Below are 72089 nucleotides of genomic sequence, written 5' to 3' on the forward strand. Positions count from 1 at the left end.
GTTGGGATTTGTTTGTATTCTTGGATTTGCTGCTGGTGGTTATGAAGTTCTCCTTCATTTCTACCAACTGTGTTCATGAGCTGATTGTCTTCATTCATTTTACTTTTTAGTTGGGTTGTCAGAGTTTTTCCTCCCTGATTTGCATGAATTAAGGAATTACAGAAATTGGCCCTTTTAATATCCATTGAAAATATATTTTTGGTTTGTTGGCATTTACTTTATGATATATATTTTCTAAACAGATGTTTGGATGAATTTGACCACATAAACATTTTAATTTCCTTTATGGTATCTAGGCTTTATATGTATTACTTAGAAATCATTTCTTAGATTATATATTGCATATTTCTAAGGTTATAAATTCATATATGTTCTCTTTTATTCCTATACTAAATTAATTTTTTAAAAATCAAAGATTAGTTTTATAGTTTTAGTTTTAAAAAACCCTCATATTAATTTGGATTTACTTGGCAAAAAGAATAAGGAAGGCATTTATCTATTCCTAAGGGTTAGCTAGTTTTGCATTGTGATTTATAGGTTAATTCATTTTCCTCATTTTGATTTGAATATGCTAAATTCCCATATGAGTTAGAGTCTATTTCCGGATTCCCTATTCTATCCCTTGCTCTTCTCATTTCCTCTTCAGAACCAAACTGTTTTTAATTATTGTAGTTCTATTAATATATTTTATCTGATAGGGTCTTTCCCCCTCATAGCTTTCCTGTATATAAACAAGATCAAGTAAGACAAAATAAGGGAAGAAAAGATCCCATTTACAATATTAACATAAAAAAGAATTTTGGATGCCACCTGGGTGGCTCAGTCAGTTAAGTGTCGACTTTGGCCCAGGTCATGATCTCAGTTTGTGAGTTTGAGCCCTGCATCAGGCTCTGTGCTGACAGGCTCTGTTGGAGCCTGGAGCCTGCTTCAGATTGTGTGTCTTTCTCTCCCTCTGGCCTCCCCAACTCGCACTCTGTCTCTCTCTCTCTCAAAAACAAATAAACATTAAAAATATACATACAAAAGAATTTTGGAACAAACCTAAGAAGTGTGCAGGCCCAAATAAAGAAAAAAACTAATTATACTGAGAATATAAGAAAAACTTGAAGACATGCCCTGATCCTGGATATGAAGGCTCAACAGTGTGGGACTGTCTATTCTCCCTAACCAAATCCATAAATTTAATACAATACCAATTAAAATACAAGATTTTGTGGAAAGCTTAACAAAGTGGTGCTGACACTTTCATAGAGACACAAACTTTCAAGAATGGAGAAAACTCCTCTTTATTTTTATAATTTTATTAATTTTCTCCATTCTCCTCACTTGGGCTTTTAAAGATTTACAGAAGCAACTCAGGCTTGTGGTTATATGACAACAAACATTACTGAGGAGCAATCATCACACCAACAGTGGACAGTGATGGAGAGTTCTAGGTGTTAAGCTCTATTCCAAGTGTTATTTGGATGAAATTTTCATGATCTCGTTTCATTCTTATGACTAGCCTCAAGCTAGTATCCTCATTTTACAGATGGGTAAACTAGGCAGAGAGGTTAATTAACTCACCCAGATTACTTAAGTGGTACGGATCGCTTTTTTAAAGATTTATTTATTTTTGAAAGAGAGAGCGCAAGCAGGGAAAGGGCAGAGAGAGAGGGAGGCAGAGGATCTGAAGCAGGCTCTGCACTGACAGCAGAGAGCCTGATGCGGAGCTCAAACTTACAAGCTGAGAGATCATGACCTGAGAGGAAGTCAGACGCTCAACCAACTGAACCTCCCAGGTGCTCCCAAATCCTGGATTTTTAACCACTGTACCATTTCACCTTTCTTTAGGTAAATAATAAAAAGGAAAAGTCCCTCCCATATCCCAACCCCATTTCCTAGACTCTCTGTTGTGTATCTAGTTCATTTACGTACATATAATCATATAAAATATTCTCATAAAATAGGGCATTTTCCTATATACAATGTTCTGCACTTTCTTACTAAACACTGTATAGAAGGTTCTCCCATGTAAGCACACACAGAACCATTATATTCTTTTTAACAGTCTCTCAGGATATAGACGAACCATAACTTACTTAACTAACTATCCTTTATTGATGGGCATTTAGGATGTGGCCGCAAACTGTTAATATGTTTCCTCTTTCCTGAAGCAGCTCTTGTTAACCCTCATTATTTCACTCTGGATCTTGTGTCGATCTTCTCTGATACTTCATTGTCCAGGGTGCTGGACATTGTCAGTTGTCTTATTAAGAACCCAGCAGTAAGTCTAGACCCAGGAATCCTTTCCCATCAATAAACAATTCGACGGTGCACCTCACATTTTGAGTTGCATTTGTTAAATAAATTATTTGAGAGTTGTTCTTTTTTATTGATTCTCAAACATGAGTCTGCATCTCTGTGCATTCTTTCCCCCCTTGAAATAGTTCTGCTGTCTGCAATTTCTCTTTCAGTGCTGTTTGCTGGTTTTAATCTTTCAAGGTTATCATAAATAATTAATCATCAATCATGAACATTTATTGACTTTTCCTGATGAGCCAGGCCCCATGTTAAGAGGCTCAGATGTATCATCTCATTTTATTCCTCATTTTTAAAATCATCTCTAGCCCAGGCTAGTGAATGTAATATATAAGTATAAAATCTCCCTTTTCTTCAATTTTATACACAAAGAGAAACTATGGCACAGAGAGTTTACAAAGTTCCTTAAAAAAATTTTTTTTTAAAAAGGAAGAAAATTCCCTAAGATCTAGGGCTGGGAGGGAACCCATATGTTTAAGTTTCAAACCTAGTCTCTTAACTTCTCTCTAATTTTATTGCCTCTCTTTTAAGAGACCATCATCATTTTCTCTGCTCTCTGAACACTAACATCTTCACAAGAGTATAGTTCACTCTTTCTTGATCTCCTTTTTCATCTCTCATTACCTTGACTTTGCCTCCAACATTTCTTATTTGTTCATTTATTTGTTTTTTTGGCTTCAGTTTCCATCCTTTTCCCTTTCTCTGTGCATTTCATTAGCCGTTACCACAGCTGGGAGCATTTATTTGTTTTTGGAAAAGACTTTGGCTTTCTTCCTTCCTTTGAGTTTTCTTTGTATCATTTTTTAAACATGTCCTGCCATTCTCTTATCCTTTCCAAAGCTAGGAAGACTCTCAACTCAATCATTCTTCTTACAAATGTATTTCTTCTTGTTTGAAGATAATTTGATTGCCTGCCATATACCTCTGTAAAAATCCTGCATTTTGATAAATTATTTCAGTTATTTCCTTATCATTAATAAAGTAGCTTTATTCCTTTTATGGCTCTTAAGTTTCCTTGGCTCAAGGCCTCCCTGGGGGACTGTTAGCATGTGTCCTAAATAAGTAACCTTTAAATTCTCTCTTCTGATTCAGGGATTCTAAATGTTTCGATTTGGGGGCCACTTTGATTTACTTCTAATACCATCACCTTTTCCAAAATCTCATTTGAAACTTCTTCTTGCTGCTCCCACTTTTAGCATTCCATGTAGGAAATGAGAGCCAGGCCTCTCTCTCCGTCCCCCTTTTCAATTCATCCCTGTGACCAGGCATATTCCCACAAAAATCTTGCCTTTTAAGCTTCCAGATTGCATGTTTAAATAGAGGGAAAAAGAAGTAAATCTGCCCTCCAGTCTCATTTCCCGTCTATATTGACCAGAATGTTGGAGCCCTTGTTCTTAGCCTTTCGTTTACAGTACACTTTCCTATTTATAGCCCTGCTTTCTCATCCTAACCTTTACGTTGTAAGGAGGCCACGTGATATACTGGAAAAGCCCAGAGCTTTGGAGCAAGGCAGAACCGGTTTTGAATCTGGTTCTGCCATTTACTATCCTGTGTGACCCTAAATAAACTACTGAATGTCCTCCAACCTAATTTTTCATCTTAGTGGTAAGAAAATTTACCCTGTGGTGGTTGTAGGGATGAGAGGAAATGAAGAAAAAAAGCGTAGTGCCATGCCTGGCTATAGCAGATGCTGTGTAACTGGGAGCTGCTATGATTAGTGCAGCCATGAGTACTTGTTCCTGGTGGCCCGCAGCATTTATGTTCGGTAACTTGGATTTAATTAGTTGGACTTTGTGATTTTGTTCCCTTAGGTTTTTCTTTGCATTTTCTCTCCTTTTTTGTTATTCCCTCATTGATTCTTTGCATCTTATCTTCTACCTGTCAGGTTTTTTTTTTTTTTTTAAGCCACTTTATTGACTTACAAAATGTTGTACCTATTTAATATATACAACTTGATGAATTTGGAGATAAGTACACACCCATGTAACCACCATCACAATCTATGCCATAAACATATCCGTCACCTCCAAAAGTTTCTTTGTGCCCTCTTTATTTTTATTATTATTGTTATTTTGTGATAAGAACACTTAAATAAGATCTACCCTCGACAAATTTTTATATTTCACTTCTTTCCATCCACTATGATCATGTAATTTTTTCTGCACTTGTCCTTCTATTACTTTTTCTGGATGCTTCCTTTATTTCCGTCTCCATTTCCTTTCCTGCAGGCATTTTCCTTTCACTATATTGGAGTAGCAGTAATGTATTTACAACAAGATAATAATCAGATTCAAAGAAATTTACCAAAATCTCCAACAATTGAGTGAACAAAGAGACCATGAATACCTGCTTTGGAAAGCAACCAAAATGTTCATGGAAATGATCTAAAAGTAAAAGAAGGGAAGATGGTTGGTATTGTGATTCTAAGAGAATTATAAAAGAACTTTTAAACTGTGTTGCTCCCAGTTTGGAAAAAGATCATGAGTAGAAGATGGTGAATGGTCAGCCTGACAGAATCTTTCTCAAGATGTGTGGTTCATGGACCTATATGACAGAGAAAGTAAGCCGTGAGGTACCTACTTCTGGACCCCAATTCATATCTACTAGTCAGAACTAGATAACTTCAAAACATTCATGGCTTAATACAACAAAAGTTTATTTCTTGGTAACCCAAATTCAGATGCATGCTTGGCAACTCTCCAGAAGAGCCTATTTCCAGTCAGGGACTCACTGATCTGAGTTGGTTTGTTCTTGGGGCCCCTCCATCTCAAATGAGGACTTTGCATTTGTGGCAATAGGGCAAGAGGAATGAATGGAGAAATACACTAGGATTTCTCACTGCCTCTGCCTAAATGAGTGGCATATATCACTTCTGATCACATTTGATAGTCTGGAACCAATCATGTAGCCCCACCGTCCTCCAGGGGAGCTACTAAGTATAGTGTCCCTTATGCCAGGAAGGAGGCCAGAAGTAGATACGTGGGTGAGCACCAGTGATGTCTTCAACCCCTACTGAATTGAAACAATGTGGGTGTGAGTTTGGGGGGAGGAAATCTATGTTTAAACAAGTCTCTCCCACAAAGGGAACTCTTATGCACTGTTGGTGGAAATATAAATTGGTGCAGACACTATGGAAAACAGTATTTAGTTTCCTCAAAAAATTAAAAATAGAACTACCCTATGATCCAGTAATTCCACTCTGGGCACATGTCCAAATGAAATGAAATCAAGATTTTGAAGAGATATTTGTATTTCCATGTTCAGTGCAGCATTATTCACAATAGCTAAGAAGATATGGAAACAACCTAAGCGTCTGTCAATGGATGAATGGATAAAGATGTCACACACACACACACACACACAGTAGGATATCATTCGGCCATGAGAAAAAAGTAAATCCTGGCATTTGTGACAAAATGGGATGAACCTTGAGGGTATTACGCTGAGTGAATTAAGTCAGGAAGAAAAATAAATACTCCATGACCTCACGTATATGTGGAATCTAAAAAAGCCAAACTCATAAAAACAGAAAGTGGAATGGTGGTTACCAGAGGGTGAGGAGTAGGGAAAGTGAGAAGATGTTGGTCAAAAGGCATAAACTTCTAGTTATAAAATGAGTAAGGTCTAGGGAATCTAAGTACAGCATGGTGATTATAGTCAGTAATCCTGTTGTATATACTTGAAGACTGCTAGGAGAGTAGCTCTTAAATGTTCTCACCAAAAAAAAAAAAAAAAAAAAAAAAAGAAAAAAAAAAAAAAATAACTATGTGATGTAATGGAGTTATTAACCAAATTTATGATGGTAAACATTTTGCAATATGTAAGTGCATCAAATCCACATATTGTACACCTTANGTCAAAAGGCATAAACTTCTAGTTATAAAATGAGTAAGGTCTAGGGAATCTAAGTACAGCATGGTGATTATAGTCAGTAATCCTGTTGTATATACAAAAAAAAAAAAAAAAAAAAAAAAAAAAAAAAAAAAAAAAAAAAAAAAAAAAAAAAAAAAAAAAGGAAAAAAAAGAAATAATAACTATGTGATGTAATGGAGTTATTAACCAAATTTATGATGGTAAACATTTTGCAATATGTAAGTGCATCAAATCCACATATTGTACACCTTAAAATACACAGTTTTATCTCAATGTTATCATAAAAAATCAAATAAAGAAGATCCCCAGGTGATACTAAATGTTGAAAACTAGTTCCCTAGAGGACAAAACATGAAAACTGCAGGGGCCAGAAGTTGGCAGTGCCCCTACTTAAATACTGTTCAAAGCAGACGTGACTGTATATGACTTGGCATGTGGGAAATGTCCTGATGAAATGACGATCGCCAAGAATACTACCACATGGCAACATGGCTACATGAGGAGTCACAAAACAGAAAGGCCCACAGACCACATTAAGACACTCTAATAACCTGATTTATTTTTACAGATCAATTTAAAACTCACAGCAAGAAGCAAGTTTTCTTAGTCTCCTAGAGCCGCCATACCAAAATACTACAAACTAGATAGCTTTAAAACAACAGACATTTATTCTCTCGTAGTTCTGGAAAATAAAAGTCTGAGATCAAGATGTTGGTAGGTACATACTCCCTCTGAAAGCTCAAGGGGAGGACCTTCCTCGCCTGTTCCTAGCTTCATCTTTCCTGGAAATCCTTTGATGTCCCTTGGCTTGTAAATGCCTCACCTCAATCTCTGCCTCCATCTACACATGACATTATTTCTGTGTGTGTGTGTGTGTGTGTGTGTGTGTGTGTGTGTGTGTCTTCCTGTAACAACACTAGTGATTAGATTTAGGGCCCACCTTCATCCAGTATGACTTTACCTTTACTTGATTACGTCTGCAGAGACCCTACTTTCAAAAAGAGATTCACATTCATGGGTATTGGGGTTAGGACTTCAACACATTTTTTAGGGGTGGTGGTGCACAATTCAACCCACAACACAGGGGAGAGAAATGGCAGAAAGATCACACCACCAAATTCCTGAGTTATACAATGATCACATGACTTTCCATCTCTCTGCCACATTAGCCTTCTCTGTCAGTGATGTAGTTACACAGACCTGAGTTGAGGTTTGAGTTAGGGGGTCCAATAAGAAAGTATCTGGGCTCAAGGCACCTGGGTGGCTCAGTAGGTTAAGCATCCAACTTTGGCTTGGGTTATGATCTCACAGTTTCGGAGTTGGAAACCTATGTCGGTCTCTGTGCTGACAGCGCAGAGCCTGGAGACTGCTTCGAGTTCTGTCACCTTCTCTCAACCCCTCCCCTGCTCATGCTGTCTCTCTCTCTCTCTCTCTCTCTCAAAAATAAATAAACACTTAAAAAATATTTTAAAAAGAAAATATGAGGGCTCAATGGCAATCCCTTGTTTTATTGGAGAGACACAACTGTAGCTTATCAGTTAGTCTACTGAGTGGCTATGGGCAGAAAACACGAGGGGCCAGGATGGGTGTCACCAGTGGATGGTCAAATTAGCCTTCAGGAATGGAGTCTCATATCTCATTTTTTAAAATGTTTATTTATATTCGAGAGTTAGAGAGAGATAGAGCATGAGAGGAGAAGGAGCAGAGAGAGAGGAAGACACAGAATCTGAAGCAGGCGCCAGGCTCTGAGCTGTCAGCACAGAGCCTGATGAGGGACTTGAACCCACGCACCATGAGATCATGACCTGAGCTGAAGTTGGACATATAACCAACTGAGCCACCCAGATGCCCCTCATATCTCATGTTTTAATGTATTATTAATATATACTAATATTCATAATATTCATGATCAAGTGTTATTTGGTCCTTCCATCCTTTTTATCTTTTATCTTCCATCCTATTTTTTCTTTTGATCGAGAAAATGTAAGGAAAGCATATTGAACACTCATTATGCTCTACTTATGTTTTCTATGTCTAAATATGTCATCCAAGTTACTAAATTGCATGCACATACATATACTTGAAACATCTTGAGTCTCATGCATCACATTTGTTTTCTTGTCTTCTATAGCAATATTGAATATTCTCAAGCAATACATCAAACATACATTACAAGCATTTCAATAACAGAAAACCTTTACTGGGTCCTTATTATATACCTTCAGCACATTATAAGCATTAACTTGATCATCACAATTACTCTATAAGGACATAGTTATTAACAGAGAACAGTATGAGTTGATTCGTAAGAAACCAAGATGATTTTGCTACCTGGAGGGAAGGCTCTGTTTATCACAAACTTAAAACATGTGGAATTGGTTTGAGACCAGGTGGAGGGTAGAAGGTGGCTGGGCCTCTAGGAGGGTGTTGGCAGAAGCCTGTAGAGCCTGGAGGAAGCTGCTGGTTGAGGGCAGAAAGGAAATTAAGGAAAATGTTATTGGAAGCGAGAATAAAGGGATCCTTGTTATGCAGTGGTGGAAGGTTTGGAAGCACTGTTGCCTGAAGTGGTGTGGAAAATAAGAAATGTACCTATTGAATGCTCTAGCTCAGGAGACTTTCAGGAAGAATATTAGAAGTGCCGCCTGGCTTCTTCTCACTGTCTATGGTTAAAAAATGAGAGGAGACAGGCAGGTAAAGAATGAACTATTAAATATAAAGACGCCAGGACTTGCCGGATTGGAAAACGAAGCCATTTCTCTCCTAGCTTCTCCAGATGGCATTCAATTCTCAAATTAAGAAAGGGCCTCAGGCCAAAGATCAAATCCAGGGTGGGACTATCAAATCCTTTGTTAAGACTTCAGAAAGATCTAAGGCAGCGCCTGGTAGAATTTTTCAGACAGACAAAAGGTCTAGTAAGGATTTGAAGGGATGCCTCTTAGATGCTCCTCATTAAAAACAAAGGCTTCTAAGTGTCATAAGAATGTTTGTTTCCCAGCAGCCTCACAGGGACCCTAAGTAAAGAAGGACTTTATTCTGAAGAGATTTGCAGTTAGGGCTTATGTCAAATAGAATGACCCCAGTGTGATTTATACAAAACCCACAATGTCAGAAAATTGTTCTAGTGGAATACCAGCTTGGCCTAAAGAGATAGAAACAGAACAAATATAAGTTTGATGCTGTGATGGAGGTCTTGGGAAGGTGCCTGTATTTTGCAGGTGAGAAGAATATAAATGGTTTGTGGCCAGAGGGCAGCCTCTTGCAATTTTAAAGCATTACCCTACTATTCTGTGACACGTTCCCCATTGAGAGGCGTGCACGGCCCCACATCCTCTCCTTTTGCATCTGTGTGCTATGGCTGCTGGACTAATAGAATATGGCAGGCGCCAGTTTCTGGTCACGAACCTTAGGAGATGGACAGCTTTTACCTTCTGTCACTAGGGACGCCTGCTCTTGGAATTCAGCCACCACAGTTTAAGGAAGCCTCAGAAAGAAGTGTATAGAAAGGTCCACATTGAGGAACTGAACCCTGGGAACAGTCCCAGTTGGACCCCCAAACAGCAGTCAGGACCAACTTGCCATCTTGTAAATAGATCCCGCAGCCCCACATTGGGCCACCCCAACTGATGCCATGGGTTATATATATGAGTTGTCCCTGTCAAGTCCTGCTAAATGGAAGATTCAAAAGGAAAAAAAGATTATTGAGTTAAGTCATTGAATTTTGGAGCAATTTGTTATACAGGATTAGATAACTGGAATGTCCCATTTTACAGATGAGAAAATTGAGACACAGAGATAGAATCAAATGCTCAGGGCCACATAGCAAGCAAATGACAAGCCCATGTGCTATGGAGTCTAGGCTTTTAATTCTATGCTTCAGGACTTCTCTTGTGCCACTGTCATCTTTACCACGTGACCTTCCAGTTGTTTGTTCTCCTCTGGAGACTGTGGGGAAGAGCGTCCTTGTGTGTGTACACATCGACATTCTGGTTTATGTATCTCTGTGAGCCTGGACTTTGGACCCAGTCCCAATGTTGACAAAATCCAGCTTTTTCCAAGGCTGAAGGCCAGACCCTGGAGCTGGGTGGATCAGCACATCAGCACAGGCAAAGGCTTCAAGAGGCTGGCAGCCAGCACCCTCTCTGGCCCACAGGCTGGCATGTCTTAAAACACACACACACACACACACACACACACACACACACACACCACCTCCCTTCTGTAATATGAATTCATGCATCTCTGTTCTGTTTCCTAAGTTCTGTAATTCCTGCTAGTATCTTTCCCCTGGCATTTATTAGAATGTTGTACTCTCTGACCCTTCCACTCTCACTCCTAAATCCTAAATTCACCACCTTTATTTTTCTCATTTTCTTCCGGAAGCCTCTTCTCTGCCTTCTCCTCTTACAACCTCTGGAGTCTTGTCTAAATTCATCTTGGCAAATGTTACTGGTTCAGTTGTTCCTTCATTCATGTTAACTGGCCCAGCTGTGTCTGCCTCTTCTTGTTTTGATGTGAATTGGACTGTTTGCATAAATATGCTTTAGTTTTGCCTTCACAACAGTTGTATAAAATTCTGTTTTTAAAAGGATGCAAAACTGAAGACTGATTCTCTTAAAATAACTAAATATATTTTTCTGCATGTAGCCCTATATTTTAAATTTATCCATTAGTCCTTTGATTTGTATATTTATCCATCCATCCATCATCCATCCATCCAACCATCCATCCATCCATCCATCCACCCATCCATTTCTGTTCATCCTCTGCCCTGCCTTTGGCTATCTCATTGTTCCTTTTCCATCTCTAATTGAAAAGTACCTCATGGGCATTTAACTCCACTTCTCTTGTCATATTTTTTTCTCATGTGCATCTCCATGTATAAAGTCCAAATGTGTTTTTACTTTCCCACAACTGTTAAAACATCACAACGTCCTTTTACCTGAGCACAGATGGCTTACTTTCATTGTCATTTTTGAAGAACTGAGACATTGACCTTGGCCTGCTAAACAGAATTGACACAAATTTATTTTCGTAGACCGAGTCTTTTTCTTTGAAATAGGCTTTACATAATCTAGTTACACTGATGATTTGAAGCTCTTCTATTTCCTGGAATTTAAACGGTTACAAATGACACTCCCTGAGTTCATCCCAATTCCATTAATAACCAGAGTTCCTACCTCACTATCTCTCTCTGGGGAGCTGCTCTCATCAACGCTGAGTGAATCCACATCACGAATTCCTGCCCCTCCCTCCCCCCCTCCCCCCCAGAAGCCTTCCTGCTGTCCTCCCTTCACTGATGTGGCTTAGATTTCCTTATCTTCTGCGGAAGCCTTAATGGAAGGCAAAATGAACAGATTTGCCTGTTGTGTCTGGCTTCTCTTCCTGGGCTACCCTGCCCTTCTTAGTATCTCCCCTTCTTCCTCCTACCTCAGTTGTCAGCTTTCTTCAGTTTCTCTCCCTCAGAGTCCCCATCTGCTGCTGACCATGGATGCTTTCCAGACCCCTGCGGGAATGGGGAAGCAGCAATATTTAGCCCAGCTAAGCATTCATAGTCCTGGGGTGCCTGGGCAGCTCAGTCGGCTAAGTGTCCGACTTCGGCTCAGGTCGTGATCTTGCAGTTTGTGAGTTTGAGCCCCACATCAGGTTCTGTGCTGACAGCTCTGCCCCTCCCCCGCTCACACTCTGTCTCTGTCTCTCACGCTCTTGCTCTCTCTCTCAAAAACAAAATAAACATTAAAAAATGTAAACATTCATAGTCCTTTCTCCTGCTGTGTCTGAAGTTCCTCCTTCCCCCCACAGGTGTTCACATCTTTTGTTCAGATCTTACTTTGGGTATCACTGTCTTCCTCTATGTTAGCTGGTATTGACTGCTGCTCTGAGTCTTATATTAGCATATCTGCTGTAAATTGTGTTTGGCTTTCTACCCTTACCAAAATAGGAGTCCAGTGTGTTCCCTGACTTTCTTGCATATGTAACCACCTGCATGATGAGCTTACCCAGTGTGCACCTGTCCACATCTAATTCTTTCCAGTGCAGTGGCCTATTTAGGGCTGTCAAACTATTAGGGCTCTCTTTGCTTTGCCTTGAGATGAATGCAGTGAACTTATTTATCATCAAGTACAACTAGTTTTTTCACTTTCTCTGTCTTTTGGAGTCATTAAAGTACTTTTTAAAAGATAGATATAAAAGACTTTGAAATGACAAGACTCACTCCAAGTCAAAGATATTTGAATAGAAATTCCATCTGAATAAATATAGTTTGATTCTATATGAGGGATTAAGGAGGGTGAATACTTTGGTGGATGTTAGCTTGTAGAAGATAATTTACTTTCTCATCCATGGGAAAATTTTTAAAAAGGGGATATAGAGAATATTTTTCTTTCCTGTTTATTTTCAGTGAAAGCAATATGAAGAGGCTTTTATTTCCAGTGTAATTTTTTTTTTAAATGTTTTTTATTTATTTCTAGGAGAGAGAGAGAGACAGCGTGAGCAGGGGAGGGTCAGAGAGGGAGGGAGTCACAGACTGAAACAGGCTCCAGGCTCAGAGCTGGCAGTCAGCACAGAGCCCGACGCGGGGCTCGAACCCACGAACCGCGAGATCATGACCTAAGCAAAAGTCGGACGCTTAACCGACTAAGCCACCCAGGCGCCCCATATTTCCAGTGTAATTTTATATGGACTAACCCACAGACACACTGGCAACTCATGTGGAACGGGTGTATAAAATTCTTTATCGAAAGGAAGGGAACTCTGCTGTAAATATGACACGTCACCAATTTACAACATGGCTGAGAAAGGCCTGCAGAGAGCACTTCATCCTCTGTGATCCCTGGAGGCTGGGCATATGCCTACGTGTAAAATTGGGAGACCCGAGAGCACTTATTTCCTGAAAATTGAGAGGCAGCTTCAGTCTACTGTGTTGACAACAAAGCTGGAATCAATAGGCCGTTTTATTAATTTATTGTAGGTTGAGTTGCTTTTGCCTCTGGGCATTCCTGTGTTCAACTGGGGCTCTTGCCAAAAAAGCCAGAACTCCCTTAATCTCTTCTTTCCTCATTAAACTCACAGCTTTGGTTCGCCACACATCTTGCGGACCTTAGCTGTGTTCTCTTCTCCCCAGTTTCGTCTCAGCACCAGATGGCTTTTGACAAAGTCAGTCCACGGCTCCAAACTAAACAGTTTAACGTTACTGAAAGCCCAGCCTACTGAGGAAATAACCCTTGTGTGTTCCGGTAGGTCATGGAGCCCCGAGTGGGAATAGGGTAGGGGAGGCAGCACAGTGAGGGACGAGAAAGCTGGGAAAGAGGGGAACAAAATAGGTGGGTGTGGGGGCCATGGGGGTTCAAACAGACAAGATGTAGCCGAGTCTGAGCAATATTTTCCAAGTCCAAGAAAAACACTTTGATCACGTTCATTTCTTTCTAAGGATAAGGAACTTTCACCTGGATTTTGAAGAAATGAGGATCCAAAGTCTGGTTTCAATTACTATGTTTTAGAATACACAAGGAGTGTTTTCCATATTGTTTCCATAGCTTACATTTGATGTTTAGGATATAACCATATCATATATGCACAGACATGGGAATGTGAATGTCGAAATCCTCTGGGCTGGGGTGGGGGTGGTTGCAGTTTGCCTAACTAGGGTTCTGTGTTCCAGACCTCACCCAACTATGTGCTGGTTTTGGCCTGTGGCCTCCTTTCAGGCAAGGCTGATGAACATCTAATGTTAAGGAAAAGGGAGGGAGGGACAAATGGAAGGAGCCAGATATCTCCTACTCCCACATAGTTTCATTTAACTCTCTAAGACCTAGAGAACGAGAAGCAAGCTTCAGACCTTCCCACTAAGATCCACGACAAATTGTGAACGCTGAGCCAAGATGATTCTAATGATGGCTAGAAACCAAAAAGGCCAGATGCATCTTTTTCTGGTCTTATAATGAAGAGACAAATGATACATCCGTCCATGGTATGATTTCATGAACTAGAGGAATACTTAGCTTAAGTAAATAAGAGGTTCACAAAAGCCAGAAGCAAAGAAACCAGCAGAGAAAAGCAATTTTAGTTTTTACATCCACTGATGAATTTGAAGTTGAAAGGAAAACCTGTCATCATAATTACTTTCAGTAAAGTTGTGATAATTAACTAAACTACTTTCCTAACAAGCTGAGGAAAGAGGACTCAAGACTGAGTTAATATGCTGCTCTTTTAAAGGATGGAAACTGATAAGCAAAAGGAGTTAGCTTCCCCAATGTTACCTTTAAAAGCTTGAGTCTTGGGGCTCCTGGCTGGCTCAGCTGATAAAACATGTGACTCTTGATCTCGGGGTTGTGAATTTGAGCCCCATGTTGGGGGAAAGAGATTACTTTAAAAAACTATAAAAAAGTAACAACAATAAATAAATATTTTAAAAACCTAAAAGCTCAGGCCTCAAACAATGCACATGTCATTCAGTTCAGGTAGTGCCTCTCACGCTTAGAACCATGCAGGGGCTCACTTCTCTCTTGGATTGCATTGGCCTAACATCTGGATCTAACCCATTTCACTAACTGGATTTCCCACTTTTAACTTTCTTTCTCTCCATCTTCTATATATCTAAGCCATGTTGATTTACTCACTCTTCTCCCAGGGTACTAGGAATTCTCCACACACCGGATTCTGCTCATGTTTGCTCCCTGGAATTGGAATGTTCCATCCCCATCTCAAACATGTGGAAGTTTACCTTCCATTTAGGAACCAGATTAAATGTCATGATTTCCACAAAGCTTTCTTGAGTTGGCCCATTTAGTCTAAAGCCTAGCACCATGAGTAAGGGCACAGGGTCAAGTTCTTTCTCCCTTACTGACTGCATGACCCTGGCAAGGTCCTTAATCTCTCTCTGAGCTTTTCAGTCCATCATCTGTAAAAAGGATAATAAATTTAGAACCAACAAATAGTATTAATAAAACTGAGATGAACTGAACAAATATCGTTTCATGACTTTAAATTCCAGCAATAAAAAGGAACATCAAATCATCAGTGAAATTAGGTATTTATCTTTTTAGACTATCCCAAAGAAAAATTCTAGACCTCTGAGAATAATTTCACAGCAATTACACTTAGTGCTGTTTGTTCATATATTGATTTAACAACCATTTATTTAGCAGCTAATATTTACCAGAAATAGTGCCAGGGACTGGGGATGTAGCAATAAATAACATATACAGCTTATTCTTTCATGGGGTTTGTAGTTCAGTGAGGAAGGAACACATACACTGAAAAAAGTGCCAGATATGTAAGAGAAGTGCAGAGTATTTGAGAATAACCAAAGAGGGAGCCATCTTGGGTTCGGGCTATGAAAATAACCTCACTGGCCTTTCTGCCTCTGGTTTTTATTATTATTTACTCTTATTATTTTGGAGCTGCATTGAAGCCAGGGGATCCTCCTCAAGGTAAATCTACTTAAAATACACCCCCGCCCCTGCTCCAAATCCTTCTATGGTTCCCTAATGCTTTGGCAAAGCTATCTTTGAACAAGACCCATCACAGAATTGTCTTCTGCTTTTCCCAGACTAGCCATCTTTCTTGTCTTTCCTCTGGTGGACATGCCAGGCAGAGGCAAAAAACTGCCTGCTCTTGGGGGCTGGACGTATATAACCTGCCATAACCATTCCACTACAAGTTCTACATTTCATGGAAATCCTTGGAAAGTTATGCAAGTATTCTTGTCCACTCCACAATATCTGAGTTTATTGTAATAAAGGAAAATAACGATGCAAGTTGTCATACCTGTTGTTGAGTGAACGATGCTTCTAAGGCCTGGAAGTTCTTGGCATATGCTCCCAAGACCCCATGGTGAGGAAAAAGGAGACGTTACAGGATAAAGCTAGAACTCATTTAAGCGTGAAATAGGAGGGACATCATGAATAGATATCTGCCAGTGTTTCCCTGCTCTTCTCCCCTTCTCTCCACACCAACAAGTTACAGTCCGCCCGACTCAGCTGCATTCTCCCCTGCATAGCTCCTCTCCATGAATTCACATGAATTGTGCTGCCTGAATGCCCTTCCTCTCCTTTTCTGCATGACAAATTCCAACTCATCCTAAAGACTCAGGCTCCCAGAGGAGAGAATACACTTTCTCCAGCATCCTCAGGCAGAGTGAAATACTTGACTTCTAGGAAGGAAATCCCGTTGTGCCTTCTTCATGTCTATAGTATCACACTTAGCTCACAGCCCTAATGATTTGTTTACATAGTCACCTTCTCTATTGAAAAGGAAGCCTTTGGAATCCAGGGAATTTTTGTCTTCCTGTCTCTAGTTTCTAGCCAGCCCCTCAGTACTAGGAGCAGCAATACCTGGCGTTTATTGAGCCCCTAGGTTCCAGACGTTGTTTTATGTAAGTTCTTTTTTTTTTTAATTTTTTATGTTTATTTTTGAGAGAGACAGAGAGAGCGTGTGAATGGGGGAGAAGCAGAGAGAGAGAAGGAGACACAGAATCTGAAGCAGGCTCCAGGCTCTGAGCTGTCAGCACAGAGCCCGATGTGGGGCTCGAACCCACGAACTGTGAGATCATGACCTGAGCCAAAGTCAGACGCTCAGCCAACTGAGCCACCCAGGAGCCCCTCTTTATGTAAGTTCTAAGTTAAGCAAAATAAGTAAAAATATAATTTGATCTTCACAGAACTGCTCTCATGTATTATCTCCATTTTATACACGAGAAGACTGAGGCACAGAAGGAAAAGTAGCTTGTGTAAGGTCATAGAACAAGAGCTGCAGCTGGGATTAGAACCCAGGTAGTCCAGCTGCAGGGGTGATACTCTTATGTCTCTACTGCACGTGATAATTATTTGATGAGTGAATGAAGGAATGAGAATCAAGCGTATAATTTGCAATCCACTCTAGAAATACTAGATAACTTTTTTCACCCCAAAACAGAGCCGGACATTTAATTATTAAAGAAGGTACCCTTGCACATGGACTCTTCTCATTTGTACACTGGCATCCTGCTGACAAAGAAAGGCTTTGGCAGGAAAATGGGGGTGAGCTGTAGGGCTCTGGGGGCACCAGCCTGAGCTAACTGCCACTGGTTCAAGGGACCCTCTGAGTTACCCTGAGGGGCTCAGGAAGGCATGTTTTCTCAATAGTCTGGGATAGCCTCTTTAGGAATCAATGAACTGGCCCCTGATAAAAGCTTGGCTCACAAGACCTCTGAAATCAGGACTGTACCTTTGACTGCAACTCACCTTGACCCGACAAGCCTGCTGTCCTGAGATGAGTGATCACAGACAAGCCAGTTCCTGCCTGGGGTTCCTTTCTGGGACTGTATGGGGCGGGGCACTGAGCAGCCCCAGTGGGAAAAGTGTCCTGGGGCAGTGTCTGCAGGATCCCACACCTCCTCCCTCTGAATAAAAGCAGAATGCTGCAGCAATGGGGAAACGTGCAAGAGCTCATTGTTCTCGGTAATCGTGGTCACTAATGTCAGCAGAGCAAAGAGAGGATGCAGGCTACCGAAAAGCATTTCCATCTGACTCCAGGATATGTAAGATCTTGATTTAAAAAAATAAAAAGTATACTCTGAATCACTGTTGATAGAGGGTAAATTGACATTTTTTAAAAACCTTAAAAACTTACATACCCTTGGGGCACTTGAGTGGCTCAGTCAGTTATGCATCCAGCTTCGGCTCAGGTCATGACCTCATGGTTCATGGGTTCGAGCCCCACATCGGGCTCTGTGCTGACAGCTCAGAGGCTGGAGCCTGCTTCAGATTCTGTGTCTTGCTCACTTTCTCTGTCCCTCCCCTAGTGCTAGCACTCTGTCTCTCTGTCTCACTGTTTCTGTCTCTCTCTCTCTTAAAAATAAATGAACATTAAAAAAAAAAGTTATATATCCTTGGATCTGGCAAGTCCACCTCCAGGAATTTATCTCAGCCAAATCACAAGTATATGAAGGTATATATTCAAGGATGGTCAAGTATTTGCACAAGCAACTCAAGGTTCACCAACAGAGAATTTGGCTGAATAAATTATGATTTAATCCTATAAGACAGACCATACAACTATTGAAATAACAGCACAGATGAATATTATTGCCATGTAAAGGTGTTCACCATGTAGGAGATTCATAAAAACAATAGGTGTAGCATATCCATTTTTCCTGAGAAAAGGAAATATAGAAAATTCTGGAAGGACATACACTAAATGCTATCTCTGTGGAATGGGATTATAAGCGTTCTAAATTTCCTTTTACTTTATTTGTCTTTTCTAATTTTCTACGGTGTAGTTTTTGTTATCTTAAATTTCAAAATTAAAAGAACAAAAACCAAAGTAGATGGCACTAGGCTCGGTCGTATGCACCCCATGATCAATTGCTTTGGCACTGCTGATTCTGCTCTTGTGTGCACTTGTGTGAGTGTCTGTCATTAGCAGGAAAGGAAGCCCTGGGCAGGAAGGGCTTCGTGGGACCACGAACAGACACTTGTTCTGCTCTCTAGGATATGAAATGAGGCGTTGCAAGACTGTAGAAATTATTCAAAGCCTTGCTTGTAGTGGGTTGGAACTTTGCCACACACTACTGCATGAGGCAGTTTTCTTTTTTGAGTGTTATACTTTTATTTAGTGTCGGGAAAAAAAATCATTATTCTTCTACAACTGCCTAGGGCTGGCCCATATTGGCTTAAAAAAATCAGACAGCATATATTTTTTGGTCCTTCAATATCTTCAGTTATAAGAGGAAATCTAAAATCTGCACTGTGAGTCCAGTAGAGGAAAATGAAGACAGTCTGTGGCAAGTCAGGGAAAGAGACAAGCTCTCAAGTGAAAGCAGTATGTAAGACAGTGGAGTTTTAGAGGCTCCCGGAGTGGCCAGGGGCCAGTAGCAGCATGTCTTTAAAAAGCAAAAGCCTTCTCAATCTGGAATCAAAAAGTGTTTTCCAACCTGCGCATATCAAATCACAAGCGATAAATCACACGTCAGAGGCTCCCTAGCTGATAACTATTAACCCCAAAGCATTTATGTCCTTTGCTGCTCACTCTCTTCTGCCCATCAAGTTTTCAAAGTAGCCGAGAGTTTCCCTTACAGTTGAGCAAGAGATTGTTTTTATTTTGGACACAGAACTAACAAGGGCTATTAGTTGCAAACTCCCAGAGAAATTACTTAGGTCTATTATGTCCTATTGGAGTAGGGAGGGAATAGACATGGCCCCCTGGAAATGGAACACAAAGAGCTATCACTGGGCACTGGAGGATTGTATAACTTTGAAAATGGGCTTCCTTTTCATTCTTCTTCTCAAGCCTACCACGGCACGAGTCATGAATGGAAATTGCTTGCTGATGAATGAGAATGTTCCCTGAAGAACATTTGGTTTCCAGCTCACATGAAACTTTTAAAAGCTATGCATGTATTATTTAAGCAGGATGATGAATGTAGGTTCTCTGTTTTTGCAACAGGTTTAAAAACATCATGAAACTGAGTTGCTCCAGGAATCATCTGAGGTGGTCAACCAGGATAAGCCCATCCTCTGGTTTCCTTCAAGAAGTAGAATTAAATGATTTGGCTGAGCAACTTTGTTTCCACTGGAGAAACATTTATGTGTTCAGACCAATAAAGAAATGCACTTCACGGGTGGTTCTATAGCAAGTTAGCTACCACAGAGTGCAAATGGGTACCCCCATTTGTGACTTTAGTGTGAGTTTAGGGCTTAGGGAGGATCCCACTGAGCTTCTGAGAGTAGGGCAGAATGTAAGAAAATAGCCCCGTGGTCCACATTTCAGCCTCCGCCTGAAGTCTGACTGCCAAGGTGGCAGGGGACAGCTGTGGCCCTCTTCCTGTCATAAGCCCAGTTGCAGATTATCTCTGTCCAGTGCATTTTGTAACTCTTAAGAGCATATCATACCCCACACACTTTGCACAGCAAAGCCTGGAAGAGAAAACATTTAAAATGTCCCTGAGGCACATCCTAGTTCATGAATTAAATGTTAACCGGTTCAATTAAATTAAAGAACTTAAGTTTTAGCCACAAACCCAAGTTAGGGAAGCTTAGCCAGGTAGCATTTCACCACAGTGAAAATGGCTGGGTTCGTATAAAGAATCTCCCTCACAGATCTTACTGGCTGTCACTTAAAAGGGACAGTGTGAATGACCAGCTTCCTTGTCATCTCAGCAATGGGATATGGGATGAACGCAGGGACCAGCTGCCATAGCAACAGCATCTTCCGGTAAAGGTGATGAGAGCAATAGTTTCTCTCTGAATGCTAATAGGTTGTCGCTTTCATTTTAAACCAGCTGTTTCCCACTGTTTTCCTGATGGCCACAAAGCCAGAGAGATTATTTACAGATTAAGGGCTGATACTTGATCCAATCATCTCTGTCCTTAAATTTATGCTTTATCATCAGGAGAAGAAGAAAAAATTTAAGCAAGTGTTAAAGGTTATGTTTAAGAAATTTAAGGTCTGGGGGGCACCTGGGTGGCTCAGTCGGTTAAGTACCCGACCCTTGATTTCAGCTCAGGTCATGATCTCCCGGTGTGTGGGTTTGAACCCCGAGGCGGGCTCTGTGCCGACGGTGTGGAGCCTGCCTTGGATTCTCTTGCTCTCCCTCTCTTGCTGCCCACATTTGCGCACGCTCTCTCTCTCTCTCTCTCAAAATAAATAGACTTAAAAAAGAAAAGAAATTTACGGTCTGTGACTTTTAATCAGAGAAGTAAGACTTTTCTGTAGTACCTAAAAAGTCATTCTGTAAGCAGAAATCGTCTAGTGTTGGAAGGCAGCTACTGGCTGTAACTGACCTGCCCTGCAGAGCCTGGCGTAGGTTGCCTGTACTGAGCATGGAGGGTCGGATGTGAGAGGTGGCTCTCTCACTAAAAGGCAGTGTGAGGTGGTGAGGAGTTCATTCTGAAAAGCATCTACACATGAGACTGTATTTTTAAGTCTTAGAAGTCACTTGGAACAAAGGATATCAGTTTTTCTTATCATCTGCTCCAAAACACAAAGTTAAGAAAGATTCCATTCACAAACACAAGCAAAAGATTACACAGTTTCTCCCACTTTATGACTTGTTTGAGAAAATTGTGTGATGGGACAAGGAGTTCATTTTATTGTGGGTTGTTCTTTCATTTCTTTCTTCTTTTTTTTATTGTTTATTTATTTTTGAGAGAGAGACAGAGCATGAACAGGGGAGGGGCAGAGAGAGGGAGACACAGAATCCAAAGCAGGCTCCATCCAGGTTCTGAGCTGTCAGCACAGAGCCTGATGCAGGGCTCCAACTCACGAACCATGAGATCATGACCTGAGCTGAAGTCAGACGCTTAACCAGCTGAACAACCCAGGCACCACTCTTTCATTTTTTAGAGAGTAGACATTATTTTTTTCTTAAGTTTATTTATTTATTTATTTATTTATTTGGGGGGAGAGAGAGAGAGAGAGAGAGAGAGAGAAAGCGTGTGTGCACATGAGCAGGGGAGGGGCAGAGAGAGAGAGAGAATCTCAAGCTGGCTGCACACCAGCAGCGCAAAGCCTGACGTGGGGCTCCATCCCACCAACTGTGAGATAATGATCTAAGTAGAAATCAAGTCGGATGCTCAATCAACTGAACCACCCCGGTGTCCCAAAAGTAGAAATTCATATTGGAAAAGCATGGATGAATTATACATGAGTCCAGTTCTCTGGATTGACTGGGTTAAGCCCTAGGTCTGTCATGTAACTCATTAAGTCTCAGTTTCCTCATGGGAAAAATATGGAAAACAACAGCCCTCCCTTAATATTAAAAAGTATTGATGAAATCGAACGAGATAATGCATGGGACTTTCTTAGCACAGTGCCTGGCATATTTGAATGCAAAAAAGTTACGTATTATTATTCCTATTATTTAATTGAAGTATAACTAATATAGTGTTATGTTAGTTTTAGGTGTATAGTATACTGATTTAACAATTCTATGTATTTCTCAGTACTCATCAATGTAAGTGTACTCTTAATTCCGTCTATCTATTTCAGCCCTCTCCCTCACCCTCACCTCCCCTTTAGGCAACCACTAATTTGTTTTCTGCATTTAAGAGTCTGGGTTTTTGTTTGTCTAATTTTTTCTTTGTTTGCTCATTTGTTTTGGTTCTTAAATTTGACATATGAGTGAAATCACATAGTAGATGTCTTTCTCTACTGTTTTCCACAGTGGCTGTACCAGTCTGCATTCTGATCACTAGTGCAGGAGAGTTCCTTTTCCCCCACACCCTGGCCAGCGCTTGTTGTTTCTTGTGATTTTTATTTTAGCCGTTCTGACAAATATGAGGTGATATCTCATTGTGGTTTTGATTTGCGTTTCTCCGATGATTAGTGGTGTTGACCATCTTTTCATCTTTCTGTTGGCCATCTGTATGTCTTCTTTAGAAAAATGTCAATTCAGGTCCTCTAACCATTTTTAATAAGATTATTTTTTGGTGTTCAAAAAATTTTGTATAAGTTCTTTATATATTTCTATTCTCTTGACACAAAATATCTCTGACGGCCTTGACCTTTGGAAAAAAGTACTGTCTAACATACAGAATTATGAAGAAGTTTAGCAATATCTATTCCAAATATCAGGACCCATCAGACTAAAGCAGTGGCTGACCAACCCTTTTGTTCTGCCCTATGAATGGCTTGCAAGCAATAGTATACCTTAGACTGATGCAAATATGTTTTTAAAGTAAAATTTGTTTTTGAATACTAAGCATCCACTAAACACAATATGGGAGAATTTTTAGTCTATGTCTAAACAGTCTATGCCTTAACAGTATGTCTATGATATACTGTTAAGTGAGAAAAGTCTGTTATAAGATGATAAGTACAGCACTACCCCATTTTAGGATGGTGGAGGAGAAAAGAATATATGGGAATAAAAAAATACATCCATATACATGCAAACACAGATATGCACTTACATACACATACACTGATTGAAGGCATATTCTTGAAAATATCACCTATTAATATGAATAGAGGTAGCTCTAGGTCTTGGGATCATAGTGATTTTATTTTTTATTTTTATCTTTTCTTTCTTGTATTTTTCCCAGTGAACAGGTACTATTTTTGCAGTTAAAAAAAATGGTCACTTTACAAATGACCCTAAAATGTGAGTTAACCAGAATCGTCCTGTCTTTTCTCTTCTTAAAGCATGCCTATGGCTGGGGAGCAGTAGTGGAAGTCCTGTAAGACTTGAACGCTCGTCTGGTGCCTCCTTAGCGTTGCCTCGTTTTCAGAAGACAGTGAAGTCAGCTGCTCCTGCTCATGGGCTCAGGGCTCAGGAAGACTGAGTCACAGGTATCACTTTGTCATTTTGAAGTCTTTCTCAAAAGTGTCCTCTCTGGACAGGGCACCCTGTCCATTTGTGCTGATCTCTGTACCGTAGCAGTGGAGTCACGGCCCCTTCCGACTGCTCACCAGAGCTCTGAGCCCAGGGAATGCTCACCCATGAGTGAGTCTGAGGCCAGGCAGAGTGTAGCTGCTAAGGCACCTGGAAAGGAGCCTCCTTTCACTTCTGGGTCTGGGTGGTAGAGACAGGAAAGTTCCCTTAGAGGGAAGTAACACCGGAGGACTCAGAGGCGGCTTGGACCTAACAAGGGGTTGCCTTTCCAGAGCGGCACTTTGGGCTCCCTGGGTTGAAATCCAATTACTTTCTGCTGGTGACCTATATCTCGCTCATGTGGAACAGTGTAAAACTGCAGCCTGGGGCATGGAGGGAACATCTGTGCTGCTTTTGTGAAGGGGAGTAGACCTGGAGTCGTTGTGAACTCAGAAGTCTGCTAATGACACAGAGTGATTAGTATGACTGTGCTAGAGAAAATAGACTGACCCACTGGCTCTGGCTTACAAATGTTTTCCCATGATTGCTGATTACTGTGGTGTGTCTAATAGCTCATATTGAGAAAACAGAATCTCAGGAAGGGGATTTGGTGTGTAGACACGAGTGGAATCTTGCTGTGGAACTCTTTTAAAAATTAAGAAAAAAAATCTACTTGAATAGAAAATTTTGTTTTAGTGCTAGACATTTCTGAGAGTGATATATGAAATGGTTTTTCTTCTAAGATTAGAAAATGCATTATCCTAGGATCATAGGCATACCTGTGTGTTATAGACCTAACAAATTAAATGAAAAGCAGCTCTTGCCCAAGAGAGCTGCAACTGATGCTTTGGTGAAATGCTGCTTTCTTGCTGCTTTGGGAGCACCTTAAAATGATGAAATGTGAAAATGCCTGTCACTGGGTGGGGAACACTGTCAGAACCCCACTGAGCACTGTTGCACTGGGCAGAGGCAGAATCAAGTGGGGCTTTAAGAAAGGACTTAAGCATGTGTTAGTAAGCCTGTGTTTCTGGGAGTCCTGGAGGTGAGATGAAGCGAGGGATTTATTTAGGGAAGAGCTGGCTGGAGGGATGGAAAGGAGGGGTGGGGGTGAGAGATGATAGGAGAGTGAATCAGGTTTACTCAACATGTTCCTGGCAGTGAATTCTTGTTGTGGGATTGGATCATTGAGGGGTTTAGGGCTGGGTGGGAGGTATTAAGCACAGAAGAGGGAAGCCTGGAGGGAGAGCTGGTTTGACTGGAAGGTAAGGAGAGGATAGTTTCACATCTGAAAGCTAATTTGTGATCATAGTGAGAAAAGCAGCCAGAGATCTCTAGAAGGCAAATTGAGAAAGCGTGTTTGGAACCCATCAGAGATACTGGCTAGAAGGAAATACTCAGGCATCATCTACATGACAGTTGAACAACTGGAGGATGTGAAAATGTAGTGCAAAGAGTTTAGAAAAGTAAAAGGAGATGAAAGAGAAAACTTTTGCAGTAGGACATGGAAGGAGAGTTGGCAAAGAACCTCTATCTCTTGGGTACTAATATAGTTATTTCACCAGTCAACTAAGTTGAAAACCTTAAATCGATATTGACTCTTCCAGATCTCCAAATTTCCATATTTAATTGGTTATCAGGTCCCATTGATTGAGGTGATTAAATCACCCTGAGGGGACTCATTATTTTCCCCTCTTTATTATGAGAGCAATTCCTGCAGCTCTCACTGAGACAGGCTATGAGGGAAATCGAGACGAAACACAGGGAGGGGCACCCGGGTGGCTCAGTCAGTTGGGCGTCTGACTTCAGCTCAGGTCATGATCTCACAGTTCATGTGTTCATGAGCCCTGCTGTCAGCACAGAAACACAGGGTAGGGCTCATGTGTCCTAGGACATTGCACCAGCTGAGTTGTATTTCTGCATTCCTTTTTTCTTTTCATCTTCCATTCCATTTCCAGAATTGTCTTTCTAAAACATAGCTGTTATGGTGTCACTGTCTCAATATCTTTCAGTAATTATTCTTGGCCTACAAGGTAAAATTCAAATTACATGCATCCTCTTTTGGATCCTACACAATATGGTCCCAGTGGTATTATGCCCTTCCCAATGTTGTTGTTGTTTTACCACTCTCCCACTAGTATCTACCACCACACCAAGCTCTTTTCCATCCCCACACAGACCATGGTTTTATGCATTTGCCAGTATTGTGTCATCTGCTGCAATCCCAGCTCCCTAGCAATTTACTACTGCTGACACGCTCCTCATCTTCAAGGCTCAGGACGGTGTCACCTCCTTTAGGCAGCTTTTTTTGACCCTCCTTCCTGCCCTTTGCTAGTTATAATATTTTCCTCTTCTCTGTTTCCATTTTATTCATTAAAGGTAGGGATAATGTACTGAATCTATAATAGTCACCTTACTAGGACTGAAAAATTCGAGGGAAGGAACTATGTCTTTGGTGTCCTCAATGTCTAGCAACTTGCCTGATGGGCAGTCGGGGTTCAAGAAATGTTTTGTATAATGAACTGTTAGAGATATAAGAGGAAAACCAGGCAAATGTCAGTGTAGCCAAGGGAATAGGGTTTAAAAAGAGAAGGTTCTTGGCCATGGGATCAAAAAGATTCCAAGGAGGGAGTTTGCTTGAGGGACCTTCACTTTCTTGCCGCCCACTCCTCCTGCAGCCAGGGTTCTGTTTCCATATCTTTACCATAGCTGCTTCCTGGAAGCATATCATTACTGATATGCTAACTGCGAAATCCAACAGATTCACCTTCTGCTTTCCCCATGTCTTCAGCAGGGGACACACACGGCAAGGCTAAGCAAAGTGGAGTGATAATAGATACGCCTGGAATTGTGGAGGTTGTTTAATGGTGAGATGTTATAAAGTCATCTTTCTGGATGCTGATGATAGGTAGCAGGTAGTAGAGGGTTGCGTTGGGGAGGGACATAACTATCAGTGGTAAAGTCATTGAGGAAGGTGAGAAAGGGCACCAGAAGTAAGCAGGTGAAGGACTGAGGATTGATGAAGAATGGTTGGTAAAGGTGAGGAGGAGAGGCTATCCAATGATGGCAGAAGAACAATCATTTGAAAAGAAGCTGTGGGAAGCATGGAGTATGCTCATCCAAGGAAGTGGCTTGACTGAATGGAGTCAGGTTTCAACCACCGTGAGGACTAGAGGGAAACATGGATTATGATCACACTTTAACAGGTATCTCCCAGGGAAACATGAAAGGCTAGTGGGGAAAAGGGCTGGGAAAAAGGACTTGGAGTAGAGCTGGATAGGGACAGACCAGGAGGCAGGGTTTGCTCCTACAGCAGGAGGCAGGGTTCAGTGGATTTAGATTTTTATGGGTCTGCTTAGAAAAATGGCAGTGTGTAGCTTCCTTTGATTACCATTTCATGAAAGCTTAGACACCTGAGCATAATCTCAGAATATAGAACAGTTCTTTACATTGTATATGTTTTCATGTACAATTGTATTTTTAAAAATTAGACATGTTTATCAGAAATAACTACATTATCTTTATTTTTTTCATATAATACATTTTTTTGACATATAATACAGGGACTATTTTCTCCATTCACTACTATTTACTAGCAGTATAACCTTGGGACAGTTCTTTAGCCATTCTGTGACTTGATTTCCTCTCCTACAAAATGGGAATGGGGTGCCTGGGTGGCTCACTTGTTAAATGTCCAGCTTCGGCTCAGGTCATGATCTTGTTTTTGTGAGTTTGGCCCGTATTGGGCTCTGAGCTGACAACTTGGAGCCTGGAGCCTGCTTAAGGTTCTGTGTCTCCCTCTCTGCCCCTCCCCCACAAGCTCGTGTGTGCTCTCTCTCTCTCTGCCTCTCTCTCAAAATTAAGTAAACACTAAAAAATAAAATAAAATGAGAATAATAGTACTTGTTGCATGCACAGTGCTATTGTGAAGATTAAGTGAGTTAATATTACATAGAGTACTTAGAACAGTACTCGGCAAATCATGGGCAGTCTGTATATCTTAGCCGTTATAAATAATTTCATGAACCAGCCCTTGGGGAAAAATTGCAAGATAATTAGGATAAAGGAAGCAGAGGTGGGATAACAGACTGAAAACAAGTGTTAATGATAAGGAAAGGTAATTCTGAGAAGCAGAATTTTGCTGCTGGAAGATGTTTTAGGACGAACCATCTCTAGCCTCCCAATGGAATGTTGAGTAAACTTAGCTCGTCTTGAGGGGCTCTTGGATCATTTATTAATTAAATCCAAGGTCCACGCTTCCTTTGTTCCCTGCTGCAGTGGCTCTCTGTCTTCCATGGTTCTTTGCTGTTTCCTCCTTCAATATATCTACTGTATCCTGTCTCAAAGTGTCTTCTGAGTAGACATCTCATCTTCTTTCCAAATCATAACTTCCATGAGAACACAGATCTCCACCTTATCAAAGCTTTGCACCCAACACAGGGCCTTACACATTGGTCATTATTTATTGAATGGATGAATAAAACACCACCTGAGATCAATCAATATATTTCTCATTCTGGTGTTTGTGTTTCTTTACTAGGTATTCCAAAACCTTGTAAGAGACTTTAAAATAAGTGGCTTATTTACTTTTATATCTAGCAAAAAAAAAAAAAAATGAACATTACCCACTTTATCTGACATTAATGGAAAATGTTACATTTCTTGATAAAGATTACTATCTTTTTTTCTTTTTTGAGAAAAGTGATAGAGTTCATTGAGTAAAAGTACAAAGCTCCCAAGAGTGAGTGGGATCTCTACTGGGTTGCTGCTAAGGATTTTTGTCCAAAAAAGGACTTTTTATTGGAAGATTACTGTCTTTTAAATGCTAAGACTTACTTTAGCTGTATTTCTAAATATTTTATGTGTACATCATATATACATGTAATCTTTACTATATGTATATGAGTCCTTGGCAAAGAGAATTTGTCCTGATATGGTGATAACTCAAGATCACTATTGTCAACATCAATGACTTCCCTTAAAGGCTATTGAAGTATGTGAAATTGCTCCTTTGCTACATTTGAGTTCTTCTGTCTGATTTTCATAAGGAAGGAGAACAACTAAGGTTGCTGAGTTCAGAAGATGCATTGTTAATGTGTGCTATAATACACATGCCTTCTCTAGCAACCTTTCATCCTTCTGGTGTGCTGTACCTAATTATAAGAGAGGCTGAGAAATGCATGTAGACCTACTACAGGACAGATACTCTTTTAGGTGCTTGGGGTACATTAGTGACAAAGAGTTCAGCATCAGAGATAAAAACCTGGGAGCTGTTGGCCAATAGTGTTTAAATCTGGGTGAGACTAGATGCGGGATCTCCCAGGTATGAGTGTAGATGGAGTGAGGCGAACCAAGATCTGAGCTCTGGGGTGCCCCTATATCAAGAAGTGAGGAGGAAGGGAAAGAACCTGTCGGAGACTAGGAAGTGGGGACTAGTGGAGAGAATCAAGAGGGAAGAAATGGACACTAATGGACAACCAGAAGTTTTTGCCGTATAGCTATCTGTACACTTGTTAGAAGTGAGTGAAAAGGGTCAGTAAGGCCCAAGAGGCTTCCCTATGGCTAAATTTGTAGGAATACAACTGTAGTTGTTGCAGTAGTAACAATAATAAAAATGATACCAATAAAATTAACAACAAAGACATTGAGCATTTTTACTGTGTGCCTTATATTTGTACCTCCCTCAACAGATGAGGAAACCGAAGCCCAGAGATGCGCTACAGCCTGCCCAAGGTACAGATGCTGAGGGCCACACCTCCAATGTGGCTTCTCAGAGGGGCTGACTTTGTAGGCGTGAGTCCTCAATTATATTCTGAATAAGTGCCACTACTGGGTGGGACTCTCAATTAGATGATGTATTTTGATGTAGGTTTTTTTTTTCCCTATTAACTCAGTTGAGACCCACATGCTGAGTGATTAGTTTTTATGTTCAAGTGACTCTGTAGGAGATTTTTTTGTATACTTGCGAGATAATTACTTTGAAAACTCCCCCTAAGTTAGTTCCCAATTAGGACATAATTCAACTCATTTCTATCATGATTTCTTTTTAGATTGATCTTAGTGCCTTTGAAAATAGCTGATAAATGTTCTTTCATCTGGGGGAAGTTACTAATATTCACCCTAAATCTTCCTTTTCCTCTGCACCCCCTCCCAGCTATTGCTAGGCATTATCTATGAATTATCACTTAAATGTGATTATCATTTCTATTATTACCTCTAACTTCAAAGATAATAAGTTCCTGAGAAGTGGAACCTGGGAGTTCTTGAAGTCCTGAGAGATTTCTCATGCTTCTTTTTCTTGGCCATTTCAATTTATAAAGCAGTAGAACCATCCCAATACTCGAGGCTTTAGGGCTTTAGTGGAGAGCAAAATAGGGGCCCAGTTGAAAAGATTTGGGGAGTGAAAAAGACAAAGATTCATTTGAAATGTCATAATGATAGAGTAGAGGTTGCCTTTTAAATTGTTCTGCAGAAATGGGCTTCCCATATGCCCTGATATATGCACCACACCGATTAAAGGCCTTAAGGAAAAATTTGGCAAGAGCTGTGTTAACAAAGGCAAACTCCACTCACATGTGCCAACAGCTGAAAGGAAGATTCTTGTGGTAACATCTCTGAATTATAAGCGATGCCATATTAACACTTGTAATTTGCGATGTCATCCACTAAAATAAGAGGCAGTTATTGCAAATCATATTTGCCAATATTTTGAGAAACTCAAATCTACTGCTGCTAAATCAAATTCCTATAGATTCCTCAGGGCACTGAGCACATTATAAGATTTCACTGTGCACTGAGCATGTCCTCATTAAGGCTGCTGGCTACTGCATTTTTATTGCACTCCTGGGAGGTTTATTGAGTTAATGCTGCTAGTAAAAAGTAGTGTTTTCCTAGCCTGCCTGGTATACTGGCCTCCCAAATAGGTCTATAGCCAGTGTATGTGCTAAGTTAAGTTATGGCTGTATGTCTTTGTCACCTTCATGAAACATGAAGGCAATTAGAAGTCAATGTGAAGTGTGGAGTAGCTACAAAAAAAGTGTAAATATCTAAATAATTTTACTGCATGAAGAATGCTGTAATAGATCCAGGATACACATGTTGAAGGATAGGAAAGTCAACAGCATTAATGTTTTAGATTGATGCTCCATATAGTTTGTGCCTTCATCATTACCATCACTATTATTTACCATAATGTTTTTATTATTTTAAAAAATGTTTAAAATATTTACTTATTTTTGAGAGAGAGAGCGCGAGAGAGCATGAGCAGGGGAGGGGAGAGAGAGAGGGGGACACACAATCTGAAGCAGCTCCAGTCTCTGAGCTGTTAGCACAGAGCCTGACACAGAGCTTGAACCCATGAACCACGAGATCATGACCTGAGCCAAAGTTGTGAACTCAACCAACTGAGCCACCCAGATGCTCCATGATAATGTTTTTATTGGTGAATGCCTTTTGAGCACCACTGGGTGCTAAGCACTAGGCACAATGCTCTACTTAAATTACATGATTTTATCCTTACCAGACTTTATACACTAGGTACTGACACCATTTTACAGATAAAAGAACCAAAATTCTTAGTTGTTTACAGACTATGTTTGTAGTTGCATGGTAAGAAGAGGCTGAGCTAGACCCAGATCAGCTAGATTATGAGCCTTTACTACTAACCATTGTGTCATGCTGCCTACTTTATGGCAAAGTTATAAATCTGAGGGGAAAATACCTCAGCTTAGTATAGTTATAAAACCTTCATTCATCCATTCCTATATAGCAGTTTGAAAGAGTTAAAAATTAAGGAAAAATGGTTAAAAAGTTTTAGAAGATGACAACTTTTTGGGTAATAATTGTATTTATCTGGCATAGGGCATTTTTTAAAGTCTCATATTAAAATTATAAGGTAGCTATCATTTCTCACCAATAAAGAAACAAAGAATCAGAGATTATTTAAATTGCCCAAGGTCATCCAACTATCAAGCAATGGAGACAAACGTTGCTTAGCTGTGAGCCCCCATCTACCTAATTCCAAATCCTGGGCTCTTTCAGCTACCTCCATACATCTTCTGTTCAGTGTGTGTGTGTGTGTGTGTGTGTGTGTGTGTGTGTGTGTGTATGTGTGTGTGTGTGTGTGTTTTATTTGTATCTCTAAGAATAATGGGTTATATATGCGTTTCCTAGCAATATCCTATGAGTCTTACAAATTTTTTTGCTTCAGAAAAAATTTGCTATAAAAATTTTGCTTTGAAACAAGCCTCAAAGAAACCATGAGAGACTCTTGAATGCTGACAAAAACTGAGGACTGATGGATGTGGGGAGGGGGGGAGGGGCGAGGGGGGAAAGGGCATGGAGGAGAGCACTTGTGGGGATGAGCACTGGGAGTTATGTGGAAACCAATTTGACAATAAACTCTTTGTAAAAATAAATAAATAAGTAAATATTTTAAAAAAGCAAAAAAAAAAAAAAGAAAAGAAAAGAAATAAGCCTCAAAGGTTACTTTTTTGGACTAGCAACCCATCGGATGCCTGAGTGTGTCCTACAATCACCTCATCAAGTGAATCTCCAGGTTATTTTTGAATACTCCAAATGTCGGAAAATTCATTGCCTCCCAGAGTCTCCCTCTCGTGTTCTGACATCTCTTACTGAAGAGCTTTCATCTTTGCTCCTTCTCTCTCCTCTCTGTTGGTCCTAGGTCCAAACCTTTGAAATGTACAAAGTCTACTGAGACTTTCACCAGAAAACCAGGTAAAGATTTAAAGACGTCTATCATGGTCCACCTTAAATCTCTTCTAGTCTTCAGGGTATACTTCTTCCATGGTCTACAAGCATTTTTTTCTGTGATATAGATTCAAGTCTTCCTTGATTTAATTTAATCTCTTCTTTAGGTTAATTAATCTATTTAATCTCCCTTGAAGGATCTCTATTTTGGCCATCTCCCTCTTAAAGCCCATGCCTAAGATTAATCACTATTCTCTAAGTGTTGTCTTACCAAAATAGACTAATAGAGCATGTCTGTAGCTTTTTTTTTTTTTCCTGATACCACATTAGCATCTTTGGTGGCCCATCTCTTGACCTTTCCTACATAAAGCTGCTAAGTTATATTTCCTCTAGTCTGTGGATGTGCAGTGGCTTTTTGGACCTAAGCATTGAACTTTTCCACTTATTCTCATTCAACTATATCATGTTATATTTGCCTTTTACCCTAATTCTGTCATTCAACATATTCATCAGTGCTCCTGTGTCAGTCAGTATCCAGTGCAGGAGATAGAAACTTCTCCAAGCACTTTGAACAGGAAGAAGTTTAACACATACAGTTAGGTGCTTGGAAAATCACTGGAAAGAGGGAAAGAATAGATCCTAAGCTGAGTCTTCAGAAATAACTCCAAGAATGTTACACAACTGCCTCTAAAGCCACCTCTGAAATTATGAATTCAAGAACACAGAGTCTAGCTGTGATCCAGAAATAAAGATGCCACCACCACTGCTGTGCAACTCCTTACATCTAGAAGGATGTAAAAGAGACACTGGAACACTGTTGCAGAACCGTGCTGCTCCATGACCTCCCAGGGTACTGAAACAGCAGAAAGGGGCAGAAAAATGGGATCTGCCTCATTTCCATCTTCCAAATTCTACATATGAGAACCTCTGACCGGTGGAATGTAATTTGCATCCAGAATCCTACTTATAAGGGGGGTTTTGTTTGTTTTGGCTCTTTGTCTTTAACAGAGGAAGTGAAATGAAGGTTGAGAAGCTTAACCTTCAGTATCTATCATAATTCCCAAATGTATATGATCCACAAATTTCATATCACCTAGCTTCAGGTGAGTGAGCATTTTGTGCATATAGGGTGGTGTGTGTGTGTGTGTGTGTGTGTGTGTGTGTGTGTGTATGCGAGAGAGAGAGAGAGATACAGAGACGGAGAGACAGAGAGACAGAGAGAGACAGAGAGACAGGAGGAGAGGAGGAAGAGAATAAACAGACACTAAGTCATTAATAAAAATCTTGGTAGGAGCCTTTTGGCATGCCACAAAAACTTTTCTATGGCTTAATATCCATGGGTGTCCATGGGCATAAAAATGTTGAATTTGTTAAGCTCTATCTTGTTATGTTGAACAACATCCTACTTGCCTTGCATACTTATAGGGCTTTCAAGAAGGGCTTCATAAACTTGAGAACTTTGGTCAGGTTGTTTGGCTCCTCCTCCAGATTTGTGAGCCTCTCAGGAGAAGGATCGAAGCCTTTCTCTGCATGTTGAACATCGTTTCATGTCCTGTCAGTACACCTGTGTGCCACAGGGTCAGTGATACTGAACAGCTCTAGTCACATTACATTCTATGTTCTGTTCCAGGGGGCACTGTTTACCCAGAATACTATGTAGATTGCATTCTTTGAAGTTGTGCAACCTGACCCTGAGTAAACCATTTGCTTATGCCAGTTTTTGATTCAGGTTGGTCAATTTCATATTATTTAAAGAACATAGACCTGCATACATCAGCTAGATTGGTCCATCCTATTTCCCTCACTTCTCAATTTAGTGACCTTGTTGAAAGAGAGATAAAACGTTAATCTGGTAAGACTCTTGTTAGGTTCCCATCACTTCTGCTTACTCTTTTAGGAACCCTGTACTGACTCTGTAATAGTATATTTTTCCCCCGACATTAATGTCAAGATCTCCAGGATTGGTTGTAGAACTCCAGTTTTGCTTTTTGAAAACCAGTTATCTACATTGGTTTATCACTAGTTTCTTGCCCATTTTCTCCTTGCCACTTGTAGTAAGCATTGTTGGGGGTGCCACTCATAGCCCCTCAGCTCTTACCCATTCCTGGTGTGCCTGTAGAGTCTTACCACAAACACCTATGACCCTACCCTTAAGGTTTACTTTTAAGCAGTGTAACAGGTTGGAATGGTGAAGAGTTAATGACCCAGGAGGAGAAAATTCTAGAGTTGGAGAAAATGTCCCACTTCCTTGTGCCATGGATAGGACTACTCTGAGACATTTTCATACTCTCTCACAGTGTTTCCTAGCAGGATGAAGCCCTAGTTGCCTGTAGAGATCACCTGCTACTATCCCATCCTATATTGTCTTCTTTCTCATTTCTGTCTCTCTTCCTCACATCCTTACCTATGCTTTCTGATATCACCTCTAAAATAAACCATTAGTATTCAAATCTTGGCCTTTTCATCACCTTACCGGAAATGAGCTTAAAATACTGTGCACTTGAAAAATCATGTGCTGGGGCTGTGGTGATTATTCCTAATCATCTAGAGACCCTGGGAAATATTCACTGGAGTTAGGGACTCCCTTACAATATCCCCAACTGCTGTGATCTTTTCTTAGTTGATCCCAACACTGTCCTTTTCCATCTGAAAATCATCATTCTCATGAAAGAGAAGCAACATAGATATTCATCAATGTCTCTATTTTAACACTCCCCTGTAATTGTTCTACAGCTGATCTCTCAAGAGCAAATTTATTGCCCCATACTTTGTGCTTGAGTATAACAAAAGTTTCTATGTACTGTCTTTGGTGTTTTCCTCAAGTTTCAATGCAGTGAATTCTGAAAGTACCCTGTCTTTTGACACCATTCCTCCAAGTCTGTGATTTCCTCTTTTGATTGCTTTTGGTCACATACCCTTCTTAATATCTTTGATTTTTAAATATGCTTTTGAAAAATGAGCTAATCAGAGAGTGTCCTATGGTTTTAAAGAGGAGAAAAAGTCTAGAAAGTACTTACTGAGAATTGTGAACCATCATTATATTGTGATGCCAACTTGTTGCTTTAGGAATAAAGAACTAAAAGTTGTTCCAAAAATGTTTTTGTATTTCTTCCTGTCCTCTCCATCAGCCTCACATAATGACTTGAGTTATGTGGTCAACCACACGTGGCCAGAGAAACATAGGTGCTTCAAGGATCCCCTCAATCCTGTGAGAATGTGAAAGAATATTAACGTAAAAACCTTTATATACAGGCAAATTTCAACACCTTTTAGACAGTAATCCCATTCATTTCTGAATAACTGCCAAAATTCACTAGCTGACTTACTTGATCCTCTGCTGCTTTGTAGTTACTAATTTTCACATTATTTTAGTGTTTTTATCTCACACCAGAGTCCTCATTGCTCTGTACTGCAACTGTGTTTAGTTTATTTATCTCATTCCTTGGGTTGTAAGGTTTTTGAGGCTTGGTCACAATTGTGTGCCAAATGCCCCGGGAAGAATCAAGGACATAGTGAGTATATAACAGATTTATGCTGAACCAAGCAGAGCCTAACTTATGGATGCTGCTTGGGAATGGCAGGCTTTTCTATGAGGTAGGTGACTGGACTTGGAAGGCATAATTGTCCTTGTAAAATCATAAGCCTGCTACTGGTTACTGGGAAACCGACTCAGTGACTGGCATCTTGCCATACTCTGTAATCTTCTGGAAATTACAATTTGAGAACACAATCTCCTCTTTGTGACAGACAATTAAATAACGTGACTAACTGTATGTAAATTATACAGATATTTTGATTTTAAAGACGTTAGGAGAACTTTTGATTTAAAAATATTTTTGATACTCATTATACATTTATGTTATTCCACAAAGGACTAAAATTCTTCTTGCCTACATCTTTTTGTGAGCCAGGACTTGGGTAATGGTACTGGGCATGTAGGATTTGGTGTCTGTCTTTCTACTAAGGCAGGGCTGAGAGTGGCAGAATAGAAACCATGGTATTATTATCCAAACTAGGCAATGGTCTTCATTTGAACTCAACAAGAAAAGCAGTGGCCCAGAAATTTGGGTCAAAACTCGTCCTCTTGGAGAAAATATATACTTATTCTTTAGAGTCCTTAATGGCATGTGAGCTAATGGTCAGAGTGGAATTGGGGTTTTATTGGCATAACCAGGATCTTTATTTGGCCCAAACAAACCCACCTGCTTCAGCACCATTGCATACTGAATCTGCCACATTTTATAAGATCTTATTCTTTATTCTTCTTGAGCATTCTAATACTTTGGGAGGAAATTTTATTTTTTAGTGGCTGGGTTATCTATAATACCTTGGTTAAGATTAAGGAATCATTGATTTTGTTCTTCGTTTCCCTGTAAGTTGTTTTCCAGGTCCTGTGACTTTTTTGAATTTTGTCTCCATGGTCTCCCCAGACTTGACCACGAAGAAAGTCTCTTATTCAGATTCTTTGTTGTCTGGTTCAGTGGTTTGAGAAAATAGTTGCAGGAACATGGTCAACTACCATGTACTCCATATGTTGCAGAACTGTACTGTGAGTTCCAGAATAATCAGTCTGTGAACTGTGAAGTTTACTTCATTAATGTATGTTAGAATATAATTACATCCAAATACACTTTTAAAAGTTTGATTTATGTTTTGATTGCATCAATAGAAAGAATACTTATAAAATGTGAACAAGAAAAATTGCTAATGTTTTGAGAGCCAATGGACTTAGATGCCAGCATAACTATTAATTGGTTTAAGAGTCCAGAAGCAAGTATTTTACAACTTTACATTGATTTATATGTTTGGGATATAGACATGAAATCTGGTTGCTTGGGGAGACAGGTAAATAAAGAGAACAAAACACATTAGTGTGATAAGCTCTGTGATAGAGATGAAGTCTAGGAATATGTAAAACAAGGATACCTTGCTCAGTTGTTGGTTTTAGCAATAAGCTTTTTATTGAGTGTTTATTATGTGCCAAGCATTGAAGTACTTTATATATATATAAAGTATATATAATATTTAAGCTTCACTATACCTCAAGGCACTCATTTATTCTATGGCCAAAAATCTTATGAGCGCAGTGATATTCCATCAAAAGTGAGTGCCATTTTTTACTGGCATCCTTTAATTTGTCATTTATCATGAAGTAAGATCACAGCAATGGCTTTCTGAACCACAAGTTGGCTGGGGTTAGAAAGATACTCAGTATAATTCGTTTCCCCTGCTCTAGACAAAGAAGTAAGACAAATTACAACAGGACTTCTGAGCTAATTACTTAGTGGCAGCTATGATTCTGAAACCACGAAAGAAGGTAGAAAAAATTGTAATACAAGTATGTTTCAGCATGGCCTCGGGTCCCATGGTATAAACATTTGCAGGAGTTTTTGTTTTGCAGCCTAAGTTCCATGTTATAATCAAAAATATGTGGCACACATTGAACAAAAGAAATATATACTTAACAAAGCATAGAGACTGAGCTGCCAGCAAGGCAAACCCTAGAAACATGCGGTCACCTACTCAGCAGAGCTAAACCACAGCGTCCCCAGTGTGGAAGGTGTTCTGGGTGTGCATACAGCCACATTTACACACGAGATTGGCTTCCCTGTCAATGCAGTATCAAAAAGGCCAGACAATAATGTGCAAATTATAGCCTTTCAATAAGGGAATGTGTTGCCTTAATTTTTTTGTTGTAGTCATTGAAAGTGAACAAAAACTAAACCCCTGATAGAATCTTTGCATTTGAAAGGTATAATTTTGGCAACTTTCCAGAGGCCAGATCGCGGGGATTCTTCAGATGTTTTCTTTCTTTCCAAATCTCCAGTGGCCACCCACCTTTTCTGAGATTCCATTCCTCCCAACAGCCTGCAGTTGTTTGGGGGCCAATATATGCTATTCATTACCGACATCCATCAAAATGTACTTTTACTTCAACACAGGTAGAAACATATTTACAACCTAATAATTAGGTTGACAGTTTGTAAGGCAGAAATGTAATTCCTGAGAACTAGGAAACAACACTGAAGTCTTCCTTTTCTCAGATGAAAGTTGCAACAAAAATCTCTGAGCAAATCTTATAGAGGGTAGGAGCCCTAAGGTTGATAGAAATCAAGCCTCCCATCTTTATGAAACTCATCCCCTCATGTTTTCCCATTACTGATGTCCTGCCTCCTTTTTCTTACCTCCTAGCTATAGTTGCTGGTACCCATTTCATGAAATCACAGAGTTGTGGAGATGAAAGTAAACCTAAAGTGAATGGTTCTCTTTTGATCCCCTACCCAATCCACACATTCACTGGGCCCTCTATGTCATTCCTGGCAGGTGGTCATGAAGCCTGTGGATGAATATTCCTGGTGAGGAGGGAACATAATATTATAATTTCCATTTTGAACAACTTTTTTTGCAGGTCTTCCTTCTGCCCTACCAAATTTACCTCTTCTTTAAAATCTCTTTAAAATATATTTGTTGATTCTAAGCTACCTCCCTGGAGTTAATTCCACTTATACACCATAGCTAGTCTTCTAAATATTTGACACCAGTTCTTGTAACCTTTCTGTTTTTGTTTACTTACTTGATTTCCCCCTCTCCATTTCCTCAGGCTTCTTTCATATGATACACCTCTGATATCACATAGTCTAGCTTCTTTGTGCCCAGATTTTTGGGCAGGGCTCTAATGACTTACTGAGCTATCAGATCTCTGGTTTTGCTTCCCAGCTTGGGACTGTGCCCTTCCCCACACCTTTTCTCTGCAACCACAAATTATCTTTGTCTTAGATAGACGTTATATTTCGGTAGCCCTCCTAGATTCCAGCTTCTCATTGGTTCTCATAGCATGGAGAACTACTTTGAGGCCCCTTGGGCATGGCTTGACATCTCTTTTCTCTTCTTTTTGTACATCACTCCAGGCCATCATGTTTAATTTTGTTTTTATTTTGAATCTTGAAATGGTCCATCAGTGTGCCTTTTGTTGTCTTTATCCATGTCCACAAAATTACAGGACAGGACTGAGACAAGCACAGAATCACATAAAAAGTATTGGCTAACAGGGCAGGCCCAGGAGTTTGAGATTTGGAGTGGAATTTTGGCTCTGCCTTTTGTGTACATGGTCAAGTTATTGAACCTCTTTAGGTTTCAATTTCCTCATCTGTAAAATGATGTCAATAATAGTCCCCTCCTTATGAAGTAGTTGTTTGAATTAAGTGAGATAAAGCATCTAATAGCACATGGCCTATAATAAAGACTCATAAAATGTTAGCCACTGTCGGTATGAAGATTTTTCTATAATTTGATATAGAAAAAATGCAGTTTTTCTAATATCTATCTTCTCTGGCCTCTGTTGCACTGATGGGAAGCAAAGAGCATGGTATCCTGGACCTCCAGGGATGCTGGAAAAATAAATCCAGGTTGTGAGCAGGGTCTGAAGCCCCAGGACTGCTGTATGCTAACTGAGTGGCCTGAGTAGCCACTTAATCTCTCAGTGTCTCCCTGTGCTCATTTGTAAAATGGGAGTGGTAATAGCACCGACCCCATAGGTGGTTGTGAAGATTTCGTGAGTTAATAAATGTAGACCAACACCTGGCACATTAGAAATACTCCCTAAATCAATTTATTATTGTTGTTGTATGGGCCTCAGTGTGGCCACATTTCAAGATTCATACCAACTGCTTATTTTTTGGGCAAATCAATTCTGGGGGTGTTGAGATATTAGACTAAGCTAGATTTTCAAGTGGCCCACAGTTTGGGATAGATCTAGGAGAAGAGAGAATCAACTAAAGGTAATCTTTAGTCTTTTAAAAGCTATTTCATTTGAGTATAAATAATTTTTCATCTTAATGTAGAAAATGTGATATCTGGGGACGTTATTATGGTGGTGGTATCACAACAATTGCTATCAATGGTTATCTTTATAATCTGAACCTAAATAAGAATGTTGGAGGAGATGAGACTATATACAGCTTTCTTTCCTTTTTTTTAGTACATCTTTATATATTTCCCAAATTTTTCAAAATGAGCATATATTCATTTTATACTTAGTAAAAAATGTGTTAAAAATGGAACAAATAATATAAAATCTCTCACCTCCCACAACCCCTTTAATGTATTGAGTCCTTGCCATGAGCCTAGCTTATTTCTTCTCTACTATAACAGACAACCATGTACTCAAAGTCACACTCTATTAAGTTATATTTGTGTTAAGTTATCAGGTCTGGTATGTGAATTTCTTTTATGCCATTTAGAATTGTAGATTCCTTCATTGAGAGTCCTGGTTATCAATATGTAATTCTGATAAGTGTTTGAAGTACTTAAAATGTTGGTTCCTAAATCAAGATCATGCTTTTATTCTCATTCACAGGAATAATCTGTCCAGGGCATCAAAGAATAACAATTGATAAGTGTGGCAGGCAGAATAATGGTCCCCCAAAGACATACATACCCAAATCCCCAGAGCATGTGCATATGTTATGTAGAAGGCAAAAGGGGCTTTGCCAATGTGATGAAGGTTAAGAACCTTGAAGAGGAGGGATTATCCTGGTGGATAATTAACCACCAGGATTCATTATTATTTATTAGTATTAATTAATATTAACCAGGTGGGCCCAATCTAATGACGTGCGTTCTTAAAAGCAGAAAACATTTCTCAGATATGAGGAATCAGAGAGATGGCAATGTGAGAAGGACTCATTCATTGCTGACTTTGAAGATGGAAGAAGGGAGTCATAAATCAACAAATGTGGGCGGTGTCTAGAAGCAAAAAGGCAAGGAAAAGGATTCTCCCTTAGAGCTTCCAGAAAAAGGAATGCAACCTTGCCTACATCTTGATTTTAGTCTAGTGAGCCTATATCCAGCTTCTGATCTACAGAAAGATAACAAATGTGCCCTGTTTAAGCCTCGAAGTTTGTGGTAATTTGTTGTAACAGCAAGAGAAAATTAATACAATAAGGTAACACTGCAAAAGTCCTATATGACTGCTTATGCATTTCCTCATTGAGAAGGATTTCAAAGACGTGGCAGAACAGGTATGTCTAAAGCTCAGTTGTTCATTATTCAGGGTATTAGAAATGGAGAGACCTCAGTTTATTTATGGTGAGGTTGAAGTTTACTGACAGTGTTACAATAGGCAAGTGGAAAAATGACCCTTATCAGTAAGATTCTTGGACAAGATGACCAGGAGGAACCAGCACAAACATGAGCAAAGGGACCTCAGAAAGCTTAACCTTTGCCCTCCACTTTAAGCAGAGGGGAGTGAATTACAGTGACGAAGCGGCGATTCAATGTGAAGTCCTGAATAAAAGTGGCATTCCAGTCAGTCCTGATACTCACTTACCATGGAAATTGTAGCTATGTTATATCATAGGTTTATGTACACATACGTGTGAAATACAGCATTTAAAAAATACTGTCACATTTAGGGGCGCCTGGGTGGCTTAGTGGGTTAAGCGTCCGACTTTTGCTTGGGTCATGATCTCGCGGTTCGTGGGTTGGAGCCCCGCGTCGGGCTCTGTGCTGACTGCCAGCTCAGAGCCTGGAGCCTATTTCACAGTCTGTGTCTCCCTCTCTCTCTGACCCTCCCCTGCTCACGCTGTCTCTCTGTCTCTCTCTCCTAGAAATAAATAAAAATATTTAAAAAATAAATAAATAAATAAAAAATACTATCACATTTATTAACTTTATTATTAAACAGATATAGATTGGATGTATTTTGTAGACTAAAGGCACTTATGATTTTTTGTGAGAAAATATTTTGTAATCAGATTATCCAGAATGTGTGAGTTCATAACAATGTGACCAGGTAAAAGGAAAGACATGGAGTGGGGATAGGGTAGAGAATAGAACCACAATCAACATTTTATGAAATGTTGTTTAGCTAGGAAAAGGCTGGATTAGATAAACTGCTGAACATACAAGTGCCCACTTTTTTACTGTTGATGACATTTCTTCCAGGTGGCGAGCGTGTAGCTATTTGAAGAATGTCCCTAAGTGCAATGGAGGTGGATATAACTGTGATTCAGGAGGAGGATGTTTGAGATTTAGGAATCTTTGGGAAGAGTTTCCATTTTATTATGAAAATAATACACTTACATGGAGGTAAAATTCAGATAGTGCAGAGGATAAAAATAAGTCTTCCCATAGTGACCTACCCATGCCCCTTCTTGCATTTTCTATTTATCCTTCCAAGTTCAAAGATAACCTCTTCTGTTTTGGTGTCTTTTTCTTTTGGTAGTTAACTTCATGATGCCACATAATAGACATTTATCTTTATTATCTTCCTGTTTGGGATTGAGGAATTGAGCTAACTAACAGGAATCCTGCTCTGCCCCCAATTTAATTTTTAGTTGTGTTTCTATTTTCAGATATTCTACTGGCAACATTCATAATTTCTTCTTCTTTTTTTAATTTTTATTTTTATTTATTTTTAAAAAAAAAATTTTTTTTTAATGTTTTATTTATTTCTAGGAGAGAGAGAGAGAGAGAGAGAGAGAGACAGCGTGAGCAGGGGAGGGTCAGAGAGAGAGGGAGACACAGACTCTGAAACAGGCTCCAGGCTCCGAGCTGGCAGTCAGCACAGAGCCCGACGCGGGGCTCGAACCCAGGAACTGCGAGATCATGACCTAAGCGAAAGTCAGACGCCCAACCGACCAAGCCACCCAGGCGCCCCAACATTCATAATTTCAAATCATATAGTTAAATATCTGTATCTTGATTTATTACATTTACTGAGGGGTTTAAAAATAGCTAACACAAGCAATTCATGTTCCTGCAGTTCTCTCTGCCTCTACCCCTCTTTGCCTATTCTTTTTATTCTCTGTTTTGCACAGATACACGCTTAAAATTTTTTTCAAGTTTTTATTTAAATTCCAGTTAGTTAAGATACAGCGTATTATTAATTTCAGGTGTACAATTTAGTGGCTCAACACTTATATACAACACCTGATGCTCATCACAAGTTTACTCCCTAATCCCCATCACATATTTCACCCATCCCCCGTCCCTGAGAGCTACCCTCTGGTAAGCATCAGTTTGCTCTCCATAGTTAAGAGTCTGTTAAAATTATTTTGTAACAAGAAAAGATCCATGGAGGGAGACTTTGAGTATGTACATGACTGGAAGTCTGTATTTCACTTTTGCACTCTATTACAATTTTTCCGCATATAGTTAAACTTTAGGGGCCTTGGTCCCTCTGTTACTAAACTTCAAGGTTGCAGATAGTCAGTATCATGTTAACCTGATTGCCTTTCCTTTGTAAGTAACTTGGTTTTTATTTCTCAAAATTTGGACAACCTTTTCATCCTTATTGATGTTTTGCAGTTTTGTGAGTCTTTTTTCTTCCATTCTGTTCAGTACCGTCTGACTTTCTCAGTCTGAAGACTGGTATTTTGGAAGATTTTTCTTCTGTCATTTCTCTGGAAATCCCCATCCCTCTACGCTTATCATCCTCGTCTTCAGGAGCTCCTGTTAGAACACTATTGACTGCCCTGGTTTGTTTCCTTCCTTTTTCTTTTTTTTTCATTTGTTCTTCTTTTTTTTAAATATTTTTCTTGATTTCTGTATTTTTTTTTAATTTCTATTTTGTATTATTTTCTCTCCTGTGAATTATCTCTGAATCCTCTGGAGTCCCTCCCTCTGACCATTGTCTATCTCCACTCTGGATTATGCATCATTTGGTTTCCAATTGTATTTTGTTTTCCAAATATTTATATATATCTTTTTTTTCCCTTTTGCCTGTATTCCTTTAATGGACCGAATTGTGTCCTCACACCAGATTTATGTGTTGTAACTCTAACCTGCAGTACCTTAGAATGTGGCTGTATTTGGGAATAAGGTCTTTAGGTTATTGAGATCATTAGAGTAGCCCTAATCTGACTGGTGTCTTTATAAGAGGGGGAAATTTGAACACTACGAGACACAGAAGTAAGACCATGTGAAGACACAGGGAGAAGATGGTTATCTACAAGCCAAGAATAGAGGCTCTCAGAAGAGACCAATCTTATTGCCACTTCAATCTTGGACTCCTAGCCTTTAGAACTGAGGAAATAAATTTCTGTTGTTTATGCCACCCAGTTCGTGATATGTTGTTGTGGCAACCCTAGCAAACTAATACTCTTTCCATATTTTAGGGCTTTCACACAGGATTTTCTTTTTCTAAAAAAAAAAGGATTATTTATTTTGAGAGAGGAGAGAGAGCACAAGTGGACGGGGGCGGGGGGGAGGGGGGCGGCAGAGAGAGAGGGAGGAGGAGAGAGAGAGAATCCCAAGCAGATTCTGTATGGCCAGTTCAGAGCCCAACATGGGGCTCTTTTCCAGAAACCATGAGATCATGACGTAAGCCAAAATCAAGAGCTGGATGCTTAACTCACTGAGTCACCCAGGTGTACCACGTGAATTTTTTCTCATGCCTCTTTACTCAATGGGTTTGGGGGAGGAGAAGTCAGTGCCTATTTTCTGTCTTTCATCTTGTACTGGAAGGCCAGAGTTACTTTTGAGCTGCTGTCCTGTGGATGACTGGGTATAGGGAGGTAGGTCAGGAGGCCTAGGACTTGCTTCATTCTCATGGATAACTATAGCTATAGTTCTCATTTCTTCAATGTTTATATGTGCCAGGCCCTATGCTGAGTTCTTTACAAATATCATCTCATTTAATCACCCAAACATTCTAGAGGGATAGTACTATTAATTCCCCTACTTTGGATATGAGAAAACTGAGGATGAGAGAGGGTGGGATATGCTGACCAATTGGCCAGGCGCTTTGATACTTGAGATAATTCATCCAAGGTATATCTTTTTGGTTAGATATTTGTAAGACTTTAAACTTTGATGTCTTTTTTGTATCTCACCTTTAACAAAGAGTCATTTAAAGGGAGAAATTCTATAACTGATATTTGAGGCAATCTGTCATTGACATCATCTCTAATGCTAAATTAATTGCTAATCTCTTATTTTTTTTAACATTTGGCTAGCCTCCCTTGGAACATGAATTGGACAGATTTTCATATAATTGCCTTTGACTGACAATTCTGGCTTAATGGCATGTCTGAGTGAAGGGGAATAGACAATTCTCCCTTATCTTTTATTCACTTCAATAAAGTTCCATCTATTTGCAAACCATTGAGCTAAAATGAGTATGGTACAGTCCCTACCCTCCAGGAAGATAGGAAGTATACAAATTACCCTGGGAAGAGAGATATCCAGCATGGTTTGTTTTTGGTGTCTTTCATGGTAACTAAAGCTAGAAAAATGACTACAGCCTTCACTCTGTTCTCATACTTCCTTGACTTTCAGGTCCTTCAATTTTGGTATCCCTTTCTTGTTAATTTTTCAAACCCTTGGATGTGCCCTAGATTTAATATCTGCAGTAATAGACTGATTCACTTATGTGATTCTCATAATTTTCTTTTTAAAGTTTATATATTTATTTTGGGAGAAAGAGAGAGAGAATACACATGCCCATGAGCAGGGGAGGAGCAGAGAGAAAGGAAGAGAGAGAGAATCCCAAACAGGCTCCATGCTACCTGTACAGAGCCTGATGCAGGGCTTGAACACATAAACAGTGAGATCATGATCTGAGCTGAAACCAAGAGTCAGACTCTCAACTGATCGAGCCACTCAGGTACTCCGCTTTCTCATAATTTTCTTATATGTACCCTCAATTCTTTCCCATCCTAATTCTTCCATCCTACACATCCAAAACCTACACAACTTTATGCTTTTCCTTTTGCATTTCTATATCCATTAATTTCTTTGTTCTTTTAATAGGCATTTATTGAGCGCTTACTCTGCACAGTCACTAGATGTAGTGGTGACCAAGATCAACACAGACCCTACTCTCAGGAGCTTGTGTTTCATGGTGGGAGATGGGCAGTGCATGGATCAACCCAGGGCAATGAGAGCAAATCACAGCGGTGCAGGTTGGGGCCACTGCATGTCTCTGGTTTCCAGCTTCAGTGATCCTCTCAGCAATACTCACCTACTTAAGCTGTCTTTGGTCAGCACTGTGTCCTGCTCCTTTTGGCAACTACTCCATCCTATTCACGTCCCTTATCTTGCCCACACACATTTACTGTCAGCAGATCATCTCCCCATGTACTTGCCTAATAGAACCAGGTTTTCAGTCACACACTTCGTCAGTTTCACAGCTCTTCTTCCTCCAGAGGTAGCCTTCTGTATCAACACTTGTCTTTCTCCCCTTCTTTTGAGTCTGGGGCCATGATATTTCCTTCTTCCTGGTCAAGGCAAATTCTCCACGTAGCTGCTTGATCTTGTTTAGTTCAGTCACAGGACCTTTCTGCAGCATTTTTCTCTTATACCCATTATCTTCAATCCCTACCCACTAGTTTCTTCCTGCTGACTACAAATATAGTCTATTTCACATGTTCATCCTTTAATAACAATGGCTATCATTTATAGAGCATATGCCACATGCCATACATCTTCTATTCTTCATTTAATTTAGCCCTCACAATAAGTCTGCGAAGTGATTACTCTCACTACGTAACAGAATTGAAAACAGGTGCAGAGAGAATGCTAGTTGCTGCCTCATCACTCTCTTTTCTTTTTTTTTTAAGTCTATTTATTTATTTTGAAAGAGACAGAGACAGTGCAAGCAGGGAGAGGGAAGAGAGGGGGGAGGAGAGAGAATCTTAAGCAGGCTCTGTCCATTAGTGCAGAGCCCCCATGCGGGGCTCAAACCCACGAACTGTGAGATCATGACCTGTGCCAAAACCAAGAGTCAGATGCTTAACTGACTGAGCTACCCAGGCACCCTGCTCTCTTTTCCCTAATAGGTAAGCTTCTTAAAAGAGTGTCCCCATTCTTGTTGTTGTTGTTTTTTTAATATTTATTTATTTATTTTGAGAGGGAGAGCTTATGAGAGCAAGAGCAAGGGAGGGGCAGAGAGAGAGAGAGAGAGAGAGAGAGAGAGAGAACCCCAAGAAGGCTCTGCACTGTTAGCACAGAACCCAATATGGAGCTGAAACTCATGAACTGTGAGATCATGACCTGAGTCGAAATCAAGAGTCAGATGCTTAACCCCCTGAGCCATTCAGCCGCCTCTCCTGTTCTTTTTTTTTTTTTTTAATTTTTTTTTAATGTTTTATTTATTTCTAGGAGAGAGAGAGAGAGACAGCGTGAGCAGGGGAGGGTCAGAGAGAGAGGGAGTCACAGACTGAAACAGGCTCCAGGCTCCGAGCTGGCAGTCAGCACAGAGCCCGACGCGGGGCTCGAACCCACGAACCGAGAGATCATGACCCAAGCGAAAGTCGGACGCTTAACCGACTAAGCCACCCAGGCGCCCCTCTCCTGTTCTCTTTAATCAGCCTTTTGCTTCACTATTCTTTGGCACTTGGGTCACCATCCACTCCCTACTTCCTAAATCTAGTGGACACTGTCAGTCTCAGTCATACATGAACACTACATAAATACATGTGAGCAACAACCGAAGTATTATTGCTTACTTGGCTTCCACAATATTGAGCTCTACTTATAACCATGCCTTCTCAGTCTTCTTCTGCAGAATTTTCTTCTCATCCCTTCCATGTGTTAGCCTTCTCTGAAGTTCTTTTTTCAGGATCCTCTCCCTTTCTCTCTGTCCCCTTGTCTCTCTTGGTATTCAGGATTCTCCTTGAATGATCCCTATCCCGATTTTCACCCCTAAAACTATATCCCCAAATCTGTCACCATTTATGATAAGAACTGAAAAATATCCACAAAAGTGAGCACTACAGAGGTCTGTGTTTTCCTTAGTGAATGCTCTTTTGGTGAATCGGTAGGATGGAAATTAGTTGGGGCAGGCTTCTGAGTGGGAAGGAAGTGAGGAAATGGAAAAAGCAAGGATTAACAGCTCTTGATAAGCATGGCTATAAGGGAGGCTATCTTTGAGGTTGGACAGTCAAGTAACTTTTTTTTAAGTTTGTAAAATCATGAACTTCTTTTAACATTTATTTATTTATTTTGAGAGAGAGAGAGAGAGAGAGAGAGAGAGAGAGAGAAAGCACAAGTCAGGGAGAGTCAGAAAGGGAGGGGGAGAGAATCCAAAGCAGGCTCCGCACTATCAATGCAGAGCCCAAACTACAGCGAGATCATGACCTGAGCCAAAGATGGATCCTCAACTGACTGAGCCACCCAGGTGCCCCAAAACATGAAAATGTTTAAATACTATTGGCATTGGGAAGGATCCACTAGAGGGAGTAGGCCTAAAATGCAAGAATGAGAAGAGAATGGATACAAGAATGGACTCCAGGTAGAAGGAGAGGGAAGATGAGGCAGATGCATGTACATTTGCTGAGGTTGAGGGAGTTCCCGTCCCTGAGGCAAGGTGACAGTTGAAATGGGGGATGTTGCTACATCCACCTTTTGGAAATGCAGTCTACCACAGAAGTTGAAGATGTTTAAGAAGCTGAAGGGTTAAGGCACTGGGGAGCATAAAGCATACCACTGACTCTAGGTACTTGGTGTATGAGAGAGAGTAAAGAGCCTCATTTGACAGAACTATGTAGAAGTGGATATATCTGAGGCAAGTCAGCTTTCAGTTAATGAAAGGAAGTGGAGGAAGCCCTTGAAGCTGAGGTTGAGGTAGAAGGAAGCAGTCTGATAACAGAGAGGGGACTCAGGGAGCTCAGGGGAGGGAGAGGTCAGATTATCAAGTTGAGGATAAGGAAGGACAGAGTATTATAGTGAGTGTAGTGCCTGCAGAATAGATTAAAGGAGCAGGAAGCTTAGACGTTGGGCATTGACTGATAAGAACTGGGATGAGAAGAATGAATGGGTTTAGCCCTGACAGCCTCCTATTGGAATGTAAACACTGGACCCAAGGGTGGATATTTTGGTTCCTTGAACTTGAGGTGGTTTCAGCCTGATCTGAGAGATTTTAGGGTAGAAGGCTTGGAGGATATAGGGATCTATGGGTTTGGGTGTCCTGGAGCACCAGCCTGGTCTTGTGCCTTGGTGACTGAAGTGTTCCCCAGTAGAGGGGAGCCTTTGAGGCTAAATTATGGCTTACTTACCTTGGTATTCCAGCATCTAGCACAGTGCTACATGTCTCCAAACACTGGAAGGTGACTGAATAAAGAATTAATGATAGAATGTGGATTCAAGCCCCAGACTGCTGAAGCCACGCTTCCACTTATAGCATGCTGCTACCTTTCAATTCTCTGTTCCCAAGACCTATAACCAGAGTGTTAAAGGGACTTCCTCTTAGGTCATGTGTGAACAGCACAAAGTGTTGATAAGCTCTGACAGTTTCCCGGGGAGTTTGATCAACATAAATGTTCAAATCAGATATTTCGGGCCAAATTACATTGACTCAATGTAATTACTTGAAATCTACTCCATTCCATGCTGCCTAAGACATATGGCTTCCCTTCAAAATGTAAAAATCCACAAACCTTTAGGATGAATGCTACACTACAGGAGTTGTGACAATGTGCTTGATTAACAGCTGCTACCAATTAGACAGATATCTGTGAAAAAGATAACTCTCTGAGAGCCAACCCATGCATATAAGACACGCCTAACAATTTAAGGCCATGGGAGCAGATGGGCATGGTCTAAAAATATGTTTATGAGATGTTATCTAGTAGAAAAAAGAATGTTGCCTTGGTATCAATTGCCACTCTCATACTATTGCCGACAATACAAGTAAAAGCCTTTCATGAATATATTCAACTCTCGTACATCTGCCAAACGTGAACTGTTACAAAATGATGTTTTCTATTAATTTAAACTTTGGGCAAACCCTGCTATCAGGAAACACAAATGTACTAAATCTGAGACTCTAAAGCCTCCTCCAAATGAAAGAGTGAGGATTCAAATTCTGAAAAGGATACACATGAACAAAAGAGGCTTCCTTCTTTCAATGGTGAGTTTCCCTTGGAAATTTAAAATATAACTTGATTTATAAAATTAATTTTCTGTCTGTAAAAATTTTCAGAGGACACATGTATGAAGTTAAATATACACACATATTACAATGAGAGCCACATTATTCAGTCAATAGCCCCACACTGGTTAAATTTATTGGATTACTTAGATATTTTCATATCTTTTTCAGGATCCAATTTTACATTGATACCTCTTAGAATTAACCTCCATTCACTGTGGTACTATCTGATCTTTTAACATATAGTTCTGTGCTGGCAATCTGATTTATCCCAGGAGATAAAATACCAATCGTGGAACCATAACAACTAGATCTGCTCACCACTCATTCAATAACACACTTAATCCACTCTTCTTAATCCAATCTTCTCTTGTTGAAAAGAGATAATAACTATTTGTGTTACTTGCCTCATAGGGATATCAGGCATTCCTGAAATCACAGGTGCTAATGGGCTATTACAGATAGTAATCAGAAGCTTTGTTCTTGTAGGTTTCTGGACTGATAACCTGGGACTTACACAATTTGGGGGAGTGTGTTGAGGCTTTGGAAGGTGTTGATGAAGAAGATGGTCCTTTAAATTGCCCATCTAAGAAAAGGAAAAGTGGTCTTAACATTCTTAACAGAACACTGTTGTTACAATAATATTTGTAAAATCCTGCAAAGTAGTATAACCGTATTGGTGTTTCATTTCAGATTTTGAATAACATTCTCTCTTGCTTAAGGATGATATTATATGGCCTTTTGTACTGGAAGGGTAAAGTGACGTAAGATTTGATAAATATTATGATTTCTGTGTCTGCCTCACTATTCACCAATGTTTTACTTCCCTGGCTACCATTGCACCTTTAAAAAATTGCCGAATCTGATTTACTTTAAGTCCACAATGTGTCCTTGTATGTAACTGAATTACCCTCTGTATGATGGAAGGCCAGTAGCTTAACCACAGTTACTTTTAATACTTCCTTTAACAAAGCTTAGAAGCCAATAACCTACATTTACTTTTAGTTTGAAAGTCTCAAAACTGCAGAAAAGTCAGGCATCAAAATATAGAAGATAAAACGTATCAAACAGTGACAAATCATAATGCTTTCCCAAAGAAGTTCTTTGTTCTTTGCTTAGGTCAATGTTTAGTGGTTTCTGAACTTTCCTGGAGGAGAGCCCACCATGCTACAGCAGAGGGGTGGATTTAAAAGAATAGCATCAGATAGACACGGTGTTCCTTGTCTTGGTGGGAGGGAAGGAGGTCAGAAGAATGTCTCACTGGTCAGCTAGTGATTGATCCCACATCACTAATTTGCTTCCTGGTTTTTTCTCCTGTCAGATGCCAGGTATCTTCTGGTGATTGGGATGAGGAAGTGTGAAGGCAGCAGGCTAAGCCTTTCCTCCGCTGAGCAAACGCACACACAGACCCCCAAAGGGTGTTCAAGCCTTGTTTTGCCTCCAGCAAAAATCTGACCAGTGCAGAGTCCCTTCTCACACTGACTTATCTATGTGTTGTCTGAGTCCTCTGTTCCTGGGCTCTCCAGAGGCCTTACGTGGCTTCTCCCCTCAGAACCAGAAAGCACCCCCTTTGACACATTTCCTCTTTCTTTTTCTGCTTCCTCAGCTCCATCCCTTGACCTTGTGGCAAGTTCTCTTCCTTTGCAGTTTCTTTATCCTCCTGTGTCACAGCCTCTGGCGTGGGTGGCCATTTTCTGTTAGGAGCTTGGCAGGGCCAAGCAGAAGCCCAGGCACTCAGGGTGTAATGGAACAGGAAAGAGCAAATTCTCCAAAGGAAATCAGAACACTTCTATATAAGAGGTTGTTTTTTTTTTCTAGCTTATATTCTGTACCTTATTATGCTGAGAGAGCGTCTAGCTCCTGCTCAGATGAGTTCCATACAAAGCTCGCCATTCTATTACTTTATTATTGGGTTTTCCAGGCTCCAGGAACAGAAGGAACAGGGAAGAAAACTTACTTGTAACTTATAATTGTATAGCACTTGACAAATTTCCAAGTTCCTCCCTTAGCGTTAGTAGCTACCTAAGAAGTATTTGTTGAACCGAATGTGCTTCCTCGCGTATTGCTATCTAAAACACTTGTGATGTAGGCAGGACTGCTCATGAGTCTTATCTGTATAGACTCAGATTGTTGTTTCCTCAAAGTGACAAAGCTAGAGAGTGGCAGAGCTGAAGCTGAAACGCCAATGTATTTTTTAAAAACTCTGTTCAGGGTTCTTTCCAATTTCTGTGACTTATTATCTACCCACATATTTATTTGTGATGAGCTCCTTTTGCTCTGGGACACTGGCACGGAGATTTTATGTACCAGAAGTCAGGTGAGCTTTTTATCCCCCATTCGGCTCCCCCTGCTTCTTTAAAGTTTTCTTCTCCAGATTTCATAGCTGGCCAGGTGAACACTTAGTTTCCATCATTCCATCTTATTCATACCACTTTTAAGTTCAGGCCTCCCCCTTGCTTATCCAGCCTGTTGTCACACCTCCAAACTGGTGCCCATTGGTTTCCTGAGCGTGATCTTTCTCAAAAATAAATATGATTTCTAAGAGTCGATGGCATTAAATTCTTCAATGGTCCCCTTTCACGTGATGGCAGTGTCCCCAGGCCCTGGGGTGACATTCTTGTGGGAAGAGAGAGGTCATGTTTAGGTTGTCTAGGAGCTTTTTGGACTTTGTGTCTTAATAACAACAACAAAAATCATTAAAAAAAATATATATGAATATATCCCGGATCATCTAAATGACTGTCTTATCACTGTCATAAAATTTCACTGTCTGTGTTACGGATATCTTTATGATCTTGTTGGCGCCAAGTTATATGATTTTAAGTGTCATGCGTTGGTGAAAAATGAACAGAACTGGACCTAATTTGTCATGAGTTTTATCTGTGTGATGTCCAAATGCTGTGACAGTAAATTGTTCATAGGTAGGTTTTCAGTAGAATGGCTCCAGTAGAGAAAAGGAGAGGAGAACATAGCTACTACCTGTTACATCACAGACCAGGCATGCTAACCAAATCAACTGAGTCACAAACAAGAGCAGCAATAACAAAACCAAAGGAAAACAAGACCTTAGCTCTTTGTAACAATTTTCTCATAGCCCAGTGTTTTTGTTTCAGTGAAGCATCTAACACAATAAGTAAACATTAATGTGAACTCTATTGGTTTGATACATTTCCTATGGAATTGTTATGGCTTTAGATTCATATGAAATCTATAAGCAGAGATTTGGCCCTGTTTTGTATTCCATGTAGAAATTCCCTTTATTTTTCAAAAGTGTTTCCTGTCCCTCCCCATAGGGTCCCTTCTTGTCGGAAAATTCTACTTCCCACCCTCCTGACTGCAGGATTTGGCTACACCACTTGGATTTAGATTTGGCTGCACCACTTGATTACCCTACTTGATTTATTCTATTTGAATGTGAATGAACGAGAATGTGCCATTTCTAAGTGGAAGCTTTCAGAGCGATATTATGTATCGCACCCTCTCCCATCTTTCTTTCTTTCTGGCATGAGCCCAGCAATATGATAGAAAAGGGTTTCTTATTCAGCCCTGACCCCAGAATGAAGACTATACAAGGTTAACCATGAGCTTTAGCCAACCATGCAGAACACAGGAGTGAGGAATTTTCATGTATACATAAACATAAGCATATGTTCTACATATGTATATATGTGTGTGCATATGTATATATATGTATATGCGTGTGTGTACATGTACATGTGTGTATATGTCATAAAATAAGTTAACACTGGGATAATTGTTTCCTTTAAAAAAGGTGTTTATGGGGTTCCTGGGTGGCTCAGTTCATTAAGTAACCAACTCTTTATTTTTTAAGTTTATTTATTTATTTTGAGAAAGAGAGAGCAGGGGAGGGGCAGAGAGAGGGAAAGAAAGAGAATCCCAAGCAGGGTCTGGGATGTGAGCACAGAGCCCGATGTGGGGCTCAGTCTCACAAACCATGAGATCAAGACCTGAGCTGAATCAAGAGCTGGATGCTTAATCAACTGAGCCACTCAGGTTCCACAAAGCAACCAACTCTAGATTTTTGGCTCAGGTCATGAAATGGAGGTCATGAGACTGAGACCTGGGTCAGGTTCTATGCTGAGTATAGAACCCTGCTCACTCAAATGCACGTGTGTTCTCCCTTTCTCTCAAAATAAATAAATATTTAATAAATATTTAATAAATATTCTCTCAAAATAAATAAATATTTAATAAATATTTAAATATTAAATAAATATTTAATAAATAAATATTTAATAAATATTTAAATATTAAATAAATAAATGAATAAATAAATAGCATAAAAAGCCATTTGTAAGCTACTTAAGAAGCTATGGCCTGCAGAAAACATGCAAACTTTTCAGCTTCCTGTCTTTTTAATATCCGATCTAGCCTATCTTTCCAGTGTTCTTTCTCTTTATTCTATTCCTCCATCATCCTCATTGTTCTTAACCATATCCTGTTGGTTTAAGCATTTCTACTTGTGTTTATCCTTTTTCTTTTGGGACATACTTAGAAATTCTAACAACAGCAGTCCAATCAATTTTGTGATGATAACCGAGATGAGGAGGGCCTGAGTAAGTCCCCGAGGAAGGCAGAGCTTGTATCCGCGGCCATCCCCACATTTCTGGCGAGTTGCTAACAAGTGGTAACCATGGTGTGGGTGAGTTTCTCCACCTTCCCAAGCCCAATCTAGCCTCACACAGAGGTGCCAGCAAGTAATGAGGTCCCCAGACAAGAGCACCAGCCTCTGAACGGTGGAGAGTTTGACTGTATTCAATTTCCCAAGCTTTTTATAAAACGTTTCCTGGTGAACTCTGTCTTGGAGTTCCCACACACTGCATAAATAGGAGGTTATGAGTTATCACATCTGAAGCCTACTGCTATGTTTCCAAATTATCTCTTTCTTGGATAGCTCAGGGACTGTGGTTAGGCATATTAATCCTAGGAGAAGTTAAGTAATTGTAATTTTAGAGAAGAGATTTTATGCCCTCAAGGCCTTCCAACCGCACACATCAAAATCTCACATTTAATTTATATCAAGCATGGAATTAATAAGAGTGGGTAGTAATAAAGTGTCAGGGCAAGAAATGGAAAATAGATATAATAAAATATTTATGTAATAAAAAATAATCCCCTTCACTAATATAACCCACATTTTTTTCCTTGATAAGACCTAGTAATAAAAGCATTTAAATCACCGTAAGAAGGAATTACTGTACTCTGTATGACACACTAAAGTCCCAAACACAGTCCACTTATCAAAAATACAGTATTTTGAAATACATGAACTCTGAGAGAGAACAAAATGTGCTGCTGGTACTTGTCAATTTCTAACAGCAACTTCAACATCCGTTTAATAAATTATCCTTTCTAGAACGTTTCTGAAACTTTGTAATGAATGCAGCTGGCAGAAAAATTGAAATGTAATTGAGTGACATCTTTTAATCATATATGCAGGTTGGAGATGAGAAATGTAAACAGAAAAGGCGGCTCCCGGCTTTCTTTCCAATACTCATGTTAAATGACTGTCTGCATTGTTTGAGCCCCTGTACAAACTCATCAGGTTTTATACAAAGGTGAGCTGGTTTTGTCTTGGAAGGGTGAGTTATAAATGACACCTCTGTATATTCAACCGTGAGTTTCTATCTTTCTGCTGGCATATTATGTCATTTCAATTTCAAAAAAATCTCAAGAGAAGCTATAATAAAATCATTTCTGAGTGGATAGAATATGATTAGGGAATGAAGGATCTTAAACCTCATTTAATTGCGGGAGTTTGGAGATGCTCACGTGTGTGTGTGTGTGTGTGTGTGTGTGTGTGTTTCACCATTTACCACAGTCTTTTGATATGTGACCTAAACTAAAATGTTAAAGGCTAATAATAATATATGACATTCTCGAGTAATCACCTTTGGTGACACTTTCAAATGTTCAGTGCATGCATACGAGAAACAATCTGGATTTCTTTGGACACTTTTTCTGTTGCAAATTATATTAACAGAGTTTTCTGTGATAGAAATATAGAAATAGACATGTTATGATTCTGAAGTTATCTTCTGTGCTCTAATTTTTCTGTTGACAGCCTTTTCTTTTAGGAAATTTTACTTAAATTGTCGTTCATAATTCCCTCAGAGTCCACACTGCACAGTCCCATACTAACAAGATGCTTTTGATCCTTTGATAATTAAATGCTCCACTGAATGGTAAGAGAGACAGAGCTGCCTTGTATTAAATTCTCTTCTGAGGAGAAAGGAGATTAATGACACCTCCAGATAGTAATAGGTAGTATTACTATAAAATAATGAGCTAATTGCCACAGGCAGGGTCTAGTGTTTTTATACCATGAATGAGCAAAGCACATCATAGTTCAAGTTTTTTTTGAAAGAATGCAGGTATCTATAATTCTGTGAACCAGTTGTCTTAAATAGTTTTATTTGTGGCTGGTAACTCCATTTACCATATAGATTTTTCTATGAAAATACTGTTTGATAAATGCCTAAATCCAAGCCCATAGTTATAAAGTAGACATTTGCCTGATGGCTGTGGAAAGAATGGGTATGCTTTTTCAGAAGCTGTGGCCTCTCAGAGGTCTATAGGAGGAGGAGGGTGTCATGGTTCATTTCACATGTCAACTTAGCTAGACTATAGTGTCTAGTTATTCAATCCAACATGAATGTAGCTATCACTGTGAAGGTATCTATAAATGTGGTTAATATCTATAATCGGTTGACTTTAAGTAGAGTAGGGACCCTTGATAATGAAGGTGCAGCCTCACTCATCCAAACAGTCGAAAGCTTTAAGAGGAAAAACTGAGGTTTCTCAGAGAAGAAATGCTATTTCTGCATTTCTAAATGCTACTGCTGCAGCCTCACTTCTTACCCGAGTTCCTAGCCTGCTGACCTGCCCTGCAAATTTTGGACTTGTCAGGACCCTACAATCTTATGAGCCAATTCCTTACAATAAACCTTATTTATGTACATATATATCCTGTTGATTCTCTCTGGGGAACCCTGACTGATACAGGTAGTGAAGGAAAGATAGAGACAGGTGATTTGCAAATCGCAGGAAAGTTTATTGGGCCCTTGATGCAAGCAAGTGTCATGGACTTAGCCAAACTTAGCTGCTAAGAGTCAGTTTTCGTGACAGTTTATAGAGGAAAGTGTGGTCCTCACTGAAGCATGCTTAACAAGCCCCTCCCAATTGAAACCACATTTTCAAACACCTTGCCCACCACATTATAAGCAGGGAGCAATATGCTCTCAAATAGAATCTTTGCCACCAAAATGGTGGTGCTAGTGTTTTCATCCATGGCAGGTATATGAATCAATGGCCATTCAGTATGGAGAAGCACCAGTAAATGCTATGTGCTTCCAAATTCCTGACACCAAAGCCCTGCATAGAATCAGTGTTCTCTCCAGTAGCTTTCTTGTCTCGTATCTCTTCACACCTAAATGTCTTGAGACTTACCTACACTCATGGTCTTCATGCCCTTATTTGATGCTCACTCTGTTATCCATTGCAATGTGGTCCCAGCCCTGAACATTCTATAAACACAAACTTCCCTGCTGTTAAATCCATGGATACTTGGTTTTTAGTTTACTTAATGTTTTAATTTAATCAATCCACTGCTATTGGCCACACTCTTCTAAAAATCTCTTCCTCTGTCTTCTGCAACTAATTCTCTCGTAGTCTGCATTCTATCCATCTAAATTAATTCCTCCAGCCTCCTTCAACCAAAGTGGTCTGTTGCGGGTTGAGTAGTGTCTCCTAAAAGATACACCAAGTCTGAACCACTGGTCCCTGTGATGTGACTTCGTTTGAAAATTGGGCTTAGTGGATGTAATCAACTTAAGACGAAGTTGTTAGGGTGGGCCCTAATCCAATATGACTGGTGTTTTTATAAGAAAAGCAAACACCATGTGAAGACAAAGACACTGGAGAGAAGAAAGCCATGTGATCACGGAAGCAAAAGTTGGAGTGAGTCATCTTTAAGCCAAGGAACACCAAGGATTACTGGCAAATATATAAGCCAGAAGAGGCAAGGAAGGATTCTGTCCTAGAGATTTTGGCGGGAGCACAGTCCTGCCAACACCTTGATTTCAGACTTCTAGCCCCTGGAGCTGTGACCTAATGTTCTGGCTTGTGGTACTTTGTTGCAGCAGCCTCAAGCTGTACCATCCTACAGGATGGTTTTAAAATCAAAGTATTTTTAATCCGTTTTCTACTGGATGTCCCTTCCTCAGGCTAGTAGCATCTTAGGCTCATGTATGAGTGGTCTTTTGGTGGAAACAGGGAGGGTGTGGTTAGTCCAAGCTCTTACATGCACAGACTGTGGTTCGAAATCACATTGACTTGTTATTGAGGAGTGGTAATATCCAAGCCTTGGCTTCCAGCAGTGGGGCTTTCCACTGCCTATCTTTCTGGAATGTTCTATCCATGGATTTGCCCTGAATGGGGCACATCAGTCTGCCTCTTGCTTGTTTATGGTTCCTGGGGATTTGAAAATGATGAAAGGTCAATATGTTCTCAGGAAGGATCCTACTGTTCAAGCTTTCTAGCTCAGTCTCTCTGTGCAGCTGAATTTTAATTCATAATACATTCCGTAAAAGCATGTCCTTGGGCAACTTTGTCCTCAGTGGAATTGTCTGATGAAGTGGGTTCTGTTAACCACTCAGGAGGCTTCATATGATTTGATTACTGCTCATGAGGTTTCCATTTCTTCAAGGAGCTTAATGAGATTTTTCTAGGGGGCAAAAATCATAAATTTCCATTTTTTAGTAGGTCTGTTGATAGGAGTACAAATTTTACATTCCCTTCACAGCCCATAAAACAATGCTCCTCATTTATTTCTCTTGTGAAGTAGCAATTTAGATGTCTTCTGGCCTATCATATTGAAGAAATATTGAGAAGAGCATAATTAAATATAAATATTAATTATCTTTTAAAGGTGCATACTTTAAAACATGTAGTTTCTGAGATTTAGCAAAGTATTTGATGCCAAATGTGCCTTGAGTAGATATCAATATCAATGGTCCCAAAATGATTTTGGAGTCTTTTATCTGGACATAATTATAGAAGAAAGACAGTCTTTTCAGTGAATTCCAACTTATGAGAATGAAAATCTTTTCCCCCCCTCTCCACAATTCTTTCTTGATTTACTTATTTATTTTTGGCTCTTGCCTGTAAAAGTACTTTCATAACTTAAATGATTCTGAGCAAATTCGTGGTTGACGGCCAAGTGTTTTAATAACTTTTGCCTTTAGTTTGATGACAAATGCATCACTGTGTGCTCTGCTGCCTGTCAGATCACTAACAGCGGCATGCATTTCTCTGAGGAGGCCAGGAATATAAAAAAATATGCAATCAGAAGCATTCTAAATGAAATGGCAAATTTAGCAGATGGAACGTGCGGAATACTAATGGATTGTGCACAATCAGCTGGGCCCACTGCGCACCCCTACATCTCACACAGACTGAGGATAATGACCTTGCTCAAGACTTAAGCAGCGAGAATTGGTGTACTTGGTAACGAGTAGATGCCTCCTAGTACACTGCAGCCCCTGACCTCTTCTGGGACCTCCACATGCCAGCTCTACACATGAAAGCTGCCACCTCAGTTCAGGTCACATACTTGCTCAATTCCAGAGGACAGGGAACAGAGTAAGGGAGAGGGGAGGGAACAACCTTCAAAGTCCACAGTGGTCTAGCTTCAAAATGCCTGATTCTGACAGATTCTTGAAATTAATTTTAAACATTAAATAAAACACCTATTAACTACTTTCCCCTGCTGGTCACAGCCTTTAAACATTAAAAATAAAGAATCTCAGGGGCGCCTGGGTGGCTCAGTCGGTTGAGCGTCCGACTTTGGCTCAGGTCATCATCTCACAGTTCGTGGGTTCGAGGCCTGCATCAGGCTCTTTGCTGACAGCTAACTCAGAGCCTAGAGACTAGATTCTATATCTCCCTCTCTCTCTGACCCTCCCCTGATCATGCTCTCTCTCTCTCTCTCAGAAATAAATAAAACATAAAAAAAATTTTTTTTAAATAAAGAATCTCTTAAGAAACATCTCCCTTTTATAGAAAGCAAAAAGGACTAAATATCTTCCTTCAGATGAAAGGAGAGGGAGGGGTCAATGAAGCTGGAAAAAACTTCCTAAAGACCCTTTTGCCCCACGTGGGTGCTGTCCCAAAACACAAGAGCCTCATATTGACAGTGATCGCACTTGGCTAAGCACTTGCCTGGTTTTCAGGCATCAGAGCTCAGAATGTGCCCATTTTATAGATAAGGAAACTGACATTCTGAGGCTCTGCTTGTTCAAAGTCAATAGCAAGAATGGGCCAGACCTAGAATTTGCACACAGGCCAGCATGACTTAGTATCTGAGTCTTAATTGCTGTATTTCATTGCCTTCCAGTCTTTCAGATGGCTTTTCCTGTTAGCATAATGTTAGGATTTTCTCTTGGAAATCCAATTCAAGAAAAATGTACCGAAAAGTCTAATGATGTCAGCATGACAGATCCACAGTCTTAGGCCAGTGAAGCTAATTGAAAAAGGATCAACATTTATTTAATTAAAAAAAATGTTTTTAAGTTAAGACAGAGTTATTTTGGTAGATTGTACTTTAAATAAATTTCCTGGGCTATCATCCTGCTGCTGGTTAGGTTGTGAAAGAATGTGAAAGACTTTACTGCCATTGAGATAAGAAGAAACTATTGGATAAACAAACAAATCACACTTGCTTTAAAGGCTGTGGTAGGCAGCATCCAAAATGGTACCCAGCAATCTATGCTGCTTTAATGTTCATGCCTTTATATGGTTCCCTTCCACGTTTTACTGGAGTTGCTTTGTGTAACCAAAAGAACATGATCAAAGCAATGTTATGCCACTTTCAAAAATAGGCTATTAAAGATTGTGTGACTTCCATTTTGGTTGCTCTTTTACAACCTTGTTCTTTCTTGGGTCATTCACTGTTGGGGGAGCCTGGTGCCATGTTGTGAGTAGTCCAATGAAGAGGCCCACAGGGTGAGGGTTGAGACCTTTTGCCAACAGCCAGCAAGGAACTGAGACCAACAGCCACAGCCCTAGTCAAGCTGTCAGATTACTGATGACCACAGATTCTGTGACAGCTTGGGTGCAGTCTTACAAAGAAATCTTGAGCCAGAGACACCCAGTTAAGTGACTCTCAAATTCCTGACACTCAGAAGCTATGTGAGATAGTAAATATTTGTTGTCTTAAGCTTCTAAATTAGGTGGGTAATTTGTTATGCAGCAATAGATGACTAACACAAAAGCCAGCAAGAGCCATGGACACAAATAATCAGAAGAAACTAAAATAGAGGCCAAACCCTCCTAAGAAAGGAAGACAAGGAAGACACTAATTGCAACTCAGACAGTATAATCATATTACTTAATTAGAAGAATACACAATAATTTTTATTTGAGAGGAGAGAAAATCACAACCAACTTATTTATCTTATATGTAAATAATGCATCTTTTACTTCCAGTAGGAAAATTCTATATTGTATGAAACTTGTAACTATTAATCAAGAAGCCAGAAAATAAGTTTAATTTTGGGTCTGCCTGTGACTGCTGTGGGATTGACTTTCATCATATTCTTGTATATTTCAGAGGATAATCATGCTAATAATGCTGTTCAAAATGATGAGAAAAGTTCCTAATTATTGTTGGCAAGATGCCCCAGAATAATAGAATACTCTATGGTTGCTAATTAATAGCAATGAACAATACTACAATTTCACAAAGTTGATAGAATGTGCCTTCAGAAACCAGGAGGTTCAGCACCACATGTATCTCTTTTTGCCCTTCACATCCTGAGCCCGTGCTGGACAGTGACTCAAAGGAGACTTCAAAGGGCCATGCTTGTTCTGCCATACTTACTCTTCTGAGATCAGAACATTTCTGAGAAAGTCTAGTTTGAAACTCTTCTTAGCCTCTGGACTCCTCCACCTTCATAGCAATGGGGATCAGTTGCATAGCTATGGCCTACTGATTATATAGAAGTAAATCATTGTTGGGGCACCTGGGTGGCTCAGCTAGTTAAGTGTTGGACTTCGGCTTAGGTCATGATCTCGTGGCCTGTGAGATCAAGCCCTGTATCGGGCTCTGTGCTGACAGCTCAGAACCTGGATCTTGCTTCAGATTCTGTGTGTGTTTGTGTCTCTCTCTCTGACCCTCCCCCACTTGTGCATTTTCTTTCTCTCTCTCTCTCTCTTTCTCTCTCTCAAAAATAAATAAACTTAAAAAAATAAATGTTCACATTTTGGGTAGGTATAATGGTGTTATTGGATTACTTTCAGTTTATTTAATCATTAGTAAGGTTGAACTTTTTAATGTATTTATGGGTAATTTGTTTATCTTCTTATATAAATTACTAATTGACTTTCTTACTTGGTTTTCATGTGACTGAGCCCAGCAGTCTGGTAAAATAATTCTTAAGGGTCAGGAAAAGTAATCTGGTTACTTTAACTGCACTAGTTTCCTCCAGTTTGCATATTTGCATATAGTGTTCTCAAATTTGAATATTTGTATGTAGTTTGCACCCAGAGCTCTCACACATCTAGCTGGTAGTACTCTGTGGATGGTTTGCTAATGTCTGAAATAGATCAATCATCATTTAATGAATGAAGAAATGTTTGGTAGGGGAAAGATCAGCCTCTGCATCTCCAAAGTACAAGTCTATAAATATAGCTATTATGTATTGACTGCTTATTGTGCTTCTTGAATTCTTTACATAAATTATCTCATTTAATTTTCCCACAAACTCGGAGAGGTAGGTATTTATTCATTTCAACTGATAAATGAGGAACTGAGTAACCTGTCCAAAGTCTTAGAGCTAGTGAGAGGTAGAGCCAGAATTCAAACCCAGCTAGACTCGAATGCCAGCCAGCTCCTGTGTCAAGGCCCTATTGTCTCCTTGGTCAGAAGCTTGATCCAGGTGGAAGGGCAGAGGATGCCCAGAAGTCCTTAAGGGTGGAGGCTGTCACAGTTGCTGGAAATACTACAGTAACGACCTCCTTCCCCCCCCCCCCCCCAGCCCATCTACAGTTTTGCTTTTCAGATTCACTTACCTGTGGTCAACTGCAGATGATCAACTTCCAATAAATTGTCAGAAGGTCAGTAGTAACCTAAGCTATCTCTCAATGCCTGCATCATTCACCTCCCTTCATCTTGTCACATGGGCATTTTATCATCTCACATCTGAAGCAGGCATCTCACATCATCACAAGAAGAAGGGTGAGTATAGTACAATAAGATATTTTGAGAGAAAGAGAGAGACCACATTCACATAACACTTATTACAGTATATTGTTATAATGGTTCTATTTTATTATTATTTATTGTGTTAATCTTTTACTAGGCCTAGTTTATAAATTAAACTTCATCATGAGTATATATGTATAGAAAAAAACATAGTCTATATAAAGTATGGTAATATCTGCAGTGTCAGGCATCCATGGGGGTCTTGGAACATATCCCCTGTGGATAAGGGGGGACTGGTATACTTTGAAAGGGACTGGAATAATGCGGACCATGCAGGGGAAATGCTTTGCCTTTTTAGGTGCTCTGCAGGATAATGAGTGGTCTCAGGGCTGTAAAGCATTCTTTCTTGTCTTTCCAAGACTCCTGGGACTCTTCCAACCTCCATGGCTGTGGTGAACACAGAGTCATACGTTTTTAGGGGTTTAGTGCAGCCAGTTTGGGGCAACCTCATAAAGCGTGTTGGAGTAAGGGAAAGGATAATTCCCCTGGAGTCATGTACAAGAACTTCCACAGAAGCAATAGTCTCTTTGATTATTTTTTTTCCATAGCTGGTGAAAGGAATTCTATGTTAGAGTTAAGCATGTGTTGAACTGCTATTGAAAGTATGTTAAGCCACAGAAAATAACTTGGGTTAGATATGTAGGAACTCTCTGTCTGGTTTCTAAGCTCTTTGTAACAGCTAGTTTATCATTATACTGCATGAGGAGTGTCTGTGTTTAGGACAGATTCGAAAGATCTTTGTGGCAAATGAAGGGCAGCATGTAAAAAAGAAAGCCAGTGTGAACCAGGGAGTGAGGAAGAGATTATTCTTGCTCCAGGCAATATACTGAAATCAGCAAAGAATAAATCTTTCTTTGCAAATACATTTAGAATACTTTAAGCGTATCACTTGTGTCTCTTGAATTCTCCTATAGAGTCTGCTTTTTCATCTCCTAGAATGCATGAGTTCTGCTTGAGGTCTAGACATAGCATAGATTTACTGCTAGTGTATTGAGTTTTTTCAGTCTCCTCATCTTCCCACCGTATAAAAGCAACATTCTAAATTTGTTAAGGGATCATTGACTTGCCATTCTAATGAGCTTGGGAAAAAGACTAGTTTTCAATGCAAATCTTTCATTTAATTAAATATATTTTCCAAAGCCTGTCTATTTTTATGAATACATTTAATATGCCCCTTCTTAGATTTGCCCTAAGAGGCTTAAACTGTGCCCATTTAATTGTTTTATACACACTATGCTCCATTCTGTCCAGAGAGACCCTTTATACATGCTTCAGGCAACTATTTAATTGGCTCCTCCTGATTGGCCACTTCCACAGCCTCACCATTTTCTAGTTCTTAGTTTTCCTTGCCTTCCTTTGTGTTTACCCTCTTTGGAGTGTGACAGGAAGGCCTGTCTGATGAGCAAAGGCACAGCTCCTCACTGAGACAGATTTCTAGAGAGTTGTTCTAATAAATAGCTAACAGTTATGGCATGCTGACTAAACTAAACTAGGCTAAAACCTATGTGAATTATTTCATTTAATCCTCACAATATCTTTATGAGGTTGGTATTGTCAGTAATCACAGTTTATGGACAGAAACACTAAATGTCAAAGAGGAGAAGTAACATTGCCTATGTTCATTTATTGTAAGTGTTATCGGGCAACAAAGTGTTCACCATTAGCCAGGATTTGAACCTCTTAAGCTTTCCTCCAGAGCCCCTCTCCTTTTCCTGGGGATAGATTGGGGTGCAGAGCCCAGCTGGAGCCTGTTGCCCCAAGGCAAATAGGAAATGGATATCACAGAGATGGTACTCTGTGATAGTATGACAAAGAAGACAGTCTTAGCTAATATTCTACTCTGCAAAGAAGACTCTGGACATAGTGTGAAATGATGTGAATGAGTTAACACATCCTGGATCTAAGAAATCAGGGGAGATTAACACTTCCTCATATGGCTTTCAAGGGTCTGGTGAGGGCCTTCAAGGGCATGTGATACTACGTTCATAATAGAGGGCAGTTTTCTTTACTCAGTCCACCAATTCAAATATTAATCTTTTCTGGAAACACTTTCATAAACACACCCAGAAATCATGTCTAACAAGATATCTAGGCATCCCATGGCCCAGTCAAGTTGACATAAAATTAATCATCACAAATCCACCCCTTATCAATGTGACACTCATACACAACTTCTTAAACCATATTTAATCTCCAAATAAAGAGATTAACAAGGTCATAATTCCACCTACTGTGACACAACTATCCTGTATACAACCAAAAACATGCTAATCCCTTCCACAAAAGAGGCAGGAGAGCCCTTGAGTGTTATGTACTTTCTCGTTTGATATCCTGTAACTGAATACTATGATTTAAAATTAACAGTACTCAAATACTATGATAAAAAGTTAATACATCTTATGTCGCATGATAAAGGAATAAGAGAGGAAAGAAACAAATATAAACATGTGTGTGCATAGTTACATAGATATGAATTCAGAATAAGTATACTGGGTACCAAAAGCCCTGGGTTCATAAAGCACCTGACACTGGAAGGTCACTGGTGATTGACTTTCAGAGTGATTGGTTATTGCTTCGGAGAAGCATCAGGGGTATGAAATTACATTCACTGGCTGGAGTGCTGTCTTTTTTTGTTGTAGGTTTTTACATGGAGTAATGAGGTGAAATGAATCTAAGGATCTTTCCAACAATGGAGTCAATACTTTGATGGGGTTTAAGGTGTCCTCAGCCTCGATCTCACAAAGGCAATTCTTATCTCTTCCAATGGCGTATTCCTGGCCTCCTCTCCCTGAGGCAGTGGAGGGCAAAGGCAGCAAAGTGGCCTGAAGTGGGTGAAAAGTGGGCTCATTTGAGCTCATTTTGGGGGGAGGGAGGCACATCTTTCTGAGTTTCCCTTTGACTCTCTGAAGGGTTTCTTGTTAGTCTTAGCCATATTTGATGTCATATTATTGTTTCCTTGAGTCACAAATAACCCTCATGGGTTAATCTGCTATTCCAAAGCTGAGTGGTGATTCCTTTTCTTTGAAAGAAAATTTGGGTGAAATATCCTCACCTAAGTGAAATATAGACACTTGCTTTCCTGTTCCTCAATCTTTGTGTTCACTACCTGCCTTTTTTTTAATAGTTTACCCAGTTTTTCTTCCCAGTTAACCTCCTCTACTGGTTTTGTTATTTTTACAGTTTACGCTAACTATAATGAGGATGAGATTTAATCAAAAATTGTACTGAATTGATTTTCTCTGGAGCTTAAAGCTGATGGAGACAGGGAAGCAGAAATGAGTAGTGAAAATGCAGATTTTACAGGTAGGATTCTTGAATTCCATCCTAATGCTAGTGTTACCTTATCCTGTATATATAGAATGGACATTTTACCATTCTGTGCCTTAGTTTCCCAACCTGCAAAATAAGACCTTTCTTATCTCTTAAGGATGCTGTGAGGATAATGTGATAGCATATTTGAAAGAGATCTGAGCACTTAGCAGGAAAGACATTGTAATCTGTCTCCAATTATCTTGTGTTATAAAGGGGACTAGCATAAAGAATAATTTAGGACCACAGTGCTATAAAAATAATTGCATACACTTATTCAACCTGTCTCTTATTTTTTCTCATATATGCCTATTCTATTGATGCCTGTCCTGGAGCGGGTAGATAGGGTGGAAACACTCCTAGATTGGTTGGCATGGAAACTAACCCCAGAGCATGCTGGGAGCATGCAGGCAGTCCTTGGACCCAGCTGTGTGGCAGGTGTGACAACACCCCTCCCCCCTGAAAAATCACTTTGGAACTAAGGAATGTCTAATTGGACTAGACGTAGAATAATAGAAATATAATTGAGTTGTAAATATGCTATTGTTCCTTCTCTTCAAAACAAAAAAAGCACTAAAATACCTTATGACAAGATGGACTTTAAATCAGTCTTTCTTGGCACATCAAAATCTGCCTTATGAAATTATTCATTTAAAGAAAGACTAACCAGGGCCTATGATCTACTCTAATAAATACTTTTAGGGATGTCTGCTCATCTTACACCAGTACCCTTTCCTGGAAACTTCCTTTCCCCACAGAGTGTTGAATTTGTAGGCAGCCTGTTTGTACTGCAAGCCACCCTGACTGTATTAGAACTGAATACCTGATTTAGATGGACAATCAGATTCTTTGTCCCTGGCATTGGGAATTGGAAGTGACAATTTTTTTAAAGTATTTACCAGATGTTTATGAACAGATTCTGAAGCATGCAGTTCTAGCATAGAGGAGAAATGGGGTGGAACAGACATGGGTTTGCTATTGTGTTTGGATTGCTCGGAGTTCAAGTCTTGCCTCCCACATGGAATGGCTGTGTGGTCTTGCACAAGCTTTAGTGACTCCCTGAGACTTTGTTTCCTTTAAACTAGGGGTTTATTTGGCAGTCTGTCTCCCCCAGTTTTATTGAAATATAACTGACATATAACGTTGTGTAAGTTTAAGGTGTACAACATGTTGAGTGGACACCTTTAGATATTGCAAAATCATTACTACCCTACCATTAGCTAACACCTCCATCCCATCACATAATTGCCTTTTCTTTTTTGTGGTGAGACCATTTAAGATCTACTCTTTAGCAACATTCGAGTACATGATAAGATCTTGCTAGCTGTAATCACCACGCTGTACATTAGATCCCCAGAATGTATTAATTAATCTTATGACTGGAAGTTTGTGCCCTTTGACCAATATATCCCCATGGAAATGATTTTTAAACATTCTGGACTATTTGCTTAAACTGTGCCATGCTGAGGTATGCCAGAGATTAGTCTGATGGGTTTTACTGTTAATGATATACAAGTTCATCTACCCCCACCCCCAAATCATGAACTAGTTGGTAGCAAGAATTTAGTTTCATTCACCTGCATCCATCTGAACCCACCAGACTGTAATCTCTGACACACTAAACTAACTAACTGTACTGTGAGAACCATGAACCATCTTGGGGGTTTGATCATCCTCCCTGGAAAACTGAGTGCTCCAGATTTCACAGAAAAGTCGCAAGAGTTGTGAAGAAATGGTTTAAGTGAGAGTGGTGTTCACTGATTACATTAGTCAGGATCCTGGCAGGAAACAGTTGGCACACTTAATGCATAATTTGGGAACTTAATAAAGGGACTATTCACAAAGGGCACAGTATAGGGAAACCACAGGGATAGTGTGACACCCCGTAGGCAGTGGGTTGTTGTTACCACTCCCATGCCCAAGTAGAGTCGGGCAGGGAATGGTTCTGGGGACAAAGAGAACAAAAGAAAGCCAGAGCTTTGGGGCAGAGAGGAAAAGCACGAGAGCTCCCGGGGAGATGGGAACACTGAATGAGAGCATGAAGCCAGCCCTGGGTAACTCGATGGGCAGGGAACCTGACCTCACTCTCTGAAGTTCTCCTCCCCGTTAATCTCCTTCTGTTGTTTCCCATTGGCTAAACCCAGCTGGAAGTCAGAGGTCAAGAGAGCAGTTTGCAGCCTTCCATGTTCAGCCTCCTGGGCAATGGAGCAGAGTGGAGAAGATCACAGTGTGGAGCAGGATCAGGGGGAATCAAAGGGCGATCTACAGCTCGGTGACCTCTCCTTCCACCTACTTTATGTCAGGCTCTCAGCTCCTCCTAACAAGACATTTGCTGTAACCTCTTATCAGGTCTGATCATGTGACTCTCTAGCTGTCTCTGCCCTGATTTTGGCCTAATTTTCCACGTCTCCACACACACTTGCATCCTGAACCTCTACACTGGACTACTCATAGTTTTTCTTCATGCCTCTATATTTGTAGCTACCCTATTCTCTGTTAAGAACGCCCTTTGCAGTTCTTGAGTACCTGTCAAAATTCTATTCAGTCTTTACAAACTGAAGTTCACTTTTCTCTGAAATTTCCTGGTCCCATCCCAAGAGGGTTAGACACTTTCTTTTCTGCCCTCCCAGATCACCCTGGACCTTCCTGTGGTCTCATATGTTGCAGAAAAATGTTAGCACTGTTTCATTTCCCTTCCTCTGTGGTGGATCCTTGAGGGTCCCTGTGTATGTTGTACTCCATTTGGTATCCTTTGCACTTCCTGTAGCATGTGGTGTAGACTTGACACTCAGTAAATGCTTCATGAATGAACATGTTTTCTGCTTTCAGTAATGCCCATCTTCCATTAGCCTTCCAGTATCCACACACCTCCAGAGTTATTTTTCAAAATATAAATTCACTGTGATCCTCTCCTTGCTAGACCTCTCCAGTGCTTCCTGTTGAGCACAAACTCTCCAGCCTGTCTCCATTTCAGTCTCATCTACCACTCCTCCCTGGCTCCCTTCCCACACCCTTATCCCCATTCCAAGTCCTATGGAACTGCCTAGAGCTCCCTAGCAAGCCATACTCTCCCACATTTTGTCACATTTGCATCTGTTCCTCCTTCTACCTGGAATGCCTTCTCTACTTCCTGACTCTCTCCAACTCGTCTCCCCACTCCCACCCCCACTCTCCTCCACCAGCATACTTGGCAAAGTCATATTTTTGAAAGAGTTACCTTATATGGCATTTCCTCTGTGCAATTTTCATTGAAAACTCTCCTTGCAGTGCAACAGTTAGCTCCTTTTATTTTTTTCACCTCTCTGAAATTCCTTACACATTGTGCCGAAGTGATTTGTTTCTGTGTCGCTATCGTCTTCCTTATTTCCAGAATCTAACACAGAGCCTGACACATACAGTATGGCTGATCATTGTGCCTTGCGTGAATATACGACAAATGAATAAATCAGTCAAACCTGAGTCCGGTGGTCTCCGGGAGTTGCAGTTGCAGGGAGCTGTAGCTTCCTCTTCCTCTGGCTATTTTTATACAGCACGTGAGGTCCTGCTTGTCCTTGGCACATAGGGGCAGACCAAATCACATCTGACATAGTCAATGGGGTGTAAGTGGAAGTGTATGACACTGGAGAACAGTGTCCTTAGGGAATGGGAGCGTCCTTCTTCATTCCTACCTCCTTTCCATGGGCTCTCTTATGAACGTGTGGCCTGCCATCCCAATAATCATCTTGGTGCACAGGTTGGAAGTCACGTGCTAAGAAAGTCATGTGCTAAGTCATGTGTCATTCCCAGTTTGGAATGACAAAATGGGAGGGGGGGGAGTCTGGGTCTCTGATGGCTCTAGAGCTGCTATATCAGCCCTAGATGATCTATGCTAGATTTATTAAGAGAAGAATCAAATTCTGTGTTGTTCAAGCCCTTGTTACTTTAAGCTTTCTGCCATTCTCAACCAAACTAAATTGTAATTAATACTTATTCTAAATCATTTCTGCTAGCAGAACCGGAGTCCTATGTCATGAAAAGAATTGGTAAATCATATCTTCCTTCTTTGTACCTACTATTCTCATTTCACTTTTCTTTTTTTTTTTTTTTTTTTTATTTTAAACAGAGAGAGCAAGTGTGCGTGAGCAGGGGGGTAGAGGCAGAGAGAGAGGAAGAGAGAGAATCTTAAGCTCAGTGCAGAGCCCAATGTGGGGGGTCAATCCCACAGCCCTGGGATCATGACTTGAGCCAAATTCAAGTGTCAGACACTTAACCAGCTGAGCCACTCAGACACCCCTTTTGTGACTTTTCAAATCAGCTTTTGTGGAGGCATATTAAAGAGCCTAAATTTAGTTAAGCAAGGACATCACTCGTTCTTTGTAAATAGATGTATGCTTTATTGGATTTCAGAATTTCATCTTACTATGACAGCTGACTTTGAGTTGACAGTGTCTATCTCAGCAGTACCAAAAATACTCAACAGAGTTAAATCTGTACTGCCAAGGAATGTTTTGTTTTGATCTTGGTGAAAGATGCTGCCTTTATTGTCAGAGACTAATTTACATTTGCCTCTCTATCTCAGTGATATTTACCACTGCTTTAAATCAGTGCCCAGAGCTCTCTCCCCCACACCTCCTGATCTGGCTCTCAGGACATAAACATCCAATGCATTGTAGCCCCTTCTTGCTTTTCAGTATTATTTTAATATTGTTTTTGGTTTTGTCTTCTGTCTTGGTTCACTTCTCAACAGGCAGAGGGTGGACAGCAGTTTAGGAAAAGAGAATCATTATCCACCCCATCTGGCAAAGTTCAGTTTACTGTGTGAATTGGAATTTTTGTATTAGAAAAGCTGTGGAGATTTTTGATTAGATGGATTTTTCAGGGAGTTTTCCATGAAGATTCAGAAGCCTGTGGTTATGTTCTACACTTATTAAAAGATGGAGTTGTAAAATTGATGTGTATGTAATCTCTTTTCAGGTTTCCACGGCAACAGTGGCAGCAATTCAGTGAGTAGCTTTTCCATTCTTCCTTCAAGACCTTCAGGCTGTAAGATTGTTTCAGGGGAAAAAAACAACAACAACCTTGTTCTTCCTTTAAAATATAATATATATACATATTTAAACTCATTCTAATGAGACACTTACGAAGCTAGAAATATACATAAGATGCGAGTTCAGTAAGGAAGTGGTTCTGATATTAACAAGCTTTGTGACCTTGGGCAAGTCAATTACCCTTTGTAAGCCTTGATTTTCCTCATCTATAATTATGAAGAAAAAGATGTCTACACCGCAAGATTGTGAGAGGACTAAATAAAAGGATGAACCTGAACTGTTTAACACAATCTTTGGCTTCTGGTAACTACTGGTCATCATCTTAATAAATATTTAGCCAGTTGGGATACAATATTAGGTTGTAAGCCTTCTATATGAACATAACTGGCATGGTTTTTTTAATACCAGAAAGTGGAAATATCT

The sequence above is a fragment of the Hyaena hyaena genome, unplaced genomic scaffold (assembly GCF_003009895.1).
Source record: "Hyaena hyaena isolate Hyena2069 unplaced genomic scaffold, ASM300989v1 scaffold_181, whole genome shotgun sequence".
Lineage (NCBI taxonomy): Eukaryota > Metazoa > Chordata > Mammalia > Carnivora > Hyaenidae > Hyaena > Hyaena hyaena.